Raw genomic sequence first — 72089 nt, forward strand, 5'->3', positions numbered from 1 at the left:
TTGTTCAAGGTTTATTCCGGGTAACAGGTGTGTGCACAACTGGGAAGGTCACTCTCTTCTCTCAAAAATCAATACAAGGATTATGTGTTTCCAACCATGGCATTCCCAGAATTATTTGGAATTGCGGGGCCTTGATTAAATCAAACACAATAGTTTCTCGATGCCCATCTTGGCCCAACAGTGTCCGCTCAGTAGTGGAATGAGTTACAGGCCCAGAGGCAATTTCAGTTCCATCGACTGTGGTGATGACATCCGGAGCGGTCTTTTTGCAAAGGGGTAGATTCATCCTTGAGGCCAATTTGTGGTCCATGTAGTTTCCTACAGCCCGCTATCAATGTATGCCCTTACTGCGGGCATACGTGATGGTTGCCTTGAATCAATTAGGACCATTGGTGTAATTAGGTGGGAGGCCTGAGTGTCCTTCTTTAAGCTCGGCAAGCGGACCTCTACGCTTGTCGGGCGTGGTCGTTTCCCGAATCAGGCTCTATTTGACTTTTGTCAGCAACTCCTACTACTTTCTTGGGTGGTTTTATAGGGCAATCCCGTAGGAAATGTCCTGCGGTTCCACAGTACAGACACAATTGCATCTGCCGTCTCTTTTCTCTTTCCTTTTGTGTTAAGGGTCCTTTAACCCCCCCCGATCTGCATAGGTTCTGATGCATCTGTTCCTTTGGGGGTAACATTGGGTTTAACCCATACCCGACTCTCGAACTTAGCTCGATCAGCCTTTCTATTCTGAAGTCGGTGGTCTAACTGGACCACTAAGTCTATATATTCTGTCCAATCCTGAGGTGGGTTCACAACTTGAGCCAAAACATCTTTGAGTTCTCCCCGAAGCCCACGATGAAATAATGTAATTCGTTTCTCCCCAGGCCATCCGGTTTCCACCACCAACCTATTGAAGGTTGCGATATAGGTTAGCAGATCCTGATTACCCTGTCGTAGGGATAAAAGTTCGTTATCCAACGCCTGTCCCTGTGAATGTCTGGCGAATAGTCTTTCCATGCTTCTTTGAAAACCCTGAAAATCCCGAAGAAGAGGGTCATCCTGGTTGACTAGTGGAATTGACCAGTCAGCTGCGCTGCCACTAAGATATGATAGTACAAAGGCTACTTTGGCTTGGTCATTTGGAAAAGCTCCAGGTCTGCATAAAAAGTGCAAGCGGCATTGATTCATAAACACTGCAAACCTTTTTGGGTCCCCAGCAAAGCGTTCGGGTGGAGCTAAAGGAATAGCCCCTGGTAGGATTACTTGCACAGGATTGCTCGATGAAACAGGAGCTGGGTTTCCCCGGAGTCCAGGTAGGGGTGTTTGCCCAGCTTGATTTTGCAGCAGTTGTCTAGCAAGATCATCTGTGCGTTCCTTTGACACAATCAGTTCTCTCCTGAGGGCATTAGTCTCTTGGCGCAGAGTGCACTTCCGCCCTAAATTCCCCTAATAATTGGGCTAGTTGGTTTGTTTCGGAGGTTTCCATAACGCCCGGGTGGGGATTTGTAGATAGGCTTCGCGTTCTGTTATGCTCACCTGGCTCCCACAGGGGCGTCGATCGGACCCGGACAGCTGCAACCTCCTCCAACGTGAAGCGTAGTGCAGAGATGACAGACTGGACTGGACCGCCTAATATCGTCTGCTTGACCCGTAGAAGTATTCTCCTGCAAGTGGAGAAAGGGATTTAGCCACCTGTGGATTCTAGTAATGGCACCCCACTGTTCTCCCCACTAATCACTACCAATATTTACTTTCAGTAAGCTCACCTTATGTTTTTAAATGATGAGCTCTCCATCCTGCGTGGAATGCAGAGGAGCATAGATACCAGTTACTTCACTGGTTTGAAGGCGTTGGAAGAGTTCCGGATGAATATTGACTCCGAGGTTCCAGGCGAGAACCATTAAGTATAAAGTTCAAAGAGTTCAATATGTCCGATGTTCACTCTTGTACATTCCTTTCTTGTGTTGCAGCTGGATCCAAGGGAAGATTGTCTTGTGGCAGCTGATGGTGTGCAGGTAAGAGTCTGTATTACCCAACACTGTCCGGTAAAAGATGTGTGTATTTAAATTGCTGGTTTCTACAGGTGCGGCGTAAGAAGTTGCCGTTTGTTACAGAATAATGCCTCCGGTTGTTAATAAGGTAAGTCTATGGTGGAGAGGTTGTATTTGTTGGCTTTCTCGGCTCACCTTATGTTTCTTTTGTCCCCTAAATGGAATTTGGCGAAGAAAATGATGGAGGCTGCACCGGATCGAAAAATGCTGTGAGGACTGGTGAGAATGGTGCGGCGCTGCAGCTGGCGATGCGACGCGTGTAGAATAATGTCCTTTTCAAGTTCGAAGACGTGATGGATCCGGAATTCAGGTAAGGATTGAAATAATATCTGTGTTCTAACCTTTCCTTCTTCTTTCTTCTATTGCTAGGGGCTCTGGATTCGAGACGGGCGTGGCTGAAGACTGGATGCTAACTGCAGGCACGTTGAGCGTTACGCTGCTGGATGCAGAATAACGTGAAGCATGTGCTGCTGTTCGGGCGTGGTTTAAATAGCCTCCAAAGTATTTCCAGGTAAGAAGTCCCTAGAACCACACCCGAGTAAAAAATAGTCCCTGTAGTAAAATAGTCCCATCCAGGCCTCACGTTGGCTTGGATTCATTTGCAGCATGGTCTGCATGAGGTAGGTAAAGTCTATGAGCCTGGCGCCTATGGCGCCAGGACTGATTTCTATTATGAGCCTGGCGCCTAAGGCGCCAGGACTGAACCCAGACAGCCCCCAGCCGGGGCTGGTGGGGTTTTATTAAATATCTGGATGCCTGCTCCCGGGGCTGATGGGCTTGATCCGGATGTCCTGGGGTAGGCATCATGACAATCAATGATGGAGACAGGCAAGGTAATACATAAAGATGTGACATCATAAAATACACATTTACCAATATCCAAAGCAAAATGCATGCTAAACATGCACTGGTCAAACAATCATGAATCCCCACAAGGGGTGTATACACAGGTTGGCCACAGAAATGATGGAAGCCCAATGCCTCTGTATAAGTTACTGTTGCACGCTGCCCTCCTTGCAAGCCCATACAAAGGGGAAGCAGGAGTGGCATATATGTCTGGACCTCAAGCCACAAACACAAACACAAGACAAGCCTGTATGGGCCCAGCCGGAACACACAGTGGATGCCTACGGGTGCCACACAAAGCAACACACTGTTACATGAATGCACAATGACAAAAAAATAATAAAAAATAAAATATAAAAAAAATGGCCATGGAGGACCGGGGACGGGGAGGGGTCCACCCAGATTGGGTGAGGTGCAGGGTGCACCTCAACACCCACATGCTTGGATGTTGAGAATTTAAAAAAAAAACAACTCCATGGGTTCATGACCTGCACGGCTAGCCTATAGTGGGAGAGCTCGTGCCGCTGTCGGCACCCTCTGGTGTAACATTAGAAGGTGAGCGTGGCAAGGGAGGCTGACCATGGACAGCCCTGGTATGCTCCTCAATGGCAGCAAGCATGCAAGCCTGAACGGTTTGATTCTGAATGATTATGGTACGGAGGTCCCCATGCAGCACCTCATGTGTTGCATGGAGTTCTGCCTGCAAGGCCTCACGTGATGCACGGTTCATGGCCTGCATGGCTAGCCTATATTGGGAGAGCTCTTGCCTCTGTCGGCACCCTCTGGTGTAACATTAGAAGGTGAGCGTGGCAAGGGAAGCTGACCACGCACAGCCCTGTTACGCTCCTCAATGTCAGCAAGCATGCAGGCCTGAAAGGGCTGATTCTGCATGATTACGGTACAGAGGTCCCCATGCAGCACCTCACGTGTTGCATGGAGTTCTTCCTGCAAGGCCTCACGTGACGCACGGATCTCCTCCTGGGTTGCATGGATTTCCACATGCAAGGCCTCACGTGACGCACAGATCTCCTCCTGGTTGCATGGAGTTCATCAGAGATGTTGTGTGTCAGCTGCTCCAATTGCTGTTCCGTCCGTCTACTGCAGCCAATTTCAAGAGCAGTCGGAGTATTTCTGAGGGAGGAGTTCCATGGCTGTACACAGAGCCCCCAGTTCAGCCTGTCGGTCCCTGTTGGTGGCCAACATGTCCAGCCTGTGCGAGCGGCATGTGGACCGCACTGCCTGCTGCTGGAGCTCCATCTGCCTTTCGGGGGGAGAATGGCATTGGCCACTCTTTCTATGCCCTGAGCCATCATCTCACATGATACCCCCTTTTGCTGTGCAATGTCATATATGGAATTCTCCCACACAGTATCTTTGGGTGGCACAAGGCAACAGCGTTGTCGGACACTACACCACACCTGTCGGGCCCAAGGATACCTTGCTGAGCTGCCCCAGGAACAGGAGCAAGTAGTGTGGAGCATGACCCTGCATCCGTAACCACCACAGACGGACGTACCAACACTGACTGGCCCCTTGAGGGGTCTACCCCCACTGCAGGTGGTTGGACAGAGCAGCATCCACAGCAGAATCATTCACCTGCGACAGCAATGAGGGTTCAATTTCCGATTCTGCACCAGAGGCATAGGGTTCCTCAAAGGTGTACTCAGAGACACCCCTGGCCAGGATGGTCTGTAGCACCAATGGATTTTCGTGGGCTACCACACCAAGGCCTCCACTGGTGCCTAGTTGGGGCTCTGAATGCTCCACCCCCTCCGCCATCTCCTCCTCCTCCACTGCTTCCAGTGCCTCATCATCTGCACAAAATCAAAAGAAGACATGAACACACATGTTAACAGCGTAGGCCACACACATAGGTATTACAATGTTGACAACCAACACATGAAGCAGCCATGACACAAACTCAGGCATGCATGCAGTGCCAATGTAATGGAACAGGACCCTGAAAGCAGACATGGATGTGTGTCAAATGGCAAAATAAGACAAGCACCTGCATCACACGCAAGCTTGTACAATGCATGTCATTAGACAGTACATGGACATCACTACGATAAAACACACATGTCACAGGCTGCAACAACGCTAGGGTGTTGAAATACAATGAAGGAAGGCACATGGATTCATCAATGGCAGGTCACTTTGACATCATGCAAGTGCATAGGCATGTGGAAGGGGAGAACAGGGCTCAGAAGTGTGTTGGTGCTGTGCAGTGCACATGTACGGCCTCAACTATCATTGAGAACACAGAGGAAGTAATGTGAATGTCGTGGACTGATGGCAGTGTAATGGTAAGTGCAGCAATTCTGTGTAAAGTGTTGGTAGTGGGTTGTAGGGATACAGTAAACCCCACCCCCAAGGGCGGGGGATGGCTTGGAGACAGTGCATGGCTCAAAATGGTTGCTCAGAGTACCGTGTTGTAGCAGACGCTGTGGGCAGGTGTCAATTGCATTCTTATAGTCATCTGGGACTACAGCAGGGGAGAGGAGGACAGTAAGCACAACACATGGGGAAGCATCAGAAGTGCCCCCAGACCTGTAGAAGCAACAACAGCAGTTGCATAGAGGCAAGGAGGCTGTAGCAAGGGAGTCTTATGCTCGACACAGACGAGAACCCCAAACTAATGGCCATGAGGAGCAACTGACCCTGAATGAGCAGGAAAGGGATGATGAAATACCATGAGAAGGAAGCAAATACTGGAGATGGAGTTGAATGAATTGCTTGCCCAGGACCCATATGGACTTGCTGGGAATGCACATGGTCCAGGAATGAACACTTATAGCCACTGAGCCTGTGCCATCCGCACAGTCCGAGTGACCCTGCACCAAGGCCAAAGGACGTTCCACACAGTCCAGGTCTGGCAGAGTTGCAGTGGCAAGAGTGTATATTCACAGAATTCGGGTACTGCCCGTTGAAGTAGCCGCCATTGGAATCACCAGTCCTATGGAGACAGTGGGCCTCATTACGAGGCAGTCGGTAACCGAGGCGGTAAAACCGCCTGGTTACCGCCGGACTCGTATTACCTTTCCGCCTCCGTGACTCCCGGAAATACCAGGGCATTACGACCCTGGTGTCCCGGGAATTCCGGAGGCGGAATTCGGTTAATCCCCATTCCCATTGACTCAATGGGAATGGGGAAGTGGAAACACCGGCAACATCTCGTGATGGTGCTGGTGTTTCCACGTCCGCCTGCAGGCGCACGGTGTTAGACCCGCCAGGTCAGACCTGACGGGAACATCACCTCCCGCCTGCAGGAGTCAAGATAGGGCGGTCCGGAATTAACAGTGGGGGTGGGTTTACCGCCACTGTTATTTCCGGACCGCCCGACCTGTAATGAGGCCCAGTGAGCTGCTGGGGGATGGAGAGGTAATGAAGAATGCCCCTGAGGAGGAACAGCTCGCAGGGTGTCCACATAGAGACCACGTCATTTCACCAAAATGTCAGGGATAGCGGAAGTGACATCACACGATCCTTGACCCCCTGATAACATCACAGGAAGTGATCTCATTTGACCACACCCCGAAGTGATATCGCGGAAGCGATGGAACACGACCTTTCACTCATTGACAAAACAGGAAGTGGCATCACATAGCATTGTAAACTACGAAAAATATGGTTACGATATCACTATAATGTGATGTACATTTCATACAAGAAAGGACCGCCATATGTATTGTTAAGATCAGTGTGTATAGGCCCATATTACCAAATGACTGTGAATGCAAGCAGACGTCTGTTGTACATGAATGGAAGGGGACACAGCCCCTTTAAGAAGGGACACAAGGGAGAAGGCGGGAAGAGGGCAGATGGGGAGGGGGCTGGGGAGAGAACGGGAGTTAAGTGAAGGGGACGAATAAAGATGGTTGACAGAACCCGCGGCTCTGCGTATTCTTGGTGTGCCTGAACACGGATGAATGCTGTGAGCCCCCCCCCCAACAACTGGCGACAAGGCCGATATGAGTCCCTGCTCTACGGCTACACCGATGGGCCCATGAGCCCTGCAGATCACAGTAACAGAGGTCCGTAGGACCAGCAGTGTGAAGGGCTCGTAAGCCCAGCAAGGCAGGAGGGCCAGTGTGCCCAGCAAGTGTGGTGGTCCTGTGCGCCCGGCAGGTTGCGTGGGCCAGTGTGCCCAACGCTCGGGGGCCTGTGTGCCCGGCAGGTTGTGTGGGCCTGTGTGCCCAACGCTCATGGGCCTGTGAGCCCGGCAGGTTGTGTGGGCCCGTGTGCCCAACGCTTATAGGCCCGTGAGCCCGGCTAACAAGGTGGGCCTGCGCGCCCAACGTTTGTGGGCCTGAGAGCGTGACAGAGAAGAGGACCCGTGCGCCCTCTGCCTACACGTGCGTGTGACAGGCGAGGACAAAATCTGCGGCCTGAGGAGGAAGAAGGTGCCCTGCGGGAGAAGGAAGCCAACATCCACAGAGCCGCCGCGACCCCGCTGACAGCCACGTGAGAAAACAGAAGAGGGAGCGCAGCTGCAGCGGGACAAACGCAGAGACCGGATCGAGTGAAGGAAGCATCGCGGACGCATCCGCTATCAAGTAAGGAGTTGTGTTGCCGGCCGAAGGGAGGGGAAGAAAGAAGACACAGACTTCAAGCCCCTCGTCTCCCAGTCGCGTGACAAAAAGACTCACGGCCACACTACAGTACCCTGTGTCTCTCCACTAGTGACACTTCAAAAAAAAAAATAACAAAAAAATATTTTTTTTAATAAAGGAAAATCCAGAAACAGAGGAAAGGGAACAGGCAAATCCAAGAGTAGACCTTTGGCCCCATCTCTGACTGTTCAAGCAGCCTCAATCAACCAACAATAACCCACCCACCACCAGAGACCACAAGAGGTGGACTTCACCACTCCCCCATTCCACCTCATTGATCACAAAGACATTATTCTGCACTCAACGACACCATTATGTCCGCGCCAAATGCTGCTGATGCCAATACCCACCACCGTCACCAGGAGGGCCAGCCTCTCACGCTAGCCTAATGAGAAGACTGGCGCCGTTCACACTGAACCCACACCACGATCAGGGTCAGCGATGGGAAGAATGGGTAGAAGAGTTCGACGACTTTGTAGGAGCCATCGGCACACAAGAACCACCCAGCATACTTAGCATCTTCGCCAACGTGGCAGGGAGAGAAATTAAAAATATCATATGGACGATTCCTCTACGAGATCGTACCACATACCCAAAACTATTAGAAGCCGTCAACGAGAAACTTGGCATTTCATCCAACCGTGACTACGAGCGATACACTTTCAATCAATGTGGCCAATTTACCCATGAATCCATAGGAGAATTTGTCATCCGCCTCCAAAGGAAGATAACTAAATGTGACTTTGCCAACTTTAACGATGATGAGGCTATCCGACTACCTATAATAGAAGGCTGCATATCCTCAATGTTCAGGAAACACCTCCTAAAAAAAAACTCTCCCTGAAGGAAGTACTAGACTTGGCCAGAGTTTATGAAAGGGTGGATGTCCAAGCCGCAGCCATTGAGAATCCAAAAAAGGGTGATGTCATCGCCGCTGTAAGCCCCTATGCCCGGCACCCAGCCTCACAGAACAGAACCACTCTCAGATACTCCACTCAATGGACCCAGAGTGACCGCCAATGCTACCGCTGTGGATTTGAGTACACACAGGGGATCGTGCCCCGCCATCGGCCAGCGCTGCCTACGATGCGGAATGGAAAACCACTTCCAAGTGATGTGCAAGGAACAACTCCCTGAGGGAAGCTCAACTCGCCAACGACCTACACGCCGCGCGGCAGAAACACATACCGAACCGCAACGCACCATCGAAAGAAACCCAACATACCCCAAGTACTCCTACCAACGCCCAAACACTGTGAGAGCGCTGGAAGGACTCTAAATTGAGCCAGACAGGAGAGATTATGAATTATATGACCTCCACCAACGTGAACGATCACCATCCCTGGAACAAGGAGCAACATACCTGGGGGACCGCCTGCCATATCATGCCCAGGACATAGACTCATACACTAACCCCCCACCGATACCTCAACAAGGGGAAGACAAACAAACATATTACCTACAAGATGGCTACGACAGGGAGTATGTCCGACTCCTCAGCGCCAATGTTGAAGACGCCTCAGCTCCCAAAGTGACAGTCCAGATGGGGAATACCATGAACAAGTTTGTGGTTGACACCGGAGCGACGGTAAACGTCATGAATGAAGACCTGTACCGTGACATCACCTCTCTATACCTCCTTCAAGAACCCAAAACACACATCTTCCAATGGGAGCAGCCCAACCCATGACATCAAAGGGACAATTCCAATGCAACCTCACACACCGCAATCTTACGGTATCATCCACAATCCACGTCATCAAAAGCCCATCTATAGGACGCTGTCTTCTCAGCTACCGGGCTGCCAGTGCTCTGGGACTGATTGACCTACACTATGACAGATCAGAAATAATAAAAGGACACCCCGCAATGCAAGAAACCATCATGGAAATATCAGACCGACCCCTCTCAAAAGAAGACCTCAAATTTCAGTTCCCCAAACTTTTTGAAGGGCTGGGAATGCTCAAGAACTCACCCATCAAACTGCACATCAACCACAACATCACGCCAGTGCCACAGCACCCCCGTAAAGTAGGTTTCCACCTTCAGGAACGAGTACCAAAAGAAATCCAGCTCCTCCTCCTCAATGATATCATAGAGAAGGCAGTAGGACCAACGCCATGGGTGTCCCCAATAGTGATAGTGACCAAAGAGAACGGACGCCTATGCATATGCATCGACATGCGCATCCCGAATACCGCCATCCAGAGGGAGAGGCACCCAGGCCCAAGCCTGGAAGACATGTTAATCAGATTAAATGAGGCGAGGCACTTTTCAAAACTGGACCTCAATCAGGGCTACCACCAGCTCATCCTGGACCCAGATTCGAGATCCATCACCACATTCGCTACCCACGAAGGACTCTTCAGATATAAGAGATTGAACTTTGGTATATCATCTGCCGAAGATATTTTTCAAGAGACAATCAGACGCCTGATAGCATCTGAGACAAATTCCCTGAACTACAGTGATGACATTCTAATTTTTGGGAAGGACCAAATACAACACGACAGGGCCCTAATGACAGTCTGCAAAATCCTCCAAGAAGCAGGTTTGACATTAAATGAACTCAAATATGACATAAACAAGACCAGTCTCAAATTCTTCAGGCACATATTCTCAGACAAAGGAATCATAGCCGACCTGGACAAGACCAAGGTCATTACTGACCTCCAAGCCCCCACAACAACAGCTGAATTACACTCTTTCCTGGGCATGGCAGGATAATGCGCACGCTACCTCCCGAACTATGCCACCATCACTGACCCGCTCCGCAACCTACTGAAGAAGGACCAACTGTTTGTCTGGAATGCACCCTGCCAAACAGCATTTGTAACCATAAAGGAAAGCCTCACCAACAACCTCCAGCTGGCGTACTTTCACCCAGAGTGGCACACCATCATTACTGTAGATGCCAGTCCAGTGGGACTCAGAGCCATTCTCGCCCAGACCGACACCGAAGACAACACCTGGCACACAGTGGTGGCATACGGCAGCCGCGCCCTGTCACACACAGAAAGGGCTTACTCACAAGTGGAGAGGGAAAGATTGGCCGCAGTATGGGCCTGCGAGAAGTACCACCACTTCGTCATTGGCCGGAGGTTCACCCTTGTAACAGACCATCAGGCACTCCTCTCAATATTTGGCAACCCCAAAACCAAAATGCCACCCCGAATAGAACGTTGGGGGATAAGGTTACAAGAATATGACTATGAGATTGTCCACAAGCCCGGGGGGATGCCAACCCAGCGGACTACCTGTCCAGACACCCCACAATGAACAAAGACGATACTCTAGCCCATGAGACTGCTGACTACATCTTTTACCTATCCTCAAATGCCATGCCGCCAACAATCTCAATCGCAACATTTGAAGAAAGGAGCAAAGCCGACCCCACGATCAGAACCGCTGTTGCACTCACCCGCAACAAGTGGAGAGAGCGCCAAACAACCGGGAGTAGAACGGAAGAGGCAGACAAGAAGGAGCTTGATCGGATAGCTAAAGTGCATGAAGAAGTAATAGCCACTGATCAAGGGATATTACTACGCGGAGACAGACTGGTAGCCATGAAAGACCTAAGGAAGACTCTGGTAACACTAGCTCATGAGGGTCATCGAGGAATCGACAACACAAAACGAATTCTCAGAAACTATGTCTGGTTTCCCTATATGGATGTGATAGTTGAGGACATTCTAATGCACTGTAGACCCTGCCAACTGGCAGCAAAGGGGCCAACATCAAACCCCCTCCAACCAACTACACTTCCAACAAGGCCATGGCAAAATGCTGCGATGGATTTTTACGGACCCCTGGAAGAAGGGGGATACCTACTGGTCATCATCGATGAATACTCCAGATTCCCATTTATTCAACAGACACCGTCAACATCATTCTCGGAAACAGCGCCTGTCATAAATGAACTATTCAGCGAGAGGGGCATCCCCAACACTGTCAAGACAGACAATGGATCCCCGTTCCAAGGACAGGAATTTGCGAGACTCGCAGACCACCTAGGGTTCCACCACCAGAAAGTTACACCACTCTGGCCCCAAGCCAACGGAATGGTGGAACGGTTTATGGCCACGATCAAGCTGACCTGACAGAAAGCTCTAGCAGAGCAAACGTCCCACATGCAGGCCATCTGCAGCATGCTCAGAAGCTATCGAAACACCCAACATGACGCGACGGGAAAGCCGCCCGCCGAACTCATGGTGAGGTACCAACCCCGGACACGCATCCCCCGGTGGGAAAACTACATACCAGAAGAAGATGCAACCATCAGGGAACGGGACGCTGAAAAGAAAAGACAGGCCAAACAGTGGGCTGACAAGAAGAGGAGAGCGAAAGAACACCACCTGGAAGTATGACAAACCGTCCTTGTCCGACAAACCCAACGCAAAAAGACAGACACGCGCTATAGCCCAGAGCGTAGGATCATCACCATGATCACAGCGACCGGAGAACCAGGGGACATCACCCGAAACTCCTCATTCTTTAAGAGACTGTATCTCGAGGAACCTGAGACACAAGAAATAGCGGTGGACAACTCTGAAGGAAAAGATGAAATAGAGCCCCCACTGGGAATCTCCAGGGAGGCCGCTCAGAACGATAAAGAAGCCAGTGAGACTCATCGAACAGATGTAACTGGATTTCCATGTTAAGTAGGGGGGAGGTGTTGTACATGAATGGAACGGGACACAGTCCCTTTAAGAAGGGACACAAGGGAGAAAGCGGGAAGAGGGCGGAAGGGGAGGAGGCTGGGGAGAGAACGGGAGTTAAGTGAAGGGGACGAATAAAGATGGTTCACAGAACCCGCGGCTCCGCGTATTCTTGGTGTGCCTGAACGCAGATGAATGCTGTGAGCCACCTCCAACAACGGCCATGACCAAATGATAATGATGTGTTATTATATAGCACTTACGCTTAAGCGCTTTATATAGAAAAAATATACTTCCAATATCACCCAACCTTTGTTGGTACTAATTTATCGACCTCAGAATGATGAAAGGCTGAGTTGAGGTGTTTAAGAACAGACTATATCCGTGACTCACTCCCTAAAGTGTGCCTGAAATAAACCTTTAATGAGTCTAGCAATTATAGCATAGAATTCCAGAAAGACACATTATTTGGTATTTCTATTCTTTATTATTTAGGTTCAGTGCTGAAAGTGTTAGACTTGTGGCACTCCTGTTCTTATTTTTCTTCTTTTTTAAGGGGCCTGAACAGGAAAGGCAGCCACTCCAGAATTAAAGAGCCACATTGTGCTGACCACAGCCCACGAGCTTGCATTACAAAAACAAACGTCGCAAGGGAGACCACAGAGGTCGCAAGGGAGACCTCAGAGGTCACAGTTGCGACCTCTGGCGACCCCTAAATGGCGTCCCGGACAGAGACGCCAGTCATCTGACGATAGAAGGCGAGTGTTGAGTGGAGGATCATCACACGCTATCCGCGACCATATGTTGGAGCAGGAATAGGGCCAAGAGAGGCTGCACAGAGATTGTGATGGAAGGAGGGAGCAGGTGTGGTGATGAGGATTACCTCTGTGTGCAGGACATGGTTTGTATGCAGTCTGCATGACAACAAGCACATATCAGTCCAACATCACATGGGTCACACATGGCAGTCATGTCAATGTAGCCTGAACTGGCAGACAATCATAACACATCACCCAAGCAAGATACACATGGCCTGGACACACACACATTACCAATCACCGGGCATCGTCTCATAATTTGGCAGCCCTCCCACGCCTTGGACCTGCTCCACTGTGATGAAATCACCAGCGATCTCCTCATGTGGAGTGAGTTCTTCGTCCTCTGATGGTGTCCCACTGCCAGTCACCAGAGTAGAGGCGAACATTGCAGCCAGCTTGTCTTTTGCTCGGCGTTGGAGGTCATTCCACATCATCTGCTGTGCGCCTCCCATATCCCAAGGTGCTAATATCATCCGCGATGCACTGCCAGTGGGCCCTACGCTGAGCAGGCATATGTCTGCTCCCTGCCGTCACCAGCATGTTGCAGCCGTGTTGAAACACATAGTCCACACGCGTGTCCAGTTCCTCATTATAGAAACTCCGCTGTCTTGACGTGTTTGAGGGCTGAGCCGTGTCTGGGGTCCCAGCCTGTTCTGCTGGAGCACGCTTCTTCCTCTTGGGAGGTGGTGCGTACCCTGAGTGGCTTGTGCCGCTCTGTTCAGTAGGGGCTGAAGTGCAGGTGGACTGGCCAATGGAAGCAGGCAATGACATGACGACCGAAGTTCAGACTGCAGGTACTGGCAGCTGGGTGCTGTTGCCAGGACCCTGCGCCGCACCTGCCTCGCTGCCAAGGGCCGGGACCAACACAGTCCTGGCTAGGTGACTCAGAGTGTCAGCTGTAACTGCCCCTGCAGCTCCACACCCTGGCTGCTCGGGGCAGAAGATGACACTGCTACCCCAGATCCACGTGACCTGATGACAGCAACTTTCACCACACGTGCCTTGGCCTTCCCGACACGGAAATTGGCCTGTGAGTGTTCCTGTGCCTGTTCTGGGACCAATCCAGTCCATGCTGGCTGACCCTGAGCCTGGGTGGCAGTAGCTGCAGCTGCCCCTGCAACTTCCACACCCTGCCTGCTCGTGACAGCAGATGGCACTGCTTGTCGGGTCTGACGGGTGCTGGGAATGGCAGCAGCAGCTGCATCTCCCTGACCCGCTTAGGTGGGGGGGGGACATAGCTGTCCCTGCATGTGCCAGGACACCCTGCCCATGTGGACCACCCTGGCCACGTCGCCCACCTTGTCCACCTTGGCCACCCTGGCCACGTTGCCCATCTTGTCCATCCAGGCCACGTCCCCCCACTGCGGCCACCTCTGGGAGGTCGCCCAGCCTTGCCTCCCTTACAACTTGTTGCCTTCCCAGTCATGGCACTGATGTACTAGCGCAATGGGAGGTGCAGACAACAATTGTCCTGGGCAATTGGGGTGAAGGGGGCAGGGTACGTGATGGAAAACATACCCCTGTGCTCTTGCAAGGCTGTATGTGACCCCTGGGGAAAAATAACGGGTCACGCAATGCTCAGGCACCCCAAAACCAAACACAAATGTGCACGCGACCCCTCGGTAGCCCACGTGCGATGAAAAAACGTCCCGCAGTATGCTGTAGCACCCAGGAACACAAAAAATGCATATGCTGGGAAAACATAGGCTACTATGACCTCGAAAATGGGATATGCGACACACAGGGGCAACCACAGTGGGAAAAATGCATGCACGACTCACCATCTACCTGGAAAAATGAAGAAAAACACACGCGCATGTGCAACTCCCCTGTCAAAACCAGAAGTATGCACTGCCACAGTAGTGATCAATTCGCGTGTGAAGCCACACAAATATGATTCTCACTCGTCGGTCTCCACGAAAAGCACATACATTGCACTGTTGTCCTACGCAGACCTTTAACCCGTACTGAACGGCAAAGCCCAATGTCCAGCGTGCGGCATGTAACTTACGCGCTTAGGGCCTATCCTCTGATTACACGCTAACGTGCTGTTTCCGCATGTGCAGAGTCACTCTGCATGCGGCTGGTCATGCGAAAGCACACCGAAGACCCACGGTCCTGCCCACAAGGCCATTTAGCTGCCTCCAACTGCCCCAAGCTGCCTCCTAGTGCCATCTGCTGCTTCCAGCCCACTCTGCGTGCCTGCTGCCCATGTGCCCTGCATTTTGGTGCCTGCTCTGAAGCCATTGCCAGTGATCCTGTTGCTGTGACCATCTCTGCTGATCCTGAAGACTCCCGACTGCCATTCTATCGCTCCACAGCCTAGCCCCAGGACCACCTGCCCACCCACACCTGCCTCGTGGGTTGCCATGTCTGACCCATTTCCATCTGAGGCAACCGGCAGAGGGGCAGAGGGCTGTCAGCTTCTCCTCCACAGAAGTTGGCATCCTGGTGGAGCAAGTCCTGGGGCATTATGATGCCCTCTTCCCTGGACCATCCCGCGTCGACACGGAAGGACGGAGTAAGATCTGGGCGGACATCGTGGGTGCCCTCAATGCGGAGGGGGTGGCACCCTGCGACTACCGACATGTCCGTAAGAGCTGGCGGACTTCAGGTTCAGGACCCTCAACAAGGCCCAGCGCCTCCTCAAGGCTGCTGATGATGGAGCAAGGCGCCAGGGCCAGTTGACCACCAATGAGATGCGGGTCCTGGAGCGCATCGACCCAGCGCTGCACGCCTAGGTCTTGGAATTGGTGCTCCATCTGGAGTCGACTGGTAAGTGTTCATGTGTTCCTGACCGCCATATTGCATGTGTATGTTGACGCGTGGCTGCAATGTGCACCTTAGCCTCATGTCTGACACGCCTCCTATACAGGTGTCTGTGTGCATGTCCCTGACAGTGCTGCATGTGAGCCCATTAAAGCTTGACCCACTTCAATGGTGTCTGTGTTGCAACGCGTGTTGCGCACCAGCATGAAACGAGGGGCACATGTTTTCATACCTGTGTCTGGACTGGGGCATGCGTGAGGTGTGACACATGGGTGCTTATGTCACCATCATGGACATGAATGGTGTACATGTGCATGTGTCTGAGTAGTGAGTGTGTGACTGGCCAACCCCATGGATGAATGACACATGAGCATCTCAATGCGTGATTGACTCATGCGGCCCAGTTGTCCCCAAGTGCACTGTGACGGGAGGTCTACATGGCCTGATGCATGACTGTCAGGTGATGTGTACCATGATGCATGGGAGGTTCAGCCCCTCCTCTGATGTGCTCGCAGTGACTTGTACATGGATGTGAATGTTTGTTGCACATGGCATGCATGATTGTGCATATGTGTTGCTTGCACTGACCTGTGTGTTGGGGGGGATGATGGTGTGACGTTTGACAGTGCCACTCATGTGCATTTGCTTTGTTCCAAGCAGACATTTGTTCAGTACACTGATGCTTGTGTTCAATGTCTCCCTATCCACAGCGATGACAGAGGAAGAGGGCGTAGGTGGCGCTGTGGAGCACTGCCGCAGGGATGCCTCCACCAGGCACCGACACAAGGCCCAGTCGCCCTCCCAGGTTATGTCATCTTCCGGAAGCGAGGACGCTGATGCTGCGTCAGAGTCATCGGCCGCAGCTGCTGAGGGGAGGCCCAAGAGGGTGAAGTTGGCTCCTCGGTAGTGCAAGGGGCAGGTGAGATCACACAGAGGCAATCCTATGTGGAAGACAGTGGAGAGTTATCCAGGTTGGTGGAGGCCCAGCACATGGGGCCCGGCGGGGTTGATGAAGTAGGTGTTCTAGGTGCAGTCCATACTCAGGGGCCGGAGCCAGTGCAGGTCACCGTGGAGGGGCCTGTGACTGCTCCTGTCCCTGGAACTGCGACTGCACCAGCGTGCACCTGCAGGCATGCTCCAGGCCGGACCCATCCGCATGTGGCGGGAGTATCCACAGCAACGGATCTCCCGCTACCTGCAGATGACGCAATTCGTGACAGGGTTGAACCTGTGCTAGCCGGTATTGCGAGGCGTACAGGCAGCATTCATGATGATGTGCAGGCTTCGAATCGGGGGCTTGCACATCATCACAATGAAGATTCCCCCTGCTAATAGCGCAGGGAGCTCTTGATTCTATTTAAGACAAGGAGGCGAGCATTAAGCTTCATCTTCTTTATTCTCTACTCTCCAGCAGTTTCAACAAATATAACTTTGTAAACTTTCAATTTAAATTATTATATATTTTTTTTTTAAAACAAACTTCAAACTTCAAATCCCATCAATCCTGTAGTCCCCTAGTCTCTGGCCATGTGACCTAGTCCTTCCTGTTCCTGTGTCCTTCCTCTTCTTTGACTGCTTGAACTTGTCCTTTCTCTTTAACTGCGCACTCAACTGCTGAACTTGTGCTGAACTTCCTGCTGTGTACCAGTTCGATCTCTCACATACGAGCTTTCGAAGCTGTTCTAGGCGACCTGCTCTGAATCGGACTTTCAGCTGTTCTTTTGCTCATCCCCTAAAGTCGATAAGAAACAGAATGATATACATTAGGGCGGGAATACACACCCTATTCTGGGAGAAATGGCCATGTTAATTATCAGCAGTACTTCTCAACATGTATTTCATCATTGTATTAAGTGTGTATTCGGGATGGGAATTTAATGCTCGCCTCCTTGTCTTTAATAGAATCAAGAGCTCCCTGCGCTATTAGCAGGGGGAATCTTCATTCTATGTCAAGACGGAGGCGAGCATTAAGCTTGTTCAAAGCTTCTTGCTACTACTCCTGCCATTGCATTATTAGGTCGGTAGTAAAACGTTCTGAATGTCGTATCACTAGCCCAGTCTGCGGCTTTCATGATGTCTTGTAATGTTGCGCCTAGTCCTAGTGCTTTCGAGGCCATTGCTCCTCTTACTGAGTGTGCCCCGAATCTTGTCATGTCCACGCCTGCTAAACTCATAATGTTTCTGACCCACCGCGCTATGGTGGCTGTTGCTACTCCTCTGTGTGGCTTTCTGCGCGTAATTAATAATTGAGTCGTCTCTGTCGGTCTTAGTTCGGCTGTCTTATTTTCGTATTCCTTTATGCATGCCGCTACGCACCATTTCGGGTGCTCCTGCATGTACGGGTATGTGATGGTACTAGACTCAGTTTTAGTTCTTCTGGCTAAACTGAACGTCACGCCTTCCGGCCCATATGTTCTCCTATTCACTTGTAAAACTCTCACGTCAGCTACTCTCCTGCATGACACCAAGCATAGTAGCATGGCTAGTTTTTCGGATAGTTGTCCTAGGGACAGATACTTGTTGTCGGGCCAGTCCGCAAATAGTTTCAATACTATTGCTACGTCCCATAAAGATTCATATTTCGGCTGCAGTGGTTTCCTGAATCTTATTCCTCTTAGTAGCTAAATTACTGCTACGTTCTCTCCCACCGGTACTCCTTCCACGGGTAGGTGACCTGCTGATATCGCAGATCTGTAAACCCCTATTGTTCTGTATGCTTTGCCGTCCTGGAGGAGTTCCGCCAGGAAATTCAAGATCTCAACTAGAGGGGCAGAAACGGGATGAATATTTCTCCTTCTGCACTATGTCGTCCACTTGTTCCAAGCTGCGTCGTAGCTCCTTCGAGTTGATGCAGCCCATGACTCTGCGATGAGACTTGCAGCTTGTGACGAAATGCCCGGGATTCCAGTGTCTCCTGCTATCCTGCACGCCATCAATGGCAGTGTCCCCTTCACTCTCAGAGGGTGAGATGACCCAGCTGGGTCCGTGAGGAGGTGTTCTCCTTGGGGCAATATTCTCGGGTAATCTACCAATAGGTCTATGAGTGTTGGGAACCATACTTGGGATTTTCAAATCGGAGCTACCACTATCAGATCCGCTGTCTCTCTGCGTACCTTTGCTAGTACTCAGTTCATCATTATGAATGGGGGAAAAGCGTAAAACGCATGCTCCCTCCAATCTTGTAGGAAAGCGTCCAATCCGGCTGCCACTGGGTCCAATCTCCAACTGAAGAACCTCTCTTTCTGAGCGTTCAGCCTGGATACAAACAGGTCCAGCATCCAGTCGCTGGAGTCTGAGAGATGTCTGGAGTTCCAGTCCGCTACTACATTCAACAAACCTGGTAAGTATTCGGCTACCACCGAGATCCCTGATTCTAGGCAGGAATGCCAGAAATCCTTGGCTATTTGTACCAGCAATTTGGACCTTGTCCCTCCTAAATGGTTGATGTATTTGACTGCCGAAATGTTGTCCATTTTCAGCAGGATACAGAAGTTTACTTTCCCTTTCGTAAATGCCCTGATCGCAAAGGATCCGGCTAGTAACTCTAGACAGTTTATGTGTAATTGGAGTTCCGATGCGCTCCATCTCCCTCCCGTCTGGAGATCCCCGCACCGGCTCCCCAGCCTGCTCTGCTGGCATCTGATTCTATTATCAGGTCCTGGCGGTCGCCGAAGATGGCTCTGTCGTTCCAGGCCTTCATGTTCGCTAACCACCATTCCAACTCTGTCCTGGACTCTTCATCTAAGAGTACCAGTTGGTGGTAGTGTAGGCCTTGCTGAAGATGCTGTATCTTCAGCCTCTGAAGGGCTCGGTAGTGTAATGGCCCTGGGAAGATTGCTTGTATCGATGCCGCTAGTAAGCCTACTACTCTCGCTATAGTGCGGAGTGATATGCTCGTTTTGCTGAGACATGCTCTTATTTCTCTCTTTATGTCTCTCATCTTTTTGTTTGGGAGTTCCAGTGTCGCCAACTTGGTGTTTATAATAAACCCCAGGAATTCTATCCTCCTCGCTGGAGCCATCTCTGACTTCTCCCAGTTCACTAGGAAACCTAACGAAGTTAAAAGGTGTACTACCCAGTTGGTCTGGTAGACTAGAGTCTCTCTGCCGTCGGCCATCAGTAGGATGTCGTCTAAATATATAATCATGCGAATTCCTTTCCCTGTGATCGCTGCGGCTACCGGCTTCATCACTTTCGTGAATGCCCACGGGGCAGAGGAGAGCCCGAAAGGCATTGTTGCGAACTGCCATAATTGCCCGTCCCAGTCGAATGCTAGGAATGGACGGAAATCCCTCTGTACAGGAATCGTAAGATAGGCGTCTTTCAAGTATATCCTCGCCAGCCAGTCGTTCTGTCTGAGCGTATCCCTGAGCTGGTGGATTCCTTCCATTTTGAAGTGGTTGTAGGCCACCCAGCTGTTCATGTGCCTTAGATTTATCACTGGTCTCACTTTGTCTTTTCGGTGAACCAGGAACATGTTGCTCACAAATCTTGGCGGCGCTATGCATGGTTCGATCGCCCGTTTCTCTGCTAGGCTTCGCAATTCCGAGTGTAGCAGCTCTTTCTCGGCTAGCGTAGTGACTACGGGGCGTGGCACTTGGTCCTGAACGGGGGTTTCTGTGAATTCTATACACATGCCTTTCACTGTTTGAAGGACCCAAGCGTCGCTGGAAAGCGAGTGCCAGTTTTCCCAGAATATAGCTGTCCTCCCCCCTACTGGTGGATATATGGAGCTTCACACCTGTGGGGAAGTTTTGTCCTCTTCCCTGTCCTCTGCCTCATCTTCCTCTAGGGAAGCGGCCTCTTGGGGGAAAGAAGGTATCAGGCTGCCTGGATTCCCAGTATTGGTTTCTGTTGTACTGAGGCCTTCTGGATGTTTGGTATTGACCGGTCGAGCGACCTCTGTAGCGACCGGTCCCGCCAAAAACTCTCCCTGGGAAAATTTTCTTCATCGAAGCCTGTGCTTTCTCCAGGGAGGTGTAGGTCCCTACGAACCTCCCCATCTCCTTACCAAAAGTCTCGCCGAACAATAGGCCCTGCGCTGCCTCGCCGGCTTCGAATGAGGACAGTTCTCCTAGTTTCCGGTTGATTTTCAAAAGGAGGCCTCTCCTGCGCTCTGATGAAATTGCGCAGTTCGCGTTTCCTATTATGCATACGGCCCGTTGGGCCCAGTTCGCTAGCATTCCTAGGTCTACCTCTTCGCCTGTATCTCTGGCTCGTTCGGCTATGTCCATTATTTTAGCCAGCGGACCTGCCAGGTCGAGGAGTTTTTCCTGACAGCTTCTCCAGGAGCGGTTTATGCCGTTCCTCGGGTCTCTGTTCGATTTAGAGACGAACAACAACATTTTAGTGTATCAGGTATTAATATCGCCAAATATATGGTCGCCGTAAATAATATCTCCGTGAAAATGTCATGGCGATATTATTTGGGTGACCATATATGTGCCGAAAATATTTGGGGGTTCCGGGGGTGTCCCCCGCATGTTCTATGCAATAATGTCGCCACAAAAAACGACAATTTTTCGGCGATATTTTTGTATGGCGATATTTTTGTGGCGACATTATTACATGGAACCCATTTTAGGGTCCAATTCCGGGGCTTCCGCGACTTTGTCCAGCAGGTCTGGTCTTGGACATTCAGCCCTCAGTCTTTGTCTGACCTCTTTTTTGAGAGCTTTCCTCAATCTCTGCATCATGTATATCGCCACTCTCGGTGATGGCACCCACTCTGAGGATCTCGGCTGGAACATGTCCGCCGTTTCGTCCTCTTCTAGGTGGTGGAGTTTTCGTTGCCTTTTCTTAGGTGGAGGTTGGTTCCCCTCATCCCCTTCGTTATCTGCATCCGCTTGGGTGGATGTGGGGGATATCGGCGGTTCCTCGTCTGGGAAGCCTTCTGGGGGTTCCTCCTCCGTACAACCCATATTGTCATCCCCTGGGTAGGGGGTCCGGAGGCTCGGCACCTGGGAATCTTTCATGAACGCTTCCTTTAGTCTGAGAAACGCGTCCGTAGCCTCTGGGGCACCTGTACCCGCCCCTGTCGGTTGGCCCGGGGGGTCAGAAGAGTCTTTGCTCTTCCAGACCCTGTTACACCCCTTAGGGTCGTTAAACGTTGCCCTTGTGGACGCGCTTTCTTCCTGCTTGGTGCGTTCTTCCTTTTGGCTCAGGAATAGTTCTATGGTATCTAGCCTTTCTTGTAAAGGCTGCACTCCTTGGGCCGCTGCCTCTGTCAGTGAATCTCCCAGCACTTCTTTGAAGCTATAGGCTAGGTCTTCTTGGTAGACTGCCTCCTGCTCCTCTTCACTCCACTCGAAGTTCGACATTGTGCTGGCCGGTGCCTGAATCAATACCTGGCTAGGTGTAGTGGCGCGTCCACAGATTCACTTTGCTCGAGGCTGAACCTTCCTTATACAGTATGTATGCTTGCAGGATATATCTTTCTTATTTGTCTGGTAATACTCTATACTCGAGCGTCTCTGCTGTCTAAAGCCACGCCCCCCGCGTAGGAGGCGTTCACTATTGGCGCATTCGCTGCACGTGGCCGTTTCTGCTCGGCTCGCGGGAAGTCTCACGCCCGCGTAGAGCTCCGCCCTTCCAAGGGTTGGGGCTGTGAACTCGTGCTCTGCTAGTGGGTATGGCAGACTCCTGAGGTGTCGTGCATTACGACACAGGGCCTCCGAATCCGAATCCCTTTTAAACACTAAACCACTAACGCTTGCGCGCTCTACTATACATGTTTATTCTATTATTGTCCATGGTGTACAATTCCAATTATGTTAATGGCATAAAAACACGTTTTGTCAAGCGAATATTACGGAGCTAAGATAAAGAGGTACTTATCTTGTGGAGAGCAGGAAAAGAAGAGGAAGGACACAGGAACAGGAAGGACTAGGTCACATGGCCAGAGACTAGGGGACTACAGGATTGATGGGATTTGAAGTTTGTTTTAAAAAAAAATGAAAGTTTACAAAGTTATATTTGTTCAAACTGCTGGAGAGTAGAGAATAAAGAAGATGAAGCTTAACGCTTGCCTCCGTCTTGACATAGAATGAGGTCTTTCGCCTCATAAACTGGCTGGCACAGTTCATGGTCACAAATGTGCTACATCTGCTGGGCATTGCTCCAATCCCCTCCTCCTCTTCCACCACTGTGCGGCAGTCATCGTCCCTGCCGTCTTCCGGCCCAGATACCACCAGGGCCCCCTGTGGATCTGTCCCAACCACGGCAGCCAGTCTGGTGGAGACCACATCCCTGCCACAGTCAGAAGTCGAAGGAGGATCATCAGAGGTGGTCACCACAGCAACAGGACCAATGGTAATGGAGGAAGTGCAGGCACCAAGCAGCAGGGTACGTGCACGACAGCCCCGGGGGGTGTCATCATCCCGGAGGCTGTCCCCGAGGCGCAGACACCGGGCTTTTCGGTGGCGGCAGCAGGTTCGTCGTAGGAGGCAACAGGACTCGGGGCCCTCAACATCACAGGGGCAGGTATCGGCCATCGGGCAGTAGGGAAATGTGGACCTCAACACAAGTATGTCTTCCGTGTTGCAACAAATGGACCGGCAAATCGGAGCAGAGCGGCAGCAGGCACAGGGGGCACGACGCACCATCGCCAGGGCAGAGAACACTCTGCGTTGGGCGGAGCGGCAGGCAGAGTTTCTCGAGGAGACTCGCAGGGAGTTTGAGAGGAGCACTTTGAAGTCCCTGCGGGTTCTCGAGGGGTGAGCAGAGGACCGCCTTAGGGAAATAGATTCAGAGTTCGATGATGCCCTGGCAGAGACTGTGGGGGGAAATAGTGAGTCTTAGGACTAGCCTGCTGCCGTTGTAAATAGTTCATTAGGGTTAGGTTTCCTTTTTTTAAAATTTTATTTTGGAGTTCATGGACATAGCTCCGCATCTTGTATATAGTTAGTTTTTATAGTTGTTTTATGGTGTTCTTGTACTTTTTGGGGATCATGGACCCGTGAACTTTGTATATGTTAGGGAGAATTCTCTGTTAAGGCTAATTTCCCAAACCTAGTGAGTCCCCCAGCAGCTTTGCTGGATTTTTTGGGGTTTATTTTTTTTCTCCTGCTAAGAGTGAGACTCTTTTTCTCCCACTCTTGGGCAAGATTTGAAAATGTCCTTTGACTGTGAATGTGTTTTATGGGCTATGGAGTCTTTTACTCCATGGGGATTCATGTGTTTTTGGTATGTGTGTTACACAGCACCCACAGTGCAGTAACACAGGGGTGTCATAGTGAACCCCAAACATAGACTCCATACCCTCGGACCGACTACTATCTCCCAGGGCATGTAAAGTCACCATTGGCTTTACTAGTCTCAAATTGTGAACAGAACCAGTACAAACCATCATATTGTGGCAGTACTGGTAGGGGTAATTCAATTGCCCCAGGGTCTGTTTTCCAAGGGGGCACTGTCCAGTCACCCCTTGTCGAGTTTCTGGCTGGTGGCAGTGGATACCACGCGAAATATTCCACCGGAATATTTCTTATGGGATTTTCCCATTGATTTTAAACGCACCACTTTTTGGTGCAATGTTAAAGATACCGGCAGGTTATTTATTTAATATTTATTCCCCGGTTGGGTCTTTTTGCCAGGACTCGGTTTTAAAATGGCGTTTGTGTTCGCCTCTGAAACTCTAACCCAAGTCGAGCCCTTTCTTCCACTTTTTGGCGGGCTTCTGCACAGAAGCCCTCCAAATGGTGCCACTCTGTCTGGGGTCTACAGGATGTGTGAGAGTGGGATTAGGCACCCTGGACTGAGTTGCCTTGGCAACTCAAGTCGCACTCTTGTGTGATTGGCCCAGTGGTGAGCCGCCCGGCTCACCACTTAGCATGTTTGAGTGACAGCTAGGCTGTTGAATGGGTTTTTTTCTGCATAAAAGCAGGGCTTTGGGACTGGAACTTCAGAAGTCGCCACAGGACCTAAAGAATCCAAAGAGGGGAGAAGCTGAGCCATCTACAATGACGACACCACCGTTGGAGCCCTGCTGTACGAACTCACCACTTCCCCGACGATAGAGGAGATCTTCTTCTAGGAGAGTCTTCTTCCCTTTGAGCTGGTGGGACCAACCAGTTTGCCTTTTTCGCCTTCCAGGACGTCTCGTGGTCGAATCGCCCGTGCCAAGCACCCCGGTGGCCAGATAGCCACGCTTCACCACTGACCGCGAATAAAAGGGTCGTACCTTTTAATCGGGAACTCCGCGGCTGGTTTCTTCCCTGGCAGTGCAACGACCTCCAGCCTTCTTCCTCGTCGAGATCATCTCTTCCTCTGGTTGAAGCCACGACTTGCACCCGCTGCCAGGAACAACTTCCCCTGCTGGAGCTTTCTCACCATTTCAGGTACTGCGTCCCACCTGGCCGCCCTTGCAACGGACTGTCCAAGTTGTCCCGTAAATCCTTGACTTTCCAACTGGGTTGGCCTCCAAACCTTGTAACTTTATCTTTCTGAACTGATCCACCTCTTTTGACATGTTTCTGTGAAGACTTTGAGTGCATTTCCACTGTGTGATCTTGGGCGCATTCCGCCTTGCTCTCTCCAAGAGTGGGCCTGGCCTATGAACTTTGGCTTTACAGTAGACCCTGCCTTTCTCAACTTGCTGTGGTTTCTTAAAAGTGTTGGTACTGTGTTATTTTCATACTCTGCCTTTTCTCTCCCTTTTTAACAAATTATTGGAGTGCCATCTACGGTTACGCGCTCACCTCTGTTTTGCTAATAAGTGGTGTCTTAACCTAGACTTGTCCAATAATTAACTAGGGAGGTGTATATACTTATAGTGACTGTGGTTGAACTTGCTTGATATATTAGTGGCAGCGTATTTTCATAACTGTGTTTTAAATAAATAATTATATACTTTTAATATCAAAGCTCTGGTCAGTGTTTGCTTGTTCTACTGTATTTTTAACCCTATTGTGTATACTCTATATACTGCCTAACTCTTCTTGAGAGAAGTCTGACTGCTCAGCCACAGCTACCAGGTAAATCTGGGTGGTGCGGACTGCTACCAACTGGGTTTACTGCTTAGTCCTGTGGTCTTAAACTTTTTGCAGTGGTCCCTAAGGGAACTGCACAGGTTTCTGCCTAACAGTATATAGTTTGGATCTTGTCATTTTTCTTGAATTTTTTTTTACCATGGAGCAATGGTTTTATTCTGATTTATTTTGCGTTTACATATGGTACAATGGACATGGACAACAATTTGGATTCTTTCATTTTTCCATCACATTCTTTTTTTCTGGATTTCCATTTCATTTTCATTTTGTATGTTCATTATTTCACTGGTTTCATTTTTATGTGTTTCATTTGGATTCTGGGTATTTAATACATTTTAATATGTTGGAATACAAGTGGTGTCTGCTCTCAATGTTTTGGTGCATGTTTCAATGTTCCTTGTCTGTATTACGTGTCCCTGATGTTGAGCAATGTTGTTCATGTGTGTGCAAACATGCATGCATGTGTGAGTTTGTGATTCACATGCCATGGGGCATGTAATGGGGAGCAGGAACAATGGATGAGTGTTGAGTTGCACCGTGTGGGTGCAGCGTGTGTTGGGATTTTGGTGGACATATGCTACATGATTGCATGGTGTGCAAATGTGAGGGCTGGAGGCTCATGAGTTGGGGCCTGCCGGCAGGTTGCCGTCACTGGTGGTGGGTTATGAGTCGGGGCCTGCCTGCAGGTTGCCGTCACTTTTCATGAGTCTGGGCCTGCCTGCGAGGTATGGTCACGGGTGATGGGGGTTCCCATGTGGTGTGGGCTGCCTGCGGGTGTGGTCACAGATGATGGGGGGATCCCTTGTGGTGTGGGCTGCCTGCGGGTATGGTCAGGGTTGATGGGGGGATCCCATGTGGTGTGAGCTGCCTGCAGGGTATGGTCACGTGTGATGGGGGGATCCCTTGTGGTGTGGGCAACGTACGGGTATGGTCAGGGGTGATGGGGGATCCCATGTGGTGTGGTTGCCTGTGGGGTATGGTCACGGGTGATGGGGGGTCCCATATGGTCTGGGCTGCCTATGGGTATGGCCAGGGGTGATGGGGGGACCCCATGTGGTGTGGGCTGCCTGTGGGTATGGTCACAGGTGATGGGGGGTCCCTTGTGGTGTGGGCTGCCTGTGGGGTATGGTCACGGGTGGGCTGCATGCGGGGTATGGTCATGGGTGATGGGGGGATCCCTTGTAGTGTGGGCTTCCTGTGGGTATGGTCAGGGGTGATGGGGGTCCCATGTGGTGTGGGCTGCCTGCAGGGTATGGTCACAGGTGATGCGGGGTACCATGTGGTGTGGGCTGCCTGCGGGGTATGGTGACAGGTGATGGGAGAGTCCCTTGTGGTGTAGCCTGCCTGCGGGGTGTGTTCTCGGCTGATGGTAGCACGTGCTGCCCTTTTCACGCGATTTGGCTGGCGTGAGTGGGGTACGCGATTTCGTGGTGTATGCGATTTCACAGGGGTACGCGAGGGCCTTTTCGTGTGATTTGGCTGGCGTGAGCGGGGTACGTGATTTCGCAGGGGTGCGCGAGGGCCTTTTCACGCGATTTGGCTGGCACAAGTGGGGTACGCGATTTTGCGGGGGTACGTGAGGGCCTTTTCACGTGATTTGGCTGGTGCGAGCGTGGTACGTGATTTCGTGGGTGTAAGCGAGGGCCTTTTCGTGTGATTTGGCTGGCGCGAGCGGGGTACGTGATTTCGCTGGGGTACGCGAGGGCCTTTTCATGCGATTTGGCTGGCACGAGTGGGGTACGCGATTTTGCGGGGGTACGTGAGGGCCTTTCCACGCGATTTGGCTGGCACGAGCGGGGTACACTCTGATTTTTCACGCAATTATGATGAAGGGGGGCTGTGTGCTGGGACACAGATGGCACAGGGACTTGCGCTGTATTGGGCATTTCAATCAGTGGAGTAACTTTGCTGAAAATCTTGGGGGGACATGACATCTGAAGAAAATTTGCCCAAGCCAAATGAATGGGGACAAAATGGTGTGCCATGAAAGTTGGGGGGGGACAAATACCCCTGTCCCCCCTAAAAGTACGCCCATGATTTCAATAGTCTTCTGGATGCGCACGGGAGTGTGCTGGGGGCGTGACTGGTGCTGCTGGATGTTAAATGCGTCACAACTAGTAATGGCTCGAGAAATCCATGAATACGCGTGGCGCACAATTGCTGCTTTGCGCTACGACTGGCGCACGCGTGGCACACGCTCCTTCTCTGCGCATGGCACTTGCGCTGCTTCTGCGCTGGATTCTATAAATTGGGCCCTGCGTATTGACTGCCTGTACGCACCTGGTCTCTCAGTTTGGAGGATAGCGACTCTGCCACCTTCATCCAATGAAGCTATTGTGTGTGTGGCCCGTTTGGGGCTGGGTTTTTCTCGGTTGTTCCAGTATGCCGGAATTCGTGCAGCTTTTCGCGCATGGTCGCCGGTTTTCCCCCTGGAGTCCCCTATTAACCCTTATGAAGTTTATAATCAGTGCTGCGGGTAGTTGCAGTGTTGTTTCTCTTATTTACTGTTTGGTGCAGCAGGGGACGCTTACGTCGATGCTACCATGCCGAGGGAGGTGGGAAGAGAATCATGGTGCTGCGATCAGTGGTAGGCAATGGACTCAATTGTGCCGGGCTACACGTACCTGTGCTATTAGTACGTGATTTAACATGAGTCTGTTCCGGGCGCTGCATTGGGTGTATCTATCCCCGGCCAGGGTTCAGCTATTTCATTGTGCAAGAGATGGGAGGTGTCTGCGGTGTATGCTGAATGTGGCATCATTCCTTCATTTGCTTTGGTCTTGTCTGGTGATTTCCCCTTTCTGGGAGGAGGTGGCCCATATGTTTACAGCAATTTTGGTGCATGGGCTACATGTAAAATGCTGTCACAAATGTGATAGGAAACTCCTTATGCTGGCTATGATGCAGGGACGTAATTTCACGAAAATGCCAGGGTTCGCGGAAGTGACATCACATGACCCTTGACCCCCTGATGACATCACAGGAAGTGATGTCATTTGATCCCACCCCGAAGTGATATCGCGGGAAGCGATGGAACATGACCTTTCACCTGTTGACAAAACAGGAAGTGGCATCACATAGGTACACTACAGAAAATATGGTTACGATATCACTATAATGTGATGTGATGTACATTTCATACGAGCATGGATTGCCATATGTTAAGATCAGTGTGTATAGGCCCATATTGTGATGCTGCCCCTTTAAGGTCTGCATGCACGCGGCGGAGTGACGTTGCACTTCGCCGCGTGCAGTGTAAATAAAGGGGACATTCCCAGCCGCGCAGAGCAACCGGGGAGCCCGAACCACACAGACATGTCCTTGTGAGGTCTGTAGCGGGAGAGGGCTCACAGGCATCGGTGTGTGAGCTGAGCGCACTACACAGTGGTGGCGAGGCGGGACTCCATCCCGGGCCGGGCGGTGATATTCGAGGTGATTTTCCTTTGTTTTCATAACATCTGTAACACTCGAACATGCCGCAGGGAGAGACGCAGTCCACGCCGTCTGCGGCCATTTTGTGACCAGGTCTAGGGAGGCTGCGGCTTTGTTTTTGAAGCATCGTGAGGCCATCCCAGGGCAATTTTTCAAAGGCTTAATACCACATGCTGTGGTTTGGATGAAGATTTCATACATTTTCATCGTTTTACATTGAGTGAATGGTGGATCCAGGGGAGGCCTGCTAAGCCCGTAGGACAGACTCTGGGCCCACCTGGCTCAATTTCTGGGACTCCCACCCACAGGGTTGAACACACTTGGTGACAACATCCTCCTGGCAAGATTCTCTGTGCATTCCAGGATCCAGCTGGTGAAGGGGCAAAGTCAACGCCTTCCTGCCAACAAGAAGGAGTTTGAGTTGCGGCCTTTGGGACCCCAGACAAAGGTGCTTGTGCGCTCAATGCCATGGATGGTGGTGGACAGGCAGCACCCCAACACCAACCAGATCAAGGTCAGCCTCAAGTGCAGCCCCTTCAGGCACCCATACAGCCCCCAACACAACCTCCTGTAGCGGCTGTTCAACCTCCAGTACAACCTCCTGTAGCGACCTTCCAGCCCCCAGTGCAGCCCCCTGTAATGGCTGCACCACAACTACGAGGTGCAAGACATCCAGGGTCGTTACCACCAATGCCTGAGTTTGACATCTCAGGGGCACTTTCGAGCCTGGGGCCACGCTGGAAGATGTGGATGGACACACTGGAGATGTATTTCCGCGCCACCATGGAGACGAATGATGACAGCAAGCTGGCCACTTTGCTGTACTGTGCAGGTCCAGCTGTGCATGAAGTATTTTTGTCGCTCCAACCACGTGATGTCTCATATGCGGCTGCAGAGGATGCTCTCCAAAATTATCTCTTTCCCCTTGCAAACACAGACTATGAGAGGTTCCTCATGGTGGCAGCATGCCAAAAACATGACGAGACTCTTGATACATTCTATGGACAGTTGGGAAGGATGGCGGTGCCATGTGCATGGGTGGATCCAGAGACAATGATCAGGAACCAACTGATCCAGGGATGCATGTCTGGCAAACTAAGAAGACAAGTCCTGAGGGAACCTGGCATCATTCTGGAGCTAGGGAGGTGCCAGTTGGTGACTGACCTGCGTGTGTCCCGAATGGAGGCTGGGGTATGCCCCGGCAAGGCTGAAGAGGTCTGTGCAGTGGGACATGGCAGGGGAGCCAGACGTGGGGGACGTCGGCTCCTGTTAACTCGTGCTCCAAGTGTGGGTATGACATTCCCCATCCAGCAGAATGCCTGGCAATTGGAAAGATATGTGGCAGGTGTGGTGGTGCTGACCATTATGCAAGGATGTGTAGGGCCACTGCTCCTACGGTGGTTTCCTGAGGTCCGGTGAGGGCTGGGTACTTCCGGCAGCAGCACTCATTGCCCTACTTGACCAAGCAGAGGACAATGCAGCCCAGGAAGAAGAAGAGGAGGAAGAAGAAGAAAACATGTTCTTTGTATCTAGCATAGGCGTATCGAGGGCGAAGACAAGGAGGCAGCCTCGATGTCTGCTGCTGGTGAATGAATCCTCCGTCCCGGTACTGGTAGACACAGGGGCTTCGGTGAACGTTATGGCTCGTGAACACTATGATGCCATGGTATGCCCTCCCACCCTGACCAAGCCTAAGGCTTGTATCTTCACCTTTGGAGGAGCGGACCCAATCCAGCTAGACGGTGTGTTTGTTGCAGATGTAAAACATGGTGGGTCTGTGATAAGGGCCCGGTTCTATGTGACACTGGTCAGCAGCAACACCCTGCTGAGCTGTGTGGCGGCAGAAGCACTGGGTATCGTCACTGTGCAGTGGAACGCTGCGGCTGGGTCAGTTACTCACCGTACTGGAGTCGGCAACCCAGACTGGGAAGGGGGCGGAAACATTGTCAGGAAACAGTCCGCGGTGGCCGCGGCCCACTGCTGAGGGCGGGAGAAACCTCCGACATCAGGGTCCACCCATATGTCCCCGGGTCCCGGCGCCGCATAGACCGCGCTGATGAAAGCGCCATAGGAATTCTCCTCATGCTGCAGGGGCAGGCGGAAATGACGGCAGGGAAACCTTACATTAAGGGAGGCGGGACAACGCCTCCCTAACCAATGACAGAAGAGCTAGCCAGGAACTCTGTTCATTGGTGGGGGTTTGAACTCAGGGAGCATTACAAAAGCCCGCCTTTCCTAACAAACGCTGTCTGTTATATCCACAGGACGCCGAGAAGGAGAACTCAGTGAACCCCGAGTGGTGGGCCTATCCGGATATCACGAGTTAGAGGACAACAGCCTTATCACAAAGGCACTTGGGGAAGGAAAACCTCACGGTGAAGGAAACCGCCAGAATTTTCAGTTTGTTATTAATTTTGCCATAACTTTCAGTTATTGACTTTTGAACAACCCCTTAAGGCAATAATAAAAATTATTGCAACACTCGCCTTGTCTCCAGCCTTTCACTTCACGTGGATGACATTCAGACCCTCCTGGAGAAACACACTGCTCTCTTTGAAGGGATTGGACAAATGGCTGGTGATACGGTGAAGCTACACATAGATGACTCGGTTCAGCCCATTGCCCTCAAGCATCGACAAGTTCTATTTCACTTAAGGGATCTGGTGAACAAAGAACTGGACAATTTGGTGAGGTTGGACATAATAGAAAAGGTTGAGGGCCCGACACTGTGGTTGTTTCCGATTGTAGTGGCTCGGAAACCGAAACAACCGGACTCTGTTGGCATTTGTATGGACATGCGCCTGCCCAACAAGGCTATTAAGAGGGAGCGGCACCTCACGCCCACAACTGATGACATCATCACTGAACTACAGGGTGCCCGGTTCTTTTCAAAGCTGGACCTCCGGGCGGGGTACCATCAGGTGGTGCAACACCCCGAGTCAAGGTACATAACAACATTTACCACTCACAGGGGTCTCTACAGATACAAGAGGCTGAGCTTCGGGAGTGCGGCTGAAATATTTCAGAGTATCATTCGTGGAGCGCTGGCAGATCTGGAGGGCGTCCTAAACATTAGCAATGACATCCTTGTGTTTGCCAAGTCGGAGTCGGACCACCTGGTGAAATTGGCTAAGACTTTTGAACGCCTGCAATCCCTGGGCCAGACCCTGCACCAGGAGAAGTGTGAGTTCCTCTGAACCACCATTGAGTTCTTTGGTTTTGTATTCAGGGCCGGTGTGGTGTCGCCTGATCCACGCAAAGTAAAGGACATTATGGAGGCCCAGCCCCCCGAAAACGTCTCAGAGGTGAGGAGCTTTCTTGGGATGGTCACGTATTGTGGCCGTTTCATCCGCAACCTGACAGCAAGATCAGAGCCCCTCAAAGCCCTTACAAAGAAGAACATGGCCTGGCAGTGGGGCCCTCTCGAGCAGGCGGCTTTTGAGGACATTAAGGCTGCCCTCACGGCAGAAGATATCATGGCCTTCTTCGATCCTGCGCTAGAATTGGAAATTGTGGTGGACGCCAGCCCGTTCGGCCTGGGGGCAGTACTGACGCAGGTGGATGCCAATCAAGAGGTCTGCCCCATTGCGTATGCCAGCAAAGCGCTATCAGAGACGGAGCAACAGTATTCCCAGATCGAGCATAAGGCTCTGGCCGTTCTGTGGGTCTGCCGCCATTTCTGACTCTATGTTCTGGGACGCCCAGTGACAGTGGTCACGGACCACAAACCCTTGCTGCCCATACTGGCGGGGTCATCGTCCAAACCTCCAGCCCGAATAACAGTGGATGCTGGCGCTATTAGAGTATGGTGTGTCGTTAGTATACCGGCCTGGAAGCAACAAACGCGGCAGACTATCTTTCGAGACACCCACGAGAAGATACTGGCGGGGTTCCATCCACGTGTGCGGAGGAGGCAGATGAACATGTGCAGCTTGTGGTGGAGGCTGCAACACCCAACTCTGTGCCAATACAAGACCTCGAAAAGGCGTCAGGAGAGGATGACTGTTTTCGAATACTCAAGGCAGCCATCCAACAGAATCGTGGCGGATGGTCATTGACTCCCTGGCAGCGAGAACACAGGAGGCTAAGTCCACCCTGGAACAGCTATGGAGAGTAAGAGGGGAGCTGACCTTCTCGGAGAACGGCCTGCTGCTAAGAGGGGACCACATTGTCATACCTCAGAGTCAGGCACAGCAAATGATCATGCTGGCACACCAAGGACATCAAGGAGCAGCAAAGACACAAGCAAGCCTACGCCAGAAGGTCTGGTTCCCTGACCTGGAACGAAGGGTGGAGGAATTTGTGGTGTCCTGTGTGTGGTGCCAGGCAGCGTCCCCTGCCCAGAGAGAGCCGGAAATTGAAACCATGCAGAGAGCAACCAAACCGTGGGAAGTGGTTCATGCTGACTTTGGGTCCACATCAAGGGGCACCCACTTCCTGGTGGTGGTAGACGAGTGGTCCCGTTACCCGGAGGTGGGGTTCATAGAGTCGGTGGCGTTCGACTAGGTGGCGGTAGCCATCGAAAAGATCGTTGACACCCAGTGCTCTGCTCCGATAACGGGCCACCATTCCAGGGGGAGAGTTTTGCAGGACTGATGGAGGAGTATGGCGTACATCATTGCAAGGTAACCCCGCTGTGGCCATGAGCCAATGGCAAGGCTGAGAGGATGATGCGAACCCTCAATAAGGTTTTCCGCATTGCCCAAAGGGAAGGCAAGTGCCTAGAAAGGGCACTGTATAAATTCCTGAGAGGTTACCACAGCACTCCCCATACCTCCACGGGGGTGGCCCCTGCAGAGGCAATGTTCCAACGGTGTCCACGAGACCTGCTGCCAGAGCTCGGTGAGTGGGAGCCCGCCATGATCGACAACGAAGCAGTGGAGTTGGAGCGCCGTGAAAGAATGGCAACAGAGAACATTCAGAGAAGACTGAGACCACAGAGGCTGGTGCCGGGGGACCAGGTGCTGGTAAAGAACCGACACCTCTAAGGGAAGCTGTCTTTAACCTACGAGTCGGCACCTTTGGATGCAGTGGCGGTAAAAGGGTCGATGGTGACCGCCTCTGACGGATACACCTCGGTAACATGCAGCGCTAGTTTCTTCAAGCGGCTGGGAGAACCCAGGACTGAGCCAAGGACTGAACCTGAAGTTCCGGATGAAGGTGGCAGTTCCATATGCCTCCCTGGCTCGGGAGCCGGTGGCAGAAGGGACTCCGAGCAGAGACGTTGGCAGGAGGTACCCCCTGAGGACTGGGCGAGGGAAACCTGCCCGTCTCACCGACTTCGTGTTGGAGTATGACTGTGAGTGGGAGCCCTGAATGTCCCGGGGACATGGGTGGCTGCTATTAAAGGGGCTCCTGGGTTGTGTGCAGTGAATTTAGTTAGAACTGTTAAGTATCCTTTGTTCATTGTTTTGTTTTATTATGACAAAGGAGGAGTGAGATCCTGCCCCTTTAAGGACTGCACACACGCTCGGAGTGACGTTGAACTCTGCCACATGCAGTATAAATAAAGGCGGCGTTCCCGGGCGCGCAGAGCGACCGGGGAGCCCGAACCACACAGACGTTTCCTTGTGAGGTCTGTAGCAGGAGGGGGCTCACGGGCATCGGTGTGTGCGCCGAGCGCACCACAACACATATTACCATATTACTGTGAATGCAAGCATACGTCCATGATCAAATGATAATTATGTGTTTTTATATAGCACTTACTCTTAAGCGCTTTATATAGAAAAAATATACACCCAATATCACCCAACTTGTGTTGGTACTCATTTATCGACCTCAGGATGAAAGGCTGAGTTGAGGCGTTTAAGAACAAACTAAATCAGTGACTCACCCCCTGAAGTGTGCCTGAAATAAACCTTTAATGAGTCTAGCAATTATTGTATAGAAAGACACATTATTTGGTATTCCTATTCATTCTTATTTAGGGTCAGTGCTGAAAGTGTTAGACTCCTATTCGTATTTTTCTTCTTTTTATAAGGGGCCTGAACAAGAAAGCCAGCCACTCCAGAAGTAAAGAGCCACATGGTGTCGGCCACAGCCCTGGAGCTTGCATTACAAAAATAAAAAAAAATAAAAAAGGGAGACCTCAGTGGTGACCCCTAAATGACGTCCCTGGTATGATCCTGTCTAGGCGCTGTGGTCTGCTGAAATGGACTCGCTCTGCTCTGCCCTCCTGTGAATCCTGGATGCATGCAATGAGTTGGTGTTATGATGTTGAACGTGACTGTTGTGCCATGGTCACCCTTCCTGCTGGACCCCGTGATGTTTGGGGCTCAGTTAGCTCTTTTCTCCTTGCTCAGGTGAAAGATGCAGCGTCAGACGATGATACTGTTCCAGCTGAATGAGCTAGGTATCTTGTGGGAGTGCTATCTATTGATGCGCCTCGTTAGGAAGGGAGGTGAAGGGGCCTGCCCCTTCGGCATGATCCTGTTCAACTGTATTATTACCTGCACATTTTTACTCTTTTTCTATTTTGTTTCTGCATTGTGACCAGCTAACAGATTTGGATTATAACTGATACTGTGGAAATGTGATGTTTCAGTTTGTGTATTCCCGAATATCTTGCCTGTTTTGTATGCTTTGCTAATTGGATTGATTATGACTTGAGCCTTATAAATAAAGATACAAAATAAATAAAAAAGATCAAATTAATACCAGGTGCGAAGATACCACATGAAAGAACGTATCCCTTATCTGAAAAAATGCAATATTGAAAGAATACATCAATGACAATCTGAGAAAGGGCTTTATCCGCCATTCGACGTCCCCAGCGGGTGCTGCAATATTCCTCATACCCAAAAAAAGAAAACACAGAACTGAGGCTTTGTGTAGACTACCGGCAACTAAACGATATCACTATCAAGAACAGGTATCCGTTGCCCCTAATACATATATTAATCAACCAGGCAAAAAATTGCAAGATTTATACCACGCTTGATTTCAAGGATAACTACAATTTGATTCAGCCGGCTGAGGGAGATGAGTGGAAGACGGCTTTCCGCACCAGTTAGGGCCATTTTCAGTACCTTCATCTAAAAAAAAAAAAAAACCCTTTATACCCAATTAGGAACCGAAAAGCACTCCAGACGGCCAGGCCTTCAAATTATTAGAAAGTTCCTCATAAAAACAAAATTCGTAGTAGAACATTGATAGTTTCATAAAATGTATATTTTGTACAAGTGTTGTTTCCTTCTAAATAAATTCTCTTAAGATAAATAACAGGATGCTAAGATCCTGGGAAAAGTGTTGGGATCCAGGTTGGCGAGGGTAGCTCCAGTTCTGGTGCACCCGGAACAGTGTGGATTCATAGGGCGCGGGATACAGGCATGAATGTAAGACGATTACACCACGTGATGGACCTAGTCAAGGACTCACAGAGGGAAATGACGCTGGCGACACTGGATGCAGTCAAAGCATTTGACTCACTGGAGTGGCCATTGCTGTTTAGGGTACTGGATGCTTCTAAAATGAAAACAGGGAACTCGGTATCACAAGGATGGACATTGGGCAGAGGGACACAGCAGGGCTGCCAAGTCTCACCTATCCTGTTTGCCTTAGCACTAGAACCATTGGCAAGATATTTCAGATCGTACATCCCAGGTGGGCGTATGGGCTTGAGGGATGCGTCATAATATCTCCATTTATGCAGATGATATTCTATTATACGTGGACAATCCTCTTTGCAATATGTCCATAATATTTGAGATGCTAGCAACTTCCGCAAATTGTTGGGTTATCAGGTTAACCAAGAAAAATCGCTACTATTCCCGTTGGCGGCACTGAGGACAGAGAGGAGAGACACGTTACCAGATTGGGTTCTCCGGTGGGAGGGAGACCTCTTTAAATACTTGGGGATCCAGGTTTTCCATGAGATCAAGGAGACATTCATGTATAACATGGGGAGGGTCCTCTTGCGTATTGGGGAGGCATAAATATTCTGGAAGAAGCTCCCCCTCTCGTTGATGGGGAGAATTGCTCTTTGCAAAATGGTGGTCCTCCCAAGGCTCTTATACTACTTTGCAAACATCCCTTATGGCATCAAAAAAGTGTTCTTTCAGATGCTGGACCAGACTTTGGGGGAACTACTGTGGAACGGGTGGCCAAACAAACGCTGCGATGGGGACGGGAAGAGGGAGGGTTGACTATGCCTGATTTTGAACTATATTACATGGCGGCACAGTTAAAAGGGGTTGCACAATGGCAAGTGGACCTGGGAGGTGGGAGGGAAGGGCTACTCACAAGGAGAGAAGGGGTGTGGAACTACTAGATGGACCTATAGGAGGCAGAGGGGATACTGAGGCTTTCAGGGTGGTAAGAGTAATCTGGAAGAAATAGCTGGGGAGACTGTGAATTAAAGGGCTCTATAGCAGCGACCTACCAGTTGGCTTCGACGCCCCCATTAAGGTAGCTCTCAGAAACATAGGGCTTGGAACCTTAAGAGAACGACATTGCACCTCACTAGAGGACTTCTTCGTACGGGGTAAATTACTACTAACATTCGAGGAATGGCGACAACTGTATGGGGTGGCAAGCGGTCACTTCCTCACATATGCATGGGTGGTGAAGCGAATGGCAGAAATATGGTGAAGCATTCCTGACAAAGCGGAGAGGAGTCCACTTATGGAAACAATACTGGAACTAGGATAGGGGGGCAAAAGGGTATCCCACGTGTATGGGGCACTGCAAGAAATAAAACAGGATAAGGGCATAGCGGTCAAGGAAAAATGGGAGAGAGAGACTCAGGAGTCCCCATTACAGAGGAGAAATGAGCAAAAATGTGGGAACAGGTCAAGAAAACATCCAGGAATGCATGCTTGCAACTAACCCAGTATTACTACTTGCATAGGGCATACCTGATGCCTGAAAGACTGCGCTCCATAAATCGATCTTCGTCTTATGCCTGCCCGAGTTGCAAAAGGGATAGTGCGGGTCTGTGGCACATGGTTTCAGAATGTCCGATCATTGCGAAGTATTGGGGGGTGCAGGAGTGACTGAACACTTTATTGGGGAGCAGGTATGAATGGTCGTATGAGGTGTGTCTGTGGGGCTTGTTACTGGGAGCGAAGAAATATAAAACACAAAATAAAGTCACAAGATTTTTACTGAGGCTAGCCAAACGGCGAATAGCGATCGCTTGGAAAAGGCCAGAGGGACCATCACTGGGGCAATGGCTTCAGGATGTACATAGGTGGGGCTTTGCAGAAGTGGCTAACCTGAACAAATAATAGAGACCCAGAGGGGAGCAAGCTCTGGCGTTGGACTGGGGGCAACTGCTGAATGAACTGACATCCACGGAAGACTTGAAACCCCTGTGAGCGAGCTCACATGTAAATTGAACAATGGGGAGAAGGAGGAAGGCAAAAGCCAACAATTAGCGATCTGCAGTAATCCATGGACACTGAGGGATGAGAAATCGGGGACTGGTGGCACTGGAGGGGTGCGGGGGAGGGAAACCTGTTCAAAATCTAGTTTGTACTCACATGGAAAAAGCCCAAGCACAACACAAATCCACCTACGACAAGAAGGTAAACTTAAGATCTTTTTCAATAGGATAAAAGGTATTAGTCCTCTTACCTACCTCTGAAAATAAACTTGTCTCAAAGTGGCATGGGCCATATGAAGCATTACAGCAAACGGACCTGTACCTATAAAATATTCCAACCTTACAGGAAACAAAAGACGCACCTCTACCACTTAAATCTCTTAAAAGAGTGGAGAGAAAATCCTTCCGCAGCCATTGTCTCGATACTGTCTTGTTTGGTACTGGGGGAAATAGATAATTTTGAATTAATTCTCCAAGAGCTATCCAGTCAACATCAAGAAGACTTAAAAGATTTAGTCACAACATTCCCAGATATATTCTGCGAGAAACCAGGGAGAGTGCAAGGCACTCATCATTATATCAGAACTCCAAAGGGGAAAGTGGTCCATTTGAAACTATATTGACTCACGGAAACCTGTAGACAATTAGTAGTTGAGGAAGTGAACAAAATGCTTAGGGCAAATATCATCGAACCCTGTTCAAGCTTGTGGTCGTCCCCTATTGTGATGGTCACAAAACCTGATCATTCCTGGAGGTTTTGCATAGACTTCCGGCAGGTCAATGCCATCTCTGACTTTGATGCCTATCCTATGCTGCACATCGACGATGTCCGCCTTGCCTCTAAATCAGGTCTAGCATGGCGCTACCGTATTGGCAGGATTTTTTGACCCGGGCTATCGAGGAGATGATAAAGTATTAATGCAAATTAATGGACTGAAAGGCATACCAAATCAAAGCTTGGGAACCGATCGCCCAAGGCCTATTAGAGAGTGCTATGTTTTCAAAACCAGAAGAGGAAACAGAATCATGTTTGAACTTGCGGACGGGGATTTCGCCGAAGTTACTAAGAGAGACTGTGGTGATATTACAAAATCAGTTATTATTATTTTTTCAGAATTGCAATACATTTCCTTGTTTATCTGTTGTATCTATAATTGTGAGGGTCAGATATCTTTTATTAGAGTGTTTCCTTTAGTTTATTTCAGACAGTGAAATCCTCATCAGGGTAGGGATAGTGAGGCGTTCATCCAACCTTATTTTATAATAAAATGCATTTGTTGAAAAATCTACACAAAGTTGTCCGCCCCAGATTTCTGATCCCTCCCAGTTATGAACACAGTAGTTGATCTATGAGATTATGGAGTATGGCGAAGAGTAGGAGTATTAATTACACTTCTGTGAATTGTTTTTTAAGAAGACAGTACAATTGATCCCTGAAGAAGTATACGGTAGATATCAGAAACGTGTTGGAAGAGGAGAAAAGAAGATTGATGAAATCTTAATTTTGTTCCACAATGAAAACTGTCAATGCCTTGTATTTATGAAATGTTTGAATGAAATATTTGCTGATATTATGTTTATGTAAAGAAAAGAAGAATGTTATTTATCTTTTTTTTAACATTTCTTAAAAAACAGGTCTCCCAGAGCATGTCTAGGACAAAGTTCGGAAGGAGAGAATCCGGTGGATGCCTGAGGAGTCTTCCTTATGCAAATATTGCAAGAGGATCATGCGATCCCAGTCTTTCCTGTCCTTGTCTACCAACTTTCTTAGGATCATCTTAAGTGTTTTGTGAAATCTTTCTACCAATCCGCCCATTTAGGGGTGGTAAACTGAGGTTCTTAAGGTGGAAATATGGAGCAATTTCTTGACTTAACCCATGAGTTTGCTTATAAAACTGGATCTCTGATCCGTTAGAATTTCCTTGGGGAAACCAACCCTGGAAAAGTATGGCAATAGATGTTTTAAAATATGCTGTATTGTGTTGTTCTGCATGGGGAATGCCTCTGGGTATCGGTTACAAGCACATATTTGATGCCCAGTCTAGAGGTTTCCAACCGTCCAACAATATTCATCCCAATTCAGGAGAAAGGGACTTCTATTATTGCTAAAGGGTTCAAAGGGGCAGACAAGGGAATATGCGTACTGGTTTTCTGACATATTTCACCTGTCTGAATGAAGTTCGTTATATCGACATCGATACCTGGCCAGTAAAACTTCCCACTGATGTGCGCCTGGGTCTTAGATTGTTCGAAGTGTTCCCCTGTCAAATGAGAATGTGCAATCTCTACCACAGTCTTCCAATGGGTTTTGAGGATCACTAACTGAGTTTTACTTAGGTCTTCTGTGGAGGTGTCCTTTCTATACAGTAATCCTTGTCTTAGGAAGTAAAAGGGACTTCCTTTCTCTAATACTTCCCGTTCAGGAATCACCTGCGAGTGCTGGGTCATTTCGCTGGGCGAAGGCTAGAGCGGGAAGGGTGGTAGGTTTGTCTTCTCTCTTTGCCTAAGTGATAGATGGTTCATCAGCTTCCCCAAAGCCTAAGGTACATCGCTCAGTTTCTTCTGGTTCACGCTCTAGGTAATCATATATAATACCGGGAAGGGATATTAGGAATAAGTCTGTGGGAATCATTCCTCTTTTCCCTGGAGGGATAGTAGCTTCTACGCTGCTACAGATATCAAAGCCTATGGATTCTTTCATGGTGATAGAGGGATCTGGGGCTCTATGACTAAGCTTCTGGAATTTTTTGGTTCCCCAATTTGTCTCAATTCTGTCTCATCCCACTCTGACACCATATGTAAGGAAGGCACGGTATCAAACAGTAAGAAAGGCACAAGTGATCACAGCTCAAGGGTGTTTATTGAACTTCAATTGGGTTTGAAAAATGTCTATCTAAACCTAACTCTAAATATGGGAGCAAGCTACAACCACCAATAATAATAAAGCAGCCCTTGTCGAGTCTGTCAAAATAAAAGGGCCTATACTAAGAAACCTATTGCGCCAATCCTTACTTCTAAATACAAATAGTGTGGCAAACAATCTTATGTAAAAGTAAAGTGTTCAAGAAATGATATGCCAGGATATTCAAGCTGTTGGCTTCCCTTCCCCAGGTTTTCAGCACAAGGCAAGGCAGCAAACTCGAGCTTAGCACACTCTCTGGCTTCTCTAGCACGAGGATGCAGTTCAAAACTTCAACATCAGGGCCTTCTGTGCCAAAGTCTCTTATTTCAGAGGGCCTGATGCAACATGAAAAACATTAAAGTTCCTTTCTTCTTAGGATTTCACATATATAACTTCTCTGTGATTTACTGTTCACCCTGTGCCCCCCTCTGCTGGGCTCAGAACCACTTTGACACAAAATCTTCAATTGGTCTCCCTCCGCCGGGGCTCAGACCAAATATACAACTTCTTGGTTGGTTTACTGTTCACCCCAGTTCCCCCCCCCCCCCCTGGTCGGGCTCAGACCCACTTTAACACAAAACCTTCAATTGGTCTCCCACCGCCGGGCTCGGACCAAATTTCTCTGCTTCATCAAAATCGAAGACTTTCGACTGTGTGCAGGATTTTGTTTTACCCGTTGCAGGACCACTTCGATTCACAATTACTCATTTTCTTCTTGATATGAGCTTTTCTCACTATCACTTTTGCCACTGCTCAGCTGGATACCTCACAGAGAACTTCGATTGAGCACCCACGCGGTGCTGGCTCCGTCAAAGGTATTGTATCTTGGTTTTAAAGTTCAGTCACTCATCAGCAATTCAACTTTACTCTTCTTATCACACGCATTTTAACAATGTTCGTTCCAGCGCTCGCCATACAATGTTGCTGCTTGCAACCTTGGCTTCAAGACAGACCGGTCTTGTATCGGTCTCCCCAACTCACTGGCTCTGTTCATTTCACTGAGGCTGCTTTGTTCTTGGAGCCAAGCATGGTACCACAGTGGCTGGAGAGTCTCCTCACCTTGATTATTAACGCAGGATGTCATGAACCATCGGACGCGTCCTTTCTGGACTTCCTTGTCCCTGACCCATAGGGGCTTGCACTCAGCAGTACTCCCAACATGGCCACTGAACGCGGAATACTGTTTACCAGTTTCCGCGCCGTACGCATTACGTTCTATAAAGCGTACACACCCCGTGGCCCTGCGCGTCTCAACGCTACCGCTTGCCGTGGCTAGACGTGTGCTGCCATAGTTCGCTTGTGTTTTTCCTTTGATTCCTGGTTCCCGGTTCCCCTAAATTTCTCCTCCTTCATTCCCCCTCCTTTTGTCCTCCTTGCATCCTGGATCTCCGTGCACTCGTCTTCCGTGTGCACTCTTCGCTGCTTCCTGGATTTCCTCGGACTTCCCGGACATCTGAACGTTCCCAGAACTCGGAACGCTGAACGCACGCTGGAACCCGAGGACCTGCACACTGGGTTATACAGGACCCGAACATTATGAAAGAAGACTCCATCGAAGAACTCCAACAAACAACAAAGACAGATGAGAAAGGGGGAAACCTGTGACAGATTGAGACGCCGACAAACTGATACAGATACGAACATGGAGGCTGCAGTTCAAGACCTCATGCACGGCATTCAAGATTTAAACAAAGAAGTTCAGAATCTCAAAGCTGAGAATGCCACATTAAAACAATTAGTCCTGTCACGTGATTCCGTGACCAAAGAAAGTGTATTGCTGGGCGGAGTAGTAGATAAATATGATGGCTCCTCAAAGAACCTTCGTGGCTTCCTTGATTCATGTTTAGTGTACTTTACCTTTAAGCCCTACTACTTTTCCACCCCCATGGCAAAGGTGGGCTTTATGATTTCGCATCTCTCCGGGAATGCATTAACCTGGGCTATGCCCTTAGTTAATTCTGGAGATGCCCTCCTGGATGATTATGATGGGTTCGTACGGGCTCTAAAGACCATGTTTGACCACCTAGAACAGGTTTACAGTGCCCAAGAACGTCTATTGGATTTCCAACAAGGGTCCCAGGACATGCTTACCTATGTAACACGCTTTAAGCAACTGGTCAATGAAGCAGATTGGTCCCCGGAGGCCTGTTTTAATCTATTCCGGAGAGGACTAAACGAAGAAATAAAAGACGAGCTGGCCTGGGTAGCTTGCCCAGGTTCCTTCCAGGCCCTTATGGACCTCTCTTCACAAGAAGACTTTCAAATCCAGGAAAGGAAGGCAGAAAAGAAGAAAACAAAGATGCCTTACCAAAAGACCTCTTTAGAATCTCCCTCTAAACCCGAGCCCACTCCTGCCCCGACCACAGACCCTGAACCCATGCAACTGGGGGCCTTCCGCAGACCCATATCCCCCCAAGAAAGATGGCGACGGATCCACACCGGGCTGTGTATGTACTGAGCCTCAGATAAACATCTTGTAAGAGAATGTCCTTTGCCCCCTCCACGGCGTTCGGGAAACACCAGCTGCCGATCCTAGATGGAGCACAGCATGTTTGCTCCACATCTATTCCATCCTTGAACTCTCCTGGACAAAACAACCTTGTGAACTTGCAGGCCTTTCTATCGCCGTCCAAGAAAGAAACTTACCACATTCTGGCATTAGTGGATTGTGGAGCCATGGGGATTTTTATAGATCTGGATTGGGTCACTACCCACCACATTCCATATGAAACTCGAGAAATCATGCAACCTGTGGAGGCCATCGATGGACGACCTCTATCTTCAGGACCAATCACCCTGCAAACCAAAGAGATCCAGCTCTCGATAAACCATCACCAAGAGATGATCAAGTTTGACATCATAAAGTCTGCCCATTATCCAATGGCACTGGGTATGCCCTGGTTATAGAAGCACAACCCATACATCAACTGGGCAGCAGGATCCTTGTTTCGTGGCTCCAAACTTTGCATGTCTCACTGCCTATCCCTGGATTCCTCGTCAAGATCCTCTGAAGGTACGCTGACAGACCAGCAAGGCCCACTCACGGTCTCTAATATTATCCAGGTCCCCAGAGCCTATCAGGATTACACTGATGTGTTTTCAACTGCCATAGTTCAAGCCCTACCCCCTCACAGACCTGAAAACTGTGCTATCGATACTGAACCCTCGGCAGTGATTCCCTTTGGAAGGATGTTCATCCTATCAGAACCTGAGAAAAGGGCCCTCCGAGAATACTTGGATATCAACCTAGAAAATGGCACCATACGACCATCAAAATCCCCAGCAGGAGCTTTGTTGTTTTTCGTTCCCAAGAAAGATACTAAGGAGCTGAGGAAGCGGTGAGAGGAGCCGTAATCTTCACAAAATTGGATCTCAGAGGTGCCTACCATCTGATCCGTATAAAGGAAGGTGACGAATGGAAAACAGGCTTTAGAACACCCTTTGGTCACTTTGAATACCTGGTCATGCCTTTCAGACGCGGCAATGCCCCAGCGGTCTTCCAACGTTTTATGGACCGGGTGTTCTCCGATATGCTGTTCCTCTTCGTCATAGTTTACCTGGACGACATACTGATATACTCCAAGGACCATCTTAAGCATGGAGAGCATGTCAAGGCAGTCTTACAACGGCTACGTGAACATAAACTCCTGGCTAAACCCGAGAAATGCCTTTTTCATGTCTCTACTGTTTACTATCTCGGATTTGTCCTTAGTCCAAAAGGAATTGGAATGGACCACTCAAAAGTAAATTCCATACTATCCTGGCCTGTCCCAACTACTGTGAAACAGATTCAATCCTTCCTGGGGCTTGCCAACTTCTACCGGGAATTCATACCTTCCTTTTCGGAGATAGTCAACTGATCATTACATTGTTGAAGAAGGATACTCCCTTCCTCTGGACCGCAGCTCAAGGCGAAGCGTTCCAACGTTTGAAGTCGGAATTTACACAAGCCTCCATCTTGGCTCAACCTGACATTGATCGACCTTTTCTAGTGGAGACTGATGCCTCTAACTACGCCATCGGAGCAGTCTTAAAGCAGGAATTCGAGGACAAGTTAGAACACCCCATCGCTTATCTCTCACGAACCCTAACTCCTAGCGAGACCCATTATTCTGTTCTGGAAAAGGAATTGTTGGCCATCCATCAAGCCTTCACAGAATGGTGTCATCTACTCCTGGGAGCTAAACATCCTGTTCAGGTCCGTACGAATCATCGGAATCTCCAAGTCCTACAATCCATGAAATGTAGGAATAGTCGTCAAGCCCGTTGAGCCGTCTTCTTTGCCCAGTACCAGTTCCAAATCCATCATGTACCTGGAACACACAACATAATTGCTGACGCCTTCACCCGACGTCCCGACTACAAAACTCTTGAAGATCGATCCTTCCCAAAGATGTTTCCCCATACAATTTTCGTAGCTCAAGCAATCACTCTCCTGGAAGACATTTGGATTCAAACCCAGTCTTCTGAGATCTGGAAGGAATTTACTGGGAAGAATCGATGGAATCTTAAAACCAAGGACGGGTATTTGTTCAAGGACAATGGCCTGGTCATTCCCACACAGAGACTGCGACAAAGGATTACAAGCCTCTGTCATGATACCCTTCATTCAGGACATCGTGGCATTACCAACACTCTCTGTTTAATACAGAGACAGTTTTGGTGGCCAAAAATGAAACTTGACATCCAGCAGTACAACTAAGCCTGTGCAGACTGCAATCAAAACAAGCATGATAACAAGAGGCCGGCGGGTCTCCTACCCCAACCAACGCTACCAACAAGGCCCTGGGAATTTATTGCTACAGACTTTATTGTGTAACTACCACCTTCCAGGGGATACACAACTATCATAGTTACCATTGATTTATTCACTCAAATGGCTCATTTTACACCCTTGTATACATTACCATCTTCCTCAGAACTCGCTGGAATCTTCCTGGAACACATATTCCGACTTCATGGACTCCCTTCCAAGATCACATCAGACAGGTCCTCAATACATATCTCAATTCTGGAAACACTTATGCCGTATACTAGGAATCCAACATGCCCTCTCCTCAGGTTATCATCCACAGACCAACGGAGCTACAGAACGTGTGAACCAAACCCTGGAGCAGCATCTTCATTGTTTCACCACCAAGGTCCAGGACGATTGGTCTCTTTTAATACCTGTGGCTGAATTCGCCTACAACAATTCGGACCACTCGGCTGTCAAGACCAGCCCCTTCTTCAGCAGCCAAGGATTTCACCCTTCGGTTCTACCATCCCTTCTCCCACATTGTACACCAGTTCCTACAGTCGACTCCTGGATTGAAACCCTCATCAACGTACACAAGGAAGCCAAAGAACACCTCGAAAGGGCCCGAGCTAACACCAGGCACTATGCAGTCTCCAAAAGAAGACCAGGACCTTCCTATGCAGTGGGTGATAAGGTCTGGCTATCCTCAAAACTTCTGCATCGACACCTACGACCTAATAAGTTGGCTCCCCGGTACTATGGCCCTTTTTCCATAAAGGAAATCATTAACCCAGTGGCCTTCCGACTCAAATTACCAGACTCCTGGAAGAGGATCCACCCAGTGTTTCACACATCTCTAATGAAACCATATGTCCCGACCTCCCGTTCTGCTTCAAGATCTACCCCTGTGGTTGTCGATGACCAGCTAGAATACAAAGTGCCCCGAATATGTGACTCCAGATACAGACGTGGTCAGCTACAATATCTGGTGGAGTGGAAAGGCTATCCACCCAGTGAACGCACCTGGGAACCGGTCTCAAACCTAAACACCCCCAGGCTACTTCAAAGGTACCACCTTATACAGCCGGGCAAACCCAGAGGAACAGGCCTTCGGAGGAGGCATGCTGTCATGAACCATCGGACACGTCCTTTCTGGACTTCCTGGTCCCTGACCCATAGGGGCTTGCACTCAGCAGTACTCCCAACATGGCCGCTGAATGCGGAATACTGTTTACCAGTTTCTGCGGCGTACGCATTATGTTCTATAAAGCAGACACGCCCCGTGGCCCTGCGTGTCTCAACGCTACCGCTTGCCGTGGCTAGACGTGTGCTGCCGTAGTTCGCTTGTGTTTTTCCTTTGATTCCTGGTTCCCTGTTCCCCTAAATTCCTCCTCCTTCATTCCCCCTCCTTTCGTCCTCCTTGCATCCCAGATCTCCGTGCACTCGTCTTCCGTGTGCACTCTTTGCTGTTTCCTGGATTTCCTCGGACTTCCCGGACATCTGAACGTTCCCAGGACTCGGAACGCTGAACGCACGCTGGGACCCGAGGACCTGCACACTGGGTTATACAAGACCCGAACTCTACGACAGAAGACTCCTTCGAAGAACTCCAACAAACAACAAAGACAGGTGAGAAGGAGGGAAACCTGTGACACAGGAGGGTCCTGGGTATCTCTGATACGCAATGCAAGATCCTTCAGCCTGGTTTCTTGCTCTTACGCTTTCTAATCTCGAGGGTTCAGGAAAGCAACAGTTCCTTGTCAAAAAGGTCAAGGAAACTTCCCTCCTTGTGATCCCTTTCTATTTTGCTGACTTTCCGCTATCGTTTAGCTGCCGTCTCGAAACTGCAATTTCGTCGTGTGTTTTGTCTCACTCAGAGTGTGCTTTCGTGCTCCACCTTTTATCTGTGTGGGGAAGCTTGATGGAAGTCAGGTGTGTGTGTGATGGTCAGTAATTGCCTGAACTCGCCTGACCATTGTATTGGGACACGTCAGGTATACTGCTCGGGTGTGGGGGGTAGAGTTCCTAAATATCCTACCTGGTGGGATGGGGTAAAGGTGTTACAAGGAACGGGATGCCGCATCTCACCATCCGGTGTCCCACTCCCCAAAGACCCCTCATCCAGGTGATCCTCCAGCACTGGTCCACCCACAGGAACTGGATACAAAAGCGATGGCCGTGTCCTTGCCACCTGGATGACACATCCCCGGGGACTAGTGGGTAGACACATTCTGGTTTCTCACATGCCCTTTCCCTATGAGATGTAGCCGCATCTGTTTCACAGAGAAACCGAGAAAGGAAATCGATGTTCCCCTGGTCATTACTTTTTCGGTGCTCCACAGTGAAACAGTAGGGTTGCAGGTCTAGGAACCATTGCATGACTCGATGGTTAGAGTCCTTTTGTTTGCTTATCCACACTAATGAAGAATGATCTGTGGTGAGTGTGAACTTCCTTCCTAGGAGATAGTATCTTAAATGGATGATAGCCCAATTGATGACAAGGGCCTCTAATTCTAAAACAGAGTAATATCTTTAACGTGGGAATAGTTTTCGACTAGTGAATAGGATAGGGTGTTCTAATCCATCACAAACTTGGGACACAAATGCTCCTAACCCTGTAAGAGAGGCATCAGTTTGTAACACAAACTCTTAAAAAAATTCTACTGCCTTTAGGATCGGTTTCTGGCACAGGGTTTGTCTTAAGCTGTTGTAACATACATCGTCCTTGTTAGGCCAATGAATCTTGTGGGGTTCATTGTTCTTTAATTTGTCTGTCAACCTAGCTCTTCTGACTAAGAAATTAGGGACAAACTTACAGTATTAACCGATTAACCCTAAGAATGCTCTGAAGTCTCTCCTGGTCGTAGGCGTGAGGGTATCTAGGACGGCTTTCACTTTTTCTCTTTGAGGCAGGACACTGCCATTCCCTAAAAAGAAGTTGAGGCATTTCACGGCTGATTGAGCCAGTTTACATTTGGATGGATTGGCAGTTAAGCCGGCTTCTCAGAAGGCTCTCATGATATTAAAGAGATGGAAAAGATGGTCTTCCCAAGCCTAACTATAAATCACTATGTCGTCAATATTAGCCTCACAGAAATCAGAGTAGGGCTGCAATATTCTGTCCATAGGCCGTTGGAAGGTGGCAAGGGCCTCGTGTAGGCCAAAAGGGAAGACTTTGAACTGGTATAGTCCCAGGGGTGTCACGAAAGCTGTCTTTTCCTTATCAGGTCCATGTACTGGGACCTGCCAGCAGCCCTTGGTTAAGTCTGGGGTTGATGGGAAGGTGGCATTTCTGAGTTTATCAATCAATTGATTGATGCACAGCATAGGTGTCATGATTCGCCGTTTCCAGCCCTTTTGGACTTCATGGTCCATCATGCACCTCAAAGTCGTACCTGCTATCCTACCAACAGGGCCGGCACCAGAGAAACGCTATTGTCTAGTGTTTACCAGTGGTCGAAGTGTACGAAAAGAAGTAGTGGAACTATGTTCCCTTCTGGCCTGCACCCACTCCACACAAACCACATCGCCACACACCCTCCCAGCACAATACCAACCCCAAAACACATGCTCCTGCTATTTAGGGGAACGCTCAGTGCAGTGCACTGAAAGTGAAAGTTTCACTTCTTCCTCCACTTTTATTTTAAAACGAAACCATTCCGGAACAGTTTCTTTTTTTAAAAAAAGTGTATGAACTGTAAAACTTAATTAAAAGAAGTAGAGGAGCACCGCTCCCGACCGCTCCCACCCACTTCTACCACTGGTGTTTACGCAAGACTTGTTGCTTCCTAGAAAACAGGCACGCCACCGCGGCTCTGTGCGTCTCAACGTTAACCTTCCGAGTACCCGGCAAGTGCGTTCCTAACTTCCCTTCTTCTTCCGTGTTATTCCTCTGATAGTTATCGGTCCCAAATTCCTTCCTGGTGTGCTTTTCTCGCTCCTGGCGCTCCCGCCTGAGGGTCTCTTCATTCCTCTCCCTTCCCGGGCCTTCGGGCCAGTCCTTCCGTGCTCGCACACTGCTTGTTGCACTCCGCGAGCATAGCTACTCCTCCCTGGTTCCTAGATCCATCCTGGGCATTGACCGTTACTCACCTTACCTTCCTGGAATACCGAATGTTTACCTTCTCTCCGAGGCTGGTGTCCGGTCTACACACTGGAGGCAGAGGATACCTGACCATACCTGTATAAATCCTGAACGTCCAGGAACAAAGAAAGACCTCCAAGAAAGAAGACAACACAGGACAAACAGGTGAGACAAGGGGCAGAGTGTGACAGTTTGAGATGCCAAAGACTTGATCAAGAATTCAATATGGAGGCTGCTGTCCAGGACCTCATGAGAAAAATGCAAGAATTGACACAGAGGTTCAGAACCTCAAAGCTGAAAATGCAGTGCTAAAACAACTCGTGCTATCCAGAGACTCAGCATTCCAGGAAAGTGCCTTGGTAGAGGGCATAGTGGACAAATACGATGGTTCCTCTAAGGCACTGCGTTCCTTCCTCGATTCTTGTCTGGTGCATTTTACATTTAAACCCTACTATTTTTCCACACCCAGGGCCAAAGTGGGATTTATAATCTCACATCTCTCTGGAAATGCTTTAGCCTGGGCAACCCCCTTGGTGAATGCGGGTGAACCGCTCCTGGACAACTATGACAGATTTGTGGCGGCCTTCAAAACCATGTTTGACTGCCCTGAACAAGTGTACAGTGCTCAGGAAACGCTGTTAGAGTTCCAACAAGGAAATGAAGACATGGGGCCTCATTCCGAGTCATGCCGGTAACTATCAGTATTTTCCGGCATGGCGTAAAGTACGACACCGTGCTGGTTGAAGGCCGAAAATTACGGCCCATTCCGAGCTCTCGGACACGCGCTTTCCGCCATGCCGGAAAAGGACAGCGCGGCCTGCCGCAAAACCCCCCGAAAAACCCCTACCGGCATGCAATCGACACGTAAAGTACTACACCGCCCTGTAAGCATTAGCGACAGTGCATTACGGTGACCGTAATTTACAGAAACCGTAAATTACGGTCTCTGCAAAAAAACGGATCCGGAAATTACGACATTGCACAGGAACGGGAAGGAGAGCGGCGGCCATCTTTAAAAACACAATCCATTGCCATCCGCAGCTGCCAGCAGCCCTGTGAGGAAAGTAAAGTCGTGAACCGGACCAGGCACCACAGGACATGCCGAAAGCACCAAAAAGGGTGGCGGATCGCGCCCGCAAGGTGAAATTCTCCACCGATGAACTGCAGGTCATGGTAGACTACCTGGCAGAGCATGCTGATGTAGTCTTCAGCGGCGACATGCGCAGGGAATCAACCCTCCGCAAGAAGACCATCTGGGCGGAACTGGCACAGAGGGTGAGCGCTGTTGGAAGCACCCCCCGCACCCCAAGGGACTGCCGCAAGCGGTGGGACGACCTGCGGGTGCGGGGCCTCCTCTCCAGCAACCGCAGCCAGGCCCTGCAGACGGGAGGTGGGCCAAGTACACAGGTCTAACTAGAGTCGTGGGAGGAGACCTGCGCGCAGCTCATTGGCACGGAATCCATAGAGGGCGTGGGGACCATGGAGTGCGGCGGAACGACTTCTGCAGAAGGAGGTGAGTGTTGACAGTGTACACTGGCAATGTCCATTGCATTTTGTAAACTGACCCAGGGGCCATCGAAGGCACCCTCTCGTGTTGCCCTCCCCCCATCCAACTCATCCCCCCATCCAACAAATGTTGAGGCAAGTGCCGCCTAATGCTGGCCCAAGTGCGAGTACATAACGCACATCAACCATACTGCACTGACTTGCACAGCCCATCATGCACACCGTCCAGCGTGGTACGCATAGTACCTGCCGAAATGTACATGAACAGGGCACAAAAAATCACTCCCAAACATGTGTATATGTCATCACCATGCACATGTACCACTGCCATAGCTACCCCCCAAACTGAACAACCCGTGAATGACCGAAATGTCCATGCAACCATGTATGCAAATAGGACATAGCACATACACTAATGTTGTCCCTCTCTCCTACCCCCACAGGCACAGACCATGACAGCACAGAGCCCCAAGGAAGCCGGCCAAGCACCTCCGCGGGTACTGGCAGAGCCAGGCCGAAGCCAGCAGCCAAAAAAACCACCCCTCAGCCTACTGAAAGGCCACTTGAAGCTGGCAGACCAGCAAACCACACAACATCCGCGGCAGCAGCTGAGCAAACCCCTACCTCAGCACAATCGAGCATCTCAGGGGAGGCTGCCGCTACTGCACCAGATGAGTGGGAGCCCAGCCCGCCACCCATCCAGGGGCCCATGTCGGAGGACGACCAGGAGAGCATGCAAATGCTGGAACCATGCCTCGTGACACTGGCGTCATGCAGTGACTCCGGGGATGCACCATCACCAGTGCACCGCCTTGAACTTGACCCACTGGGGTGTGACGTCATTCCCCCCAGTCCACCCATACAACCCCCTGCACAGCATACTGGTGCAAGTAGATCATCCGATGGCCTCCCTTCACCTGACCAGTTCAGAGTTCAGCAATTGAGCGATCTCATAGAGAACTATATTGAGGATAATCGCCAGACCAGGGCTGGACTGCATGAGGAACTCGATCAAATGCGCCAGTCCCTCAACGACTGCACCACCAGATTGTGCGACTCCCTGAGGGACAATTCAACCCGGCTATGCCATGTCCTCAGCCGCATAGCAAATGCCCTTGAGGCAGGGAGTCAAAATACGGAGCCACAGCAGGAGGACACGCCCGCGACAAGTGAGGCCACGCAAGGCAGCCCGGAGAGACGCCTCTGGCGTTCCTTGCGCAAATGGGATTTGCCTCCCCCAGACAAGGGCTCCAAGGGACATTAGCCATTCCTGCCACATGTGGTCCCCAGATCCTACATGGGACGACTGCTCGGGAGTTGGGGGTAAGGGGGGAGGGGGGTGATGTTGTGTTCTGGAGTTGGGGGGAGGGGGGTGATGTTGCGTTCTGGAGTTGGGGGGAGGGGGGTGATGTGTTCTGGAGTTGGGGGGAGGGGGGAGGGGGCATGGGCATTTGCTGATGTAAGCACTGTTTTTTCATTTCTTGTTATCTCAATACACAATTGGTGTTGCAAAGTTGAACCGTTGTGGACATTCTTCATTGCACTTTGTGTCCATCTGCACATGTGGCATGGGCCCATTCGACACCAGATATCAGTGGAGGGGTCAGCCACCAGTCCTGGTTCGCCGGCACATATGTGCATCACGCAAACCTGGTGACTGCTGCATCTACACGCATGCACAGGTATGGCCATAGTCTGGTTGCCCCATGGGTCTGTTCAGGGGGTTCATGACAGGGGTCATGTGGCTTGCTGTTAGGGTACATCCACCAACAGCTGCATGTGTCGCAAAATGAGGTGGGTGTGTGGACTGTCATGGTGGTGAACAGTACTTGGCTGTCATGGCAGGCTTTCGATGATGGCCATATGTACATGTACATAGATATATTCGGCACGATCAGGGACACAAATATGTGTCCGATGCAATGTAATGCTGTGGGGTGTCGTGTCTACATGATGGTCCATGAACGGTGGTGTGGACATCTTGGGGTACATGTTCCTTTGTCGCATGCTGCTGTTCTGATGTCGGATCATTCTGGTGCTGTGTACTGTGTACATTCTCATTTGGCTGTGGATCATGTCCATCATCCAGCTGTGATCCATTCTATGGTGATTCCCAACACTCCGATGGGGGTGCCAGGCCGGTGACGTGATATCGTACCCATGCTGTCCTCTGAATTCCACTTCCAGGGGTGGGTCTCCAATGTGGTGCCAGGCTGGGGGATGCCACAATGTGAATGTGCAGTGTGCCCTCGGATATGCACTTGCGGTTGTGGTGTCCGCCAATGAGTGGTGCTGGTGTAGTGTGCCTATCCCTTGTCAGTTGGTGTAGATGTAGCGTGATGTGGGTGCCTTATTCTGGCAAAGTGAAAATATGTTCATATGTGCCGTTGCCCTGGTTCTTTGGCAGGTTTGTTGTCAGGGTGAACAACGTACAATGGCTCCATCGTTTCTACGCAGTTGGTTCATGCAGGCACCCACCCTGTGGCACCAGTGCACTTGCATGACACAGTCAGACGACTCAACAGCCAGCCAGACAGGTCATCCTGCATGTTGGGCCATGTGGCGCGGTAGCGTGCTGTCCTCTTTCCTTTTCAATCGACCCTCCCAGGTCCAACTTGGGGCCCTCCTCTCTGACATCTTTTCCTCCACCTGTGGTGTTCCCCAGGGATCTAATCTCCCTCCCTGGCTGTTCAACCAGTATTTGGCACTCCTTGGCCACCGCATCGCCAACCTCTGCCCAAACTTTCAGCGCTATGCGGACGATACCCGGCAAATTTTCAGGCTACCCTCAGCATCCTCCTCTCCTTCCCTCATCTCTGACTGTCTGTCTGATATCCAGGAATGGTGTGCAGCCAATGAACACTGCCTTAATGCTAGTAAGACTGAGATTCTCCTCATCGGCACACCCACTCCCTCCTTCCCTTAAGTTCATAACACTATGCATTGTCCACAAGGCCTTCTGGGGCCTGGGGCATGAATACCTTCTACTCTCTCTTCCTGAATGTCTTCCTTCCCAAGACCTTTGCTCATCCGTCTCCGACTCACTCAGGGTCAGCCGCTTCTCGGAGCAACGAGCTGGGGGTAGATCTCTCTCCGCGGCAGGGGCCACCCTCTGGAACAGCCTTCCTGCATCCCTGATATTTGAGGAGAACCATCTCTGGTTCCGGAAGCACCTCATGACCTTCCTCTTTGCTTCTGCTTTCTCTTTCCCTCTCCCCTGCTGAATTCTTCACTGAAACTGCACAGGATCTGCATCTGGGCCACTCTCGCCGACCTCGGTCCTGGGCCCAGCCACTCTCCACTTGCACTGCCTCCCTGGCAACCCCTGCACTGCGGAACTGTCTCTGTATCCCTACAGCCCCCCCTTACCAGCACTTGTATGCACTTACCTTGCACTTGCCACCAGCTGGCCCTATTAATTTATTTTTGGATATTCGACTTACTTTGTACTGCACTTCCCCCCTCCCCTTGCACTTGCACTTTTTCCCTTCTCACTACCCCTGCACTTGCGCGGTCTGTGTGACACCTGGCCTAGTAGGATCGTTGTCTGTCTTCCCCTTGTTCCCCCCTCCCTGCCTCATCGCGCCTTGGAACACTTGTGTATAGGCGCGTTCGAAATGCCATATCATATCATATCATGTCATATCAGCAGGCCCTTTGAGTCATGTGTAGTTGTTTGGTGTCGGGCCCACCCATGTGTGCGGTTCTCGGTAGTGTTGCATTCCATCTGCACGTAGGGGGAGTGGTATTGTTTGCAGTTGATGTCCACAACGTGCATGCCAAGCTGGTCCACATACGACCTGTGGGTGCTGTCAGGGGCACCATTGTCATTTGGCATGCCTCCATTTGCTTTTGGTCAAGCTTTACTGTTGTGTGTCTCATGGGTGGTCCATGATGGGGATCGGTGGACCCTTGTGTGTTTGGGGATGTGTTTGGGGGGGTGTAAGGGCACTTGGATATGTGGCCGCATAATGGACGGTTGTGACATGCCACTGTGTGCTGGTGGGTGCCTTTGGCATGGGTGTGGGGCACAGGCAACACCATCACTTGTGCCGGGTTGGCACTGTACATTTGTATGGTGCTCGCTTGTCTTGTGTCTGTGCCGCAATATGGTGGTGATGGTGTCACAGTCTAGGTGGTCAGGGGTGTCTATCTGGTAGGCCTTCTCCTAGAGCGTCAAGTCATGCTACGTGTGCATGGGGGCTGCAGGGGTGGTAACGGAGGATGCACTGGTGCTGAATGCAGGGCCTGTCTCCCCCCTCCTTCTACCCCTGTGTCTCCTCAGTGGGGGGCCTGGTGTTGTTGCAGGGGTTTGTGTGGTTGTGGACTTGATTGTTCAATTGGTGTAATCTTGGTGTGGGTGTGTTCCTTTTCTACTATGCCAGACTCCTGGCCTCCGTCTGTGTTGCATGTGTGCACCTGTGGCTCTGGGTCCCACTGCTCAGGGTTCTTTACTCCTTCTCTGAGATGCCTGTATGTACTCCATGCCGGTAAGGTACTTTACGGCCTTGAGGAGGACGTAATTTACGTGTGGTCCTTACTTGGAATCAGCTCCGGTTTACGCCATGGCGTTAATTTCGCCATGGTGGTGCGCGCGCGCGACCCAAGACCGTAAATTACGGCATTGTAGTTTACGGTGCTGTAATTTACGGTCTGAGGGGTCGGAATGGCATGGAGCGGAAAACCATGCCGGTAATTCAATACCGGCATGGTTTATACCTTATCTCCAGACTCGGAATGACCCCCTTGCTGTCTTATGTAACATGCTTCAAGCAATTGGCTAAGGAGGCAGATTGGTCCCAGGAGGTATGCTTTACCTTGTTTCGTCGATGATTTGGCTAGAGTAGCCCATCCAGGTTCTTTCCAGGCTTTGATAGATTTGTCTCTACAAATTGATTTCTGAATTCAAGAGAGAAAGGCATAGAAAAAAAAGACACAAACAGTTCCACCAAAGATTCCCATGGATTATTCTAGCCCTAAGGAAACAACCACTCCGCACCCCTCTGATCCTGAACCCATGCAACTAGGCTCCTTGAGGGGTCCAATCTCTCCTCAAGAAAGGATTCATAGGATCAACACTGGACTCTGTATGTATTGTGCTTCTGATAAAAATCTTGGACAAAATTGTCCCATAGCTCCATCTAGGCGTTCGGGAAACGCCAGCTGCCGATCTTGAACGGAGCCTGCTTCGAGAGAAAGGTACTTGCTCCGCTTCTTCTCCTTCCTTGAACTTCATCAAAACACCTTGGTGGTTCTAGAAGCATTCTTGTCTTCCGCCAATAAGGTGACCCATTCCATCCTGGCCCTTGTTGACTGTGGTGCTATGGGAATATTCTTGGACCACAAATGGGGCTTAAAGCACAATATTGCTCGAGAATCCAAAGAAACAATCCAGGCAGTCGAAGGGATAGATGGGAAACCACTGTCTGCTGGACCCATAACCCAGCAAACCACAGAACTATTACTCTCAATAAATAACCATCAGGAGATACTTCATTTTGATATCATAAAGGCAGCTCATTACCCAATGGTCTGGGAATGCCCTGGCTTCAAAAACACAACCCATACATTAATTGGGCGGCCAGATCCTTATTTCTAGGTTCTGAATTCTGTTTGTCTCATTGTTTATCCAAGAATGTGTTACAGACCATATCCGCGGAATCCCGGATCCCTGAACAACCTTCTATATGTGTTTCCAACATTACCCAAGTTTAGGAAATTTACCAACCATACTCAGATGTTTTTTCAACAGCCATTGTTCAATCACTACCGCCCCATCGACCAGAAGATTGTGCCATCGATACTGAAGTCTCTGTAGTTATACCATTTGGAAGGATGTTTGTTCTTTCTGAGCTGGAGAAAAGAGCACTACGTGAATACCTGGACACCAATCTCGCCAATGGAACCATCCGTCCTTCTAAGTCTCCTGCTGGGGCCTCTTTGCTCTTTGTGCCCAAAAAGGACACACAGGAACTCTGACCATGCCTGGACTATCGGGGCCTTAACCAGGACCGCTATCCTTTACCACTCATTTCAGATATATTGGAAGCAGTACGTGGAGCTGTAATCTTTATCAAACTTGATTTACGGGGCGCTTACCAGCTCATCTGCATAAAGGAAGGCGATGAGTAGAAGACCGGCTTCAGGACGCCCATTGGTCACTTTGAATACCTGGTTATGCCATTTGGCCTTGCCAACGCTCCTGCGGTTTTTCAGCGCTTCATGGACAGAGTCTTTTCAGATATGCTGTTCCTCTTTGTCATTGTTTACCTGGATGACATATTGATATATTCCAACGACCCCAAAGTACAGCAAGAACACGTGATCTTGGTTCTACAACACCTACAAGAACATAAGCTGCTGGCCAAACCAGAAAAATGTATCTTTCATGCCCCAACAGTCCATTACCTGGGATTTGTTTTGAGGTCCAAAGGAATAGAAATGGATCCCGCCAAGGTCGACTCAATCCTTTCATGGCAGGCCCCTACAACAGTAAAACAGATTCAATCTTTCCTGGGCCTTGCAAACTTTTATACGAAATTAATTCCGACATTTTCTGCCATTTTACAACCTATAATTGCATTGTTAAAGAAAGATATTCCTTTCAAATGGTCTGATGCTCAAGAGACTGCCTTTCAGGAACTAAAGCAAAGGTTTACTCAAGGTCCCATCCTGGCTCAACCTGACATTAATAAACCCTTCCTGGTGTAAACAGATGCTTCAGATTACTCTATTGGGGCAGTGTTAAAACAAGAATCCGAGGACAAAGAGGAACATTCCATTGCTTACCTATCTCGAACTGTGAATCCCAGTGAGACTCATTATTCAGTCCTGGAGAAGGAATTGCTCACCATCCGGCAGGCCTTTATTGAGTGGCATCATCTGCTTCTGGGTGCCAACTTCCCGGTTCAAGTGCGAACTGATCACAGGAACTTACAGGTCCTGCAATCCCTGGAACCGTGAACAGTCGTCAGGCTCGATGGGCTTTCTTTTTTGCCCAGTATCAGTTTCGCATTCATCACATACCCGGAACTACCAACATAATCGCTGATGCCTTATCCAGACGCCCTGATTACGAACCAGTTGAAGCACGTGCCTTTCCTAAAATGTTTCCCGACACTGTTTTCGTGGCCCAGGCCAACTCCTTGTTGGATAATGTCTGTGCTGAGACACCCATTTCTGATCTCTGGAAGGATTATACCAAGAACAACCAAGGTCGCTAGTTGCTAAAGATGGTTACCTTTTTAAGGACAAGAGATTGGTGATACCCACTCAGACCCTGAGAACCTAGATAATAAACCTCTCTCTTGATACCTTCCATTCCGGGCATCGGGGTATTACAGCCACTCTCCATCTCATCCAGAGACATTTTTGGTGGCCTAGAATGATCGATGGGGTGAATGCATATATCCAAGCCTGCGCTGTCTGCAGTCAGAACAAGTGCGACAATAGAAAATATGCTGGTCTTCTCCATCATCCCACATTGCCAGACCGTCCTTGGGAAATAATTGCCACTGATTTTATAGTGGAATAACCTCCCTACAAAGGTTTCACTACCATTATGGTCACCATCGATCTATTCTCCCATATGGCCTATTTCACTCCCTTGTACAAGCTACCTTCAGTACAAGAAATGGCAGGGATATTTTTGAGCCACATCTTTAGACTGCATGGTCTCACTTCTAAGATCATTTCAGACCGTGGACCTCAGTGCATATGCCGATTTTGGAAGTATGTGTGTCAGATGTTAGGTATTCAACGTGCATTATCTTCAGGCTACCATCCTCAATCTAATGGGATAACCGAACGAGTAAATCAGACCCTAGAACAATATTTAAGATGCTTTGCAGCCAAGGTCCAGGATGATTAGTCAGTCTTAAGTCCAGTTGCTGGGTTTGCATACAACAACTCTGACCACCTTGACAAGCCCTTTCTTCTGCAATAAAGGATTCCATCCATCTGTCCTGTCAACACTGCTACCTCATTCCACCCCGGTTCCTTCAGTTGATTCTTGGATTGAACATCTGGTCACTGTACATAAGGATGTTAAGAATCATTTGGAAAAGGCCAGAATGGATGGTAAAAGACATGCTGACACCTGTAGGAGACCCGGTCCCGTGTGTGCCATTGGGGACAAGGTCTGGCTTTCCTCTAAACTCTTGCCTCAACACCTGTGTCCCAACAAATTGGACCCTTGATTCTACTGGCCTTTTCCCATCAAGGAAATCATTAACCCAGTGGCATATCGACTTCAGTTACCCGAAACCTGGAATAAGATACATCCTGTTTTTCACACTTCCTTGCTTAAACCCTATTCCCAATCCACCAGATCAGCTCATCGACCTACCCCTGTGGTCGTCAATGATCAGATTGAATTCGAGATCTCCAGGATATGTGATTCCAGATATAGAAGAGGTCGACTACAGTATTTGGTGGAATGGAAAGGTTATCCCCCCAGCGAACGAACATGGGAACCGGTGTTCAACATGAATGCGCCCCGTTTATCACAGAGATTCAATCTAACCCATCCGGGTAAACCCGGTGGATTGAGGTTTAAGAGGGGGCATGATGTCATGATTCGCCATTTCTGCCCCTTTTGGACATCATGGTCCATCATTCACCGCAACGTCGTACCTGCTATCCTACCAACATGGCCGACACCAGAGAAATGCTGTTGTCTAGTGTTTACGCAAGACTTGTTGCTTCTTACAAAACAGGCACGCCCCCGCGGCTCTGCGTGTCTCAACGCTAATCTTCCGAGTACCCGGCAAGTGCGTTCCTAACTTCCCTTCTTCTCCCTTGTTATTCCTCCGATAGTTATCCGATTTAGCTCACATGCAAATTGAATAATGGGGAGAAAGAGGTAGGCAAAAGCCAACAATTAGTGATCTGCAGTAATCCATGGACACTGAGGGATGAGAAATCGGGGACTGGTGGCATTGGAGGGGTGAGAGGGAGGGAAACATGTTCAAAATCTAGTCTGTACTCACATGGAAAAAGCCCAAGCACAACAAAAATCCACCTACGACAAGAAGGTTAACTTAAGAACTTTTTCAATAGGATAAAAGGTATTAGTCCTCTTACCTACCTCTGAAAATAAACTTGTCTCAAAGTGGCATGGGTCATATGAAACAGAGAAAATGGACCTGTACCTATAAAATATTCCAACCTTACAGGAAACAAAAGACGCACCTCTACCAAGTAAATCTCTTAAAAGAGTGGAGAGAAAATCCTTCCGCAGCCACTGTCTCAATACTGTCTTGTTTGGGACCGGGGGAAATAGATCATTTTGAATTAATTCTCCAAGAGCTATCTAGTCAACAACAAGAAGACTTAAAAGATTTAGTCATGACATTCCCAGATGTATTCTGCGAGAAACCACAGAGAGTGCAAGGCACTCATCATTATATCAGAATTCCAAAGGGAAAAGTGGTCCATTTGAAACTATATAGACTCATGGAAATCTGTAGACAAATAGTAGTTGAGGAAGTGAACAAAATGCTAAGGGCAAATATCATCGAACCCTGTTCAAGCCTGTGGTCCTCCCCTATTGTGATGGCCACACAACCTGATAATTCGTGGAGGTTTTGCATAGACTTCCAGCAGGTCAATGCCATCTCTGACTTCGATGCCTATCCTATGCTGCACATCAACGATGTCCGCCTTGCCTCTATGTCAGGTCTAGCATGGCGCTATCGTATTGGCAGGATTTTTTGATCCAGGCTATAGAGGAGATGATAACATTTTGATGCAAATTAATGGACAGAAAGGCATACCAAATCAAAGCTTGGGAACCGATCGCCCAAGGCCTAGTAGAGAGTGCTATGTTTTCAAAACCAGAAGAGGAAACAGAATCACGTTTGAACTTGGGGACAGGGATTTCGCTGAAGTTACAAAGAGAGACTGGGGTGATATTACAAAATCAGTTATTATTATTTTTTCAGAATTGCAATACATTTCCTTGTTTATCTGTTGTATGTATAATTGTGAGGGACAGATATCTTTTGTGGGAGCGTTTCATTTAGTTTATTTCAGGCAGGGAAATCCTCATCAGGGTAGGGACAGTGAGGCGTTCATCCAACCTTATTTTATAATAAAATGGCATTTGTTGAAAAATCTTCACAAAGTTGTCCGCATCAGATTTCTGACCCCTCACAGTTATGAAGACAGTTATGAACACAGTAGTTGATCTATGAGATTATGGAGTATGGTGAAGAGGAGGAGTATTAATTACACTTCTGTGAAGACGGTACAATTGATCCCTGAAGAAGTATAGGGTAGATATCAGAAACATGTTGGAAGAGGAGAAAAGAAGATTGATGAAATCTTAATTTTGTTCCATAATGAAAACTGTCAATGCCTTGTATTTATGAAATGTTTGGATGAATTATTTGCTGATATTATGTTTATGGAAAGAAAAGCAGAATGTTATTTATCTTTTTTTTTTACATTTCTAAAAAAACAGGTCTCCCACAGCATATTTAGGACATCTCTTGGTTCTCTACAATAAAGTTCAAAAGGAGAGAATCCGTTGGATGCCTGAGGGATCTTCCTTATGCAAATATTGCCAAGCGAATCATGCGATCCCAGTCTTTCCTGTCCTTGTCTACCAACTTTCTTAGGATCATCTTAAGTGTTTTGTGAAATCTTTCTATCAATCCGCCCATTTGGGGGTGGTACACTGAGGTTCTTAAGGTGGAAATATGGAGCAATTTTTTGCTTTCACCCATGAATTTGCTCATAAAATTGGATCTCTGATCCGTTCGAATTTCCTTGGGGAAAACAACCCTGGAAAAGTATGGCAATAGATGTTTTAAAACATGCTGTGTTGTGTTGTTCCGCATGGGGAATGCCTCTGGGTATCGGTTAGTGTAATCAACAATTACAAGAACATATTTGTTGCCCAGTCTAGAGGTTTCCAACTGTCCAACGATATTCATCCCAATTCAGGAGAAAGGGACTTCTATTATTGGTAAAGGGTTGAAAGGGGCAGGGAAGGGAATATGCGTACTGGTTTTCTGACATATTTCACATGTCTGAATGAAGTTTTTTATATCGACATGGATACCTGGCCAGTAAAACTTCCCACTGATGTGCGCCTGGGTCTTAGATTGTTCTAAGTGTCCCCCTGTCAAATGAGAATGTGCAATCTCTAGCACAATCTTCCAATGGGTTTTGAGGATCACTAACTGAGTTTTACGTAGGTCTTCTGTGGAGGTTTCCTTTCTATACAGTAATCCTTGTCTTAGGAAGTAAAAGGGACTTCCTTTCTCTAATCCTTCCCCTTCAGGAATCACCTGCGAGTGCTGGGTCATTTCGCTGGGCGAAGGCTAGAGCGGGAAGGATGGTAGGTTTATCTTCTCTCTTTGCCTTAGTGATAGATGGTTCATCAGCTTCCCCAAAGCCTAAGGTACATCTCTCAGTTTCTTCTGATCCACGCTCTAGGTAATCGTATATAATACCAGGAGGGGATATTAGGAATAAGTCTGTGAGAATCATTCCTCTTTTCCCTGGAGGGATAGTAGCTTCTATGCTGCTACAGATATCAAAGCCTATGGATTCTTTCATGGTGATAGAGGGATCTGAGGCTCTACGACTAAGCTTCTGGAATTTTGTGGTTCCCCAATTTGTCTCAATTGAGTCTCATCCTACTCTGACACCATATGTAAGGAAGGCACGGTACCAAACAGTAAGAAAGGCACAAGTGATCACAGTTCAAGGGTGTTTATTGAACTTCAATTGGGTTTGAAAAATGCCTATCTAAACCTAACTCTACATATTGGAGCAAGCTACAACCACCAATAATAATAAAACAATCCTTGTCGAGTCTGTCAAAATAAAAGGGCCTATACTAAGAAACCTATTGCACCAATCCTTACTTCTAAATACAAATAGTGTGGCAAACAATCTTATGTAAAAGTAAAGTGTTCAAGAAATGATATGCCAGGATATTCAAGCCGTTGGCTTCCCTTCCTCAGGTTTTCAGCACAGGGCAAGGCAGCAAACTCGAGCTTAGCACACTCTCTGGCTTCTCTAGCACGAGGATGCAGTTCAAAACTTCAACATCAGGGCCTTCTGTGCCAAAGTCTCTTATTTCAGAGGGCCTGATGCAACATGAAAAACATTAAAGTTCCTTTCTTCTTAGGATTTCACATATACAACTTCTCTGTGATTTACTGTTCACCCTGTGCCCCCCTCTGCTGGGCTCAGAACCACTTTGACACAAACTCTTCAATTGGTCTCCCTCCGCCAGGGCTCAGACCAAATATACAACTTCTTGGTTGGTTTACTGTTCACCCCGGGACCCCCCTGCCGGGCTCAGACCCACTTTAACACAAAACCTTCAATGGGTCTTCCACTGCCGTGCTCGGACCAAATTTCTCTACGTCATCAAAATCGAAGACTTTCGACTGTGTGCAGGATTTTGTTTTACCCGTTGAAGGACCACTTCGATTCACAATTACTCATTTTCTTCTTGATATGACCTTTTCTCCCTACCATTGCTCAGCTGGATACCTCACAGACAACTTTGATTGTGCACCCACACGGTGCTGGCTCTGTCAAAGGTATTGGGCCTCATTACGACCCTGGCGGTACAGGGTTAACGGCGCCGTAAAAGGTGCCGGCGCCGTTAACCCTGTACCGCCTCATTACGAGGTCCCCTCGCGGGACCCGGTAAGTAACGCCTGGTCAAACCAGGCGTGCTTACTGGGTCCCGCGAGGGGAAGAGGGAGCAAACAACGGGCCAACTCGTAATGGCCCGTTGTTTGCTCCCTCTCCCATTCCCATTCAGCCCTATGGGGAATTGGGAAGGACCGGGTCCGGGTCCTTGGAGGGAGGAATTACTGGGCCTCCCGAACTCGGAATGGCCCGGTAATTCCTCATTCCGTGGACCCGGACCTGGACGCGATTTCGGCAGCAGCCATGCCTCCAATAGCGGCATGGCTACCGCCGAGGTCGTAATGAGGGCCATTGTATCTTGGTTTTAAAGTTCAGTCACTCATCAGCAATTCAACTTTACTCTTCTTATCAAACGCATTTTAACAATGTTCGTTCCAGCGCTCGCCATACAATGTTGCTGCTTGCAACCTTGGCTTCAACACAGACCGGTCTTGTATCGGTCTCCCCAACTCACCGGCTGTGTTGATTTCACTGAGGCTGCTTTGTTCTTGGAGCCAAGCATGGTACCACGGTGGCTGGAGAGTCTCCTCACCTTGATTATTAACACAGGAGGGTCCTGGGTATCTCTGATACGCCATGCAAGATTCTTCAGCCTGGTTTCTTGCTCTAACGCTTTCTAATCTCGAGGGTTCAGGAAAGCAATAGTTCCTTGTCGAAAAGGTCAAGGAAACTTCCTTCCTTGCAATCCCTTTCTGTTTTGCCGATTTTCCGCTATCGTTTAGCTGCCGTCTCGAAACTTTGCTTTCCTCGTGTGTTTTGTCTCACTCAGAGTGTGCTTTCGTGCTCCGCCTTTTATCTGTGTGGGGAAGCTTGATGTAAGTCAGGTGTGTGTGTGATGGTCAGTAATTGCCTGAACTCGCCTGACCGTTGTATTGGGACACGTCGGGTATACTGCTCGGGTGTGGGGTGTAGAGTTCCTAAATATCCTACCTGGTGGGATGGGGTAAATGTGTTACAGGGAAGGGGATGCCGCATCTCACCATCCGGTGTCACTGTCAATGTCCTCCCTCGAATCACCACTCTCCTCACCTGAATGTTCGGAGTCCGTCTCCTTGATTCCTTGTCGATGGGCCAGATAGTCCTTGTTCGGTTTTGGTGCCTGGGTCCTGTCACGAGAAGTAGCCGTGGTGGATCCCAAACTGGACCACTCCACGACTGCAGTCCCGGAAGCAGGAAATGTATGGGGGAAAAAGCCAAAGGCGGAAAAAACCCCAGTGAATATCACTCGTTGCTGGCCAACAGGTACAGTGAAGTCCGATGTCCAAGTCTGCACCGAATGCAGAAACCCCACTGAAGTGGAGCCGGAGGCAGGCAGCGGCAGGAGGGAAAGAGCAAACCACAACAATGTGCGGAACAGAATCCGACACAAATGTCCCACTACAAGAGCGGAAAGAAAATCCAGGCTGGAGCAAGCCCAAGGCGAAGGCAGAAACGGAACAGAGAAAGATAAACAAGCAGAGAGGCAAGAGGACGTAAGAGCGGGAATCTCGCAAAGCAAGGGAACCGAATGGAAGGGAAAGAAGGGCAGAAAGAACAGCTACAGAAAACAATAGAGAAAGGCAGGCTTCCATGTGAAGTGAATAAAGGAGAAAACTAGCGTGTGACCGTAGGAGCAGAGCTAAGACAGTTGCAACATGAAGACCACAGGGAAAGCTGGGAAGAAATACTTCCGGCTGAGGTGAGCAAGACAACAACTAGAACGTTATAGCAGCAAAGTTAGAAGCGTGATGGAACCAATCAATGGCGGTGAAGCCGTAACTGTGGTAACCACCACCATCCGAACGGGTTCATGACAGTCACACTCCCCAAAGACCCCTCAGGTGATCCTCCTTCACTGGTCCACCCATAGGAACTGGATCCAAAAGCGATGGCCGTTTCCTGGCCACCTGGATGACAGATCCCCGGGGACTAGTGGGTAGACACATTCTGATTTCTCACATGCCCTTTCCCTATGAGATGTAGCCGCATCTGTTTCACAGGGAAACCGAGAAAGGAAATTGACGTTCCCCTGGTCATTACCTTTTCGGTGCTCCACAGTGAAACAGTAGGGTTGCAGGTCTAGGAACCATTGCATGACTCGATGGTTAGAGTCCTTTTGTTGGCTTATCCACACTAATGAAGAATGATCTGTGATGAGTGTGAACTTCCTTCCTAGGAGATAGTATCTTAGATGGATGATAGCCCATTTGATGGCAAGAGCCTCTAATTCTAACACAGAGTAATTTTCGGGAATAGTTTTCGACTGGTGAATAGGATAGGGTGTTCTAATCCATCACAAACCTGGGACACAAATGCTCCTAACCCTGTAAGAAAGGCATCAGTTTGTAACACAAACAAACTCTTTAAAAAATGATATTACCTTTAGGATCGGTTTCTGGCACAGGGTTTGTTAAAAGCTGTTGTAACATACATCGTCCTTCTTAGTACAATGAATCTTCTGGGGTTCAGTGTTCTTTAATTTGTCTGTCAACCTAGCTGTTCTGGCCAAGAAATTAGGGACAAACCTACAGTATTAACCAATTAACCCTAAGAATGCTCTGAGGTCTCTCTTGGCCTTAGGCGTGGCGGTATCTTGGACGGCTTTCTCTTTTTCTCTTTGAGGCAGGACACTGCCATTCCCTAAAAAGAAGTTGAGGCATTTCACGGCTGATTGAGCCAGTTTACATTTGGATGGATTGGCAGCTAAGCCGGCTTCTCGGAAGGCTCTCATGATATTAAAGAGATGGAAAAGATGGTCTTCCCAAGTCTTACTATAAATCACTATGTCGTCAATATTAGCCCCACGGAAATCAGAGTAGGGCTGCAATATCCTGTCCATAAGCCTTTGGAAGGTGGCAAGGGCCTTGTGTAGGCCAAAAGGGAGGACTTTGAACTGGTATAGTCCCAGGGGTGTCGAGAAAGCTGTTGTTTCCTTAACAGGTCCATGTACTGGGACCTGCCAGGAGCCCTTGGTTAAGTCTAGGGTTGATAGGAAGGTGGCATTTCTAGGTTTATCAATCAATTCATTGATGCACAGCATAGGAATGTCATGATTCGCTGTTTCCGCCCCTTATGGACTTCATGGTCCTTTATGCACCAAAACGTCGTACCTGCTACCCTACCAACATGGCCGGCACCAGAGAAACGCTATTGTCTAGTGTTTACGCAAGACTTGTTGTCTCCTAGAACACAAGCACACCCCGTGGCTCTGTGCGTCTCAACGTTAACCTTCCGAGTACCCGGCAAGTGCGTTCCTAACTTCCCTTCTTCTTCTTCTTCCGTGTTATTCCTCCGATAGCTATCAGTCCCAAATTCCTTCCTGTTGTGCTTATCTCGCTCCTGGGACTCCCGCCTGAGGGTCCGCTCGTTCCTCTCCCTTCCCGGCCCTTTTGTCCAGTCCTTCCGTGCTCGCACACTGCTTGCTGCACTCCGCGGGCATAGCTACTCCTCCCTGGTTCCTAGAGCCATCCCGGGCATTGACCGTTACTCACATCACCTTCCTGGAATACTGAAAGTTTACCTTCTCTCCGAGGCTGGTGTCCGGTCTATACACTGGAGGCAGAGGATTCCGACCATACCTGTATAAGTCCTGAACGTCCAGGAACAAAGAAAGACCTCCAAGAAAAAAGACAACACGTGACAAACAGGTGAGACAAGGGGCAGAGTGTGACAAGGAGAGGCATCGAAGTTGGAGATGGCGTTGCCCTGTCGGAAGTCTATGCAAAACATCCAGGAATGATCAGGTTTTGTGACCATCACAATAGGGGAGGACCATGGGCTTGAAGAGGGTTCAATGATATTTGCCCTTAGCATTTTGTTCACTTCCTCAACTACTATTTGTCTACAGGCTTCCGGGAGTCTATATTGTTTCAAATGGACCACTTTTCCCTTTGGAGTTCTGATATAATGATAAGTGCCTTGCACTCTCCCTGGTTTCTCACAGAATACATCTGGGAAAGTCGTGACTAAATCTTTTAAGTCTTGTTGGTGTTGACTAGATAGCTCTTGGGGAATTAATAAAAATTGTCTATTTCCTCCGGTACCAAACAAGACAGTATCGAGGCAGTCGCTGCGGAAGGATTTACTTTCCACTCTTTTAAGAGCTTTACATGGTAGAGGTGGGTCTTTTGTTTCCTGACAGGTTGGGATATTTTATAGGTACAGGTCCCTGTTTGATCTAATACTTCATATGGCCCATGCCACTTTGAGACAAGTTTCTTTTCAGAGGTAGGTAAGAGGACTAATACATTTTGTCCTATTGAAAAAGATCTTAAGTTTACCTTCTTGTCATAGGTGGATTTTTGTTGTGCTTGGGCTATTTCCATGTGAGTATAGACTCGATTTTGAACAAGTGTCATATGCTCTAGTAATCGTGTAGCTGTTTGTGAGAGGGGAATAGGTGCCTCTTCTCTCTCTTCCCAGGTCTCCCAAAGCATGTCTAGGACATCTTTTGATTTTCTACCATAAAGTAGTTCGAAAGGAGAGAATCCGGTAGATGCCTGAGGGGTCTTTCTTACTGCAAATAGGGCCCAGGGAATCATGCTATCCCAATCTTTCCTGTCCTTGTCTATCAACTTTCTTAGGATCATCTTAAGTGTTTTGTTAAATCTTTCTACCAACCCGGCTCGTTTGGGGGTGGTAAACAGAGGTTTTTAAGGTGGATTTCTTTTCTTTTTTTTTTAATGTTTATTGGTTTGAAACAAAATCAGCAAACCATTTCTTATTCTTTCTTTTACATTGATGTTAATCAAGTCTCTAATATTTAAACGTTGTAGAATTGCTTCAATACATTTGGCAATTTCCAAACAAAGACTGGTGCTTTCTCCCATCAACATCCATTCCCACCAAGATTCGTCAAAATCAATAGAAACCAACAATTGAGTTTTTTTTAGATGGAATGAATGTAGAACTATCAGCTTTGGGCAGTGAAGCACCAAGTGTGTTAAGGTGGGCGTCGCGTGACCTCATCGTACCTGTATTTCCGGAAGAAGTTCGTACTGGAGAAACCAGGCTGGTTGATCAGAAAACTGGATGATGAGAATGTAACGGAAGGAACCGGCCTCAACCCAGCCCTGTGGATACAGAGCAGGATGGGGACTAACCCCCAACGCCACAGAACTCTTCCCTACCAATCTGCGTGACGCCTAATCAGTGCAAGCACTGACAGGGAAGGTAGTCCAATAGTTCAAGGTAGTAGGTAGAAGATGTATCCTCAGAATCCTGGCGGAGAGATGCGGAAGGCACACAAGGATCCGGTAGCAGATGACACACTTCTGAAAATATAGGCAGTGAAGTCAGTCTGTATCTGGTTTCCAACAAGGCAAGAGAAACAGTCCGAAAACAGTTTTTATCAGGCTTCCAATAATGACGGGAGAACAGTCTGTAACTGATTTTCAGCAAGGCAGGTTACACTGGAGAAGTAGGCGGACAAGGAACTGGGGTCCAGTTGAACCAGCAGAGCAGCAGAAAGAAACTGGCCAGGGCTGGTACCCTACAAAAGGCTGAGAGGTAGGGTAGCCTAAGGAGAACCCAAATGAGGGAGAACCAGCAAGGCAAAAATCCAGGAGGGGAATCCCTGGAAAGGGCAAGTCCAAGAGAAGGGAAGCCAGGGACCAAGGAGAGCAGGAAACCCAGACCTGGGGGGGGTGGGAACAGGGACAAGTAAAAGGAAGCAGGAGCTGGAGCAGGATCCAAAAAGGAACCAACAGGAGCCGGTAAGCTTGGCGAGGAGCAGCGGCGGGTCAGGAACAAACCGCATTAAGACGCGATTCATTCCTGCACTCGTACGCTACTTAAAGCACTCGGCATGAAGCCGAGGCTTGGAACGCGGGCAGCCCGCGCATGCGCCACGCCCCCACCGGAGCGGAAATGAGGCTTGGAACACAAGCCTGCTCCGGCCTCCGCAGTGGTCCGCGGCGCACGCGATTGCCCGCGGCTGGAAAGCAGCAGTGAGTTTGGGCGTCGGGAGAGCAGCCTCCCGGCAAGCCAAACTCATGAGAAGAGCTGCCAGGGCTGGGGACGTTGTACCGCAGTCCTCCAGGTGGGTGCTCTAACACCATGCCCCCTCTTAGAAAGGCCAGGAGCACCCGGTTTCCAGGGGTGACGACTGTAAAATTCCTGCACTAAACGTGGTGCATGAACATTGCCCTCGGGTTCCCAAGTGCGATCACAAGCAGGATAACCCTTCCAATCCACCAAAAATTGCAATCTCCCCCTAAGATAACGAGAGTCACAAATCTCCTGGACCTCAAATTCAGGTGTTCCCCTAATGTCAATGGCTGCCGGCCGAGAATGGGCGCGACCATAGGGGTCGGGATGATAAACTTTCAGTAGGGCAACATGGAATACTGGATGAATTCTCCAAGATGCAGGTAGGGCTAATAGAAAGGCAACCGGGGAAACTTGTTTCGTTATGCGAAATGGGCCAAGGAATCTAGGGGCCAACTTCAAAGGGAGGTTCCGGACTGGCAAATTTTTAGAGGATAGCCACACCAGGTCTCCCACCTGAAATGAGGGCTCAAGACTCCGATGTTTATCGGCAGTCTTCTTCATATTCTCTTGAGCCTGAGCCAGAGTACCAGCAGCCTGTTGGTGGAGGCACTGAATCTCAGCAACTAATTGATCAGCAGAGGGAACCAAGCTAGACTGGACAGGAGGAAGAGGCAGGAACTTAATGGTAAGACCAAAGGAACAGAAAAAGGGACTGAGTCCGGTTGCTGAATGAACAGAATTGTTGTAGACCACTTCGGCTAAAACAAGATGCGACATCCAGTCTGACTGAGAAGCGTTGGTAAAACAGCGCAGATACTGTTCCAAAGTCTGATTAGTCCTTTCGGTCTGTCCATTGGTTTGTGGATGATGACCAGAACTGAGGGCCCGATAAATACCTAGATGTTGGCAAAGCTGACCCCAAAAAGATGAAACAAACTGGGATCCTCGATCAGATATTATCTTTTCTGGTAGACCATGTAAACGGAAATTGTTATGAAAAAATGGCCTTGCCATTTGAGTTGCCATAGGTATCTTCTCAAAAGGTATAAAGTGTGCCATCTTGGTAAAGCAGTCTACCACTACCATGATACAGGTGTTACCTTCAGAGGGCGGAAGATCTACAATGAAATCTGTGGCAATTGTATGCCATGGGTACGGTGGTCTTTCAGTAGGATGTAATAAGCCCAAAGGTCTCCTATGCGGAATCTTGACTTGAGCACACACAGGGCAGCACTCAACATATTGTTTTACTTGGTTAGCCCATCCCGGCCACCAGAATTGTCGGGCTATAGTTTCCTGAGTCGACCGAATGCCACGGTGCCCTCTGATCTTTGAATCATGTAAGCCTTGTAATACGGCCTTTCGGTGGTCTTCTGTGGGTAAATACAGCCTTCTATGGAAAAAAAGTAGATCATCCCTCTCGCTTACTTTTGGATGTTTCAGCAAAGTTAACCGTTTAGGATCTGTCGAGGTTTCTTGAGCAACCTTCTGTAAGTAAGGCACCAAAGCCAGGAGGAAATGCTTTGGAGCCAACACAGGTTGACCCCGACCTTCTTGTTTAACATCATCCTCTAAGGAACTAGATAGGGCATCTGCTTTCACATTCTTGATGTTTGGGACATAGGTGATGTTGAAATCAAAATGTGAAAAGAAGAAGTCCCACCATGCTTTTCGTGATGTTCTACATTAGAGAGAGCGTAAATATTGCAGGTTACG

This window comes from Ambystoma mexicanum, chromosome 5p (assembly GCF_040938575.1).
Source record: "Ambystoma mexicanum isolate Mex_15411 chromosome 5p, UKY_AmexF1_1, whole genome shotgun sequence".
Lineage (NCBI taxonomy): Eukaryota > Metazoa > Chordata > Amphibia > Caudata > Ambystomatidae > Ambystoma > Ambystoma mexicanum.